This window comes from Crocodylus siamensis, chromosome 3, assembly GCF_052110815.1.
Source record: "Crocodylus siamensis isolate JL-2025a chromosome 3, ASM5211081v1, whole genome shotgun sequence".
In the NCBI taxonomy this organism is placed as follows: Eukaryota; Metazoa; Chordata; order Crocodylia; family Crocodylidae; genus Crocodylus; species Crocodylus siamensis.
The window spans coordinates 155977164-156049252 of record NC_143397.1 but is presented as its reverse complement, the minus strand read 5'-3'; positions in this window follow the sequence as shown (position 1 = coordinate 156049252).

Sequence of the window (72089 nt, the reverse complement as noted above, 5' to 3'; positions counted from 1 at the left end):
CCCCATGCACTTTTTTCTATTGAAGAACACTCAAACATTTTCAGGCTAGTGCATTTTCATTTTCAGTGTACTGGAATAGACCAGAGGGCAGGTCACATGATAGAACCACAAGGTATTTCTCTTGCTGTCTATGCTTATCTTACCCAAACAGGAAAAACATCCCAGAATAACAATACTTTTTTGAACAGGATCTCGCGGGGTCGGGGGGAGGGAAACAACCCCCCAAAAAACAACACAGAACAAAAACCAAATTGAGCATGACAGTATGGCTGGAGAATCTAAAGAGGTTTGTAGACATCTATCCATTCCTTCCTATCCTTCCCTCTGACTGATGCTGACAGGCAATACCCAAACACACTTCTTAGCGTCCATGATTCTTGTGCAAACTGTCTTGCTGTTACCTTATATTTGGCCTGATGTACAGTAAGGATTTTCTTTCCTTCTTTCCGCATTTTAGCTTTTCATACAAACACCATGATACTTTTCCAAAGTGCACAAATACAGTGAGGTAACCACATAGAAATGACAGGAAGCTGGATTCAGTCCCCAGAGGAAGAAACCCTGGAGGGAGAGCCCCCAGAGGAAAAGGGAAGATTCCAAAATGGTAATGAGTCATTTGCACTGAAAAATAAGAAAGTCCATACATTTTCAGACCAGAAAGTACCATTAAGGTCATTTCATCTGCTGCATAGCTTTCAGTATTTTTTTCTCTTTTCCATTACTTTTCATTTATACATACTTTAAAGCAAACTGACATATATTTGTTCTATATATAGATACAAATATAGATGTCTGTGTGTGTGTGCGTGAATGAGTGTGTGAATAAAATGCAAATCAATCTTGGACTCTGGGGTAGTCCAATATTTGTAAAGTTTGGCTTTAACTCTTGGTCAGTGACCACTAAGAAGTAAACATCAAGCTCTCTGCACTTTAGAAGTTTACTGAAGAACAGGAGGGATCTCAATGTTTTTGCATTCATTGAACCCAAGACCAAGAAAGTACTTCTTTAGCCTCCCTACTACCAATTTGCTTTGTAGCCCTACCTAATTGGTGCTCTTAATTGCATCCCCATGGTCCTTTTTTTCCCCTGTTTCTAAGACTTATGTGCTGGTAGTTCTGGCTGGACCATAAAGCTGAATTTGGTGATGAACATGCTCCCCAATCCTCAGAAACTGCAGCACTACTGTATTAGCAACCCTGTTGCCAGCCCTTACCAATAACCATTCTGACTCTCTTTATCAATAAATAATGGTCACTTCTGACAAAAAACAAAATGGATTTGTCAGAAAAATGGAGAATTAAAATTAATACCAGTGCTTCATCTAAAGTATCATTAATCTCATTAGGATAAACCAAATTCCAGTGTCTTGAAGTTAACAAGTTGCAGTGTCACCATGACAGACTAATGTGCCACTACAATAATGTCAATTTGATACAAAAATGTCAATTTGGATGAATAGCAAATAAAAAAAATAAGGAACAACCAAAACCACAGTTTTAGTGCACCATGATTCTGATTAATTCTCTGAATATTTTCAAATAACTGCCAAGTATTAATGAAAATGTCTGTGAATCCAAAACCCCCACAAATTCTCATGCAATGGTTATTGGTTGAAGAACTGTTACCAAAAACAAATTATTCATTGTATGTTCTTTTAGATTCATCCATCTGAAACATTTCATTCATCCACTCTAAACTACAGAATAGGACTTCGCAACTCAAAAAGCAAGTGACCTATAGTCTGGAAAATATACATCCACTTTTGTCTGCAACTGCTTATTTTCATAGAATGAAAGGTTTAATTTTATAAGCAAGTCATTAATTAAAATGGAATAGATAAATAAGAAATAAATGAATGTTATTCATAATTAATGGTTTGACTACTTCCAGCTGGGATAGTCCCATCTCCGTGCACAACAAATTGACATCCACAACTCCATTTACTAATCTGCACTGCCAGTTCTGCACAAGTTCAATGAGCAGAATAACTATTAACACTGATAGTACTGTGAATTTACAGGAACACAGAATACACAATAATTGTTCTCACAGACTGAGTGAGATCTCAGAATGCTTATTAGAAATTAATATTTAGTCCATAAACCCATGCATATCCATTAACATAAAAAAAACCCAAAAATCTTGTTTTTCACAGACGGCCCCACAATTCATAACTTCCATTTGAATTCAAAAGAGTTTTTCCTGCTGTGAACTCTGGCTAAAAGACAGTTGTGATTCTCTAAGTGGTCAGATACCATTATCAAAACCTAGATCACAGATTAGATATGAAACCATGCACAATTGTTTATATCTATGTGCAACTCCACTTAGCAGTAATGGAATCACAATGCACTTACTAAGAGTAGAATAAATGTCTGAACTTAATTTTTTTTTTTTTAAATGTGCTGCCTTCTAATTTTTCCTCTAATTATTTTAAGGAAACAATTCCCTTAATTGATAAGTATGTCTAAGATATAAGCTAATGGTTCTGAGCTTGTTTAAAAGAAATAACACCCCCCCCCAGCTGTTTCAGTATCTTATACTTGAATTGAATGCTATCAATTTGTCAAAATAATCAAAATAATTGTGAAACCATAATCTAATTAGCCTTAGTTTTAAAAAGTCAAACAGACATTGTTACTGTAAAAAACATGTATTTTAAAGACCCCAAGAGATGAATTTCAAAAAGCAGTTTTTAACTAACATCCATTTCAGGTGTTAAGATAGGATGGCATGTTGTGGAATATCATTGACAAATTGTGAAACTTCTTTCATAAACTTGTACCAGTTTGGGTTTCACCTTAAAGTCCTTACTCAAGCAAGATCCCCACTAACTCCAAAAGTTTCCTGAATGAGGGAAGACTGACCCCTACAGCACTATCTGTATAAAGAATGTAAATGCCAAGGGAAAGACTGAGGGGGTTTAATGTTTTTAAGTTTCCTGCAAAAACACTGCTTCTGTTCACAAAATCCCCCTGGAGAAGAACTGGAGAAAGTGACTAGACAAAATTTGATACCGTCAAGCTTCTTCTGAGATATCCCATATGAGAGCTTAAACAGACTCTATATGATAGAAACAAACAGGATGACCTGAGACTTTTATTTAGCTTTAAGTCTTATGACCTGACCCAATTCTTACTGAAATGAAGTTTATATTTCCCCTTTGACTTCATTGTGAGCAGAACTGGGAACACCATTCAGAGTGAGAGTAAGTGAGATGTCTATATATGCATGTACACTGCTCTAACCAACTGAACCTTCTCAAAAGAGTCAAGGGTCTATACAAGCTTAGCAGCCTACTGAGTAGGCCTAAATAAGGCATGCCAGTTTCTAGAGCTAATAGGACAAAAAGGAGTTATGAGGCTAGCATCACAGCCTTTGACTTCCTAGACCAATGCGGAGAAACCTGTTTGGTAGGCATATCATAAATGAGCCCCACAACTTTCCCAAGTGCCAACTCTGATGCCCTTCCTTTGCCTGATCTCCTGTTCTGCTTTCTGCTTCCTGCCCTATCTTCTAACAAGATGCCTTACCTGGTGCTACCAGTAAACTGAACCATTTGTACATACTGGGTGCATCTCCACATGCTATTAATGTGACTGTGGCAGATTCATGCCCCAGGATTGACCATGATTCCCCGTGATGGCCATGTGACTACTGACCAGCTCAGTCTCTATTGCAGCCCTCTCTTAATTGCTCACCTGCCACACCTTGTTCTAACTAGAAGTTGAACAAGAGAGGCTACCCATGGGTCTTAGAGTGAGCCTTGGTCCATTTGCACTGGGTCTCTCCTGGATTCCCAATAGCCTTTATCTGACCGTTAAGCTTAATGAACCCTCTCAGTTGGTTTGTGCCCCTGCAGGGTGCCTGTAGCCTTAAGGGCTCAATGTGTGGCTTTGTTTCTCCCCTACACCATGCCCCAAGCCTCACAGATATCCTCTCTCCTTGAAGTTGCCTGTGTATCCACTCAGCCCCCTTGGGCCCTCAGACCCTCTGGTTGCTTACATGGTTTCCCTCTGAGCCTCTCAATCCCTCGTCACACATGCAGCTCCTCCCCTGAGCTCTCAGACCTCTGGTTCTGCATGCAGCCCCTCCTCTGGGCTCTCAGACCCCTAGTCCAACTCTCAGCCCTTCTCTGGCTTCAGGGACCCTCTAATTTAGCTTAGCCTTCTCTGGGCTTGTGGACCCTCCAGTCCAGATCTCAGCCTTTCCCTAGGTTCCTGGAGCCCTTACTGGGCTCCACACTCAGTCTATGGACTCCTGGGTTACTGGTTCTCTGAGTACACCTTGAGCTTGCCACAGCAGGACCCAAGGCTAAACCACAGGTGCCACTTGAATGAAAAGAAGCATCTCAGCCCTCTAGCAGACACCACAAACCCTCTCTGGGTTCAACATAAAACAAGAGCCACTTGCCTGTAAAACCCGGTCTTTCCCTGCCCAGGGAACTTAATTCTGTTCTGAGGTCTGCAGAGATGTTTACGTAAATCCAAGTCCCTTCAGGAGCCCTGCTGCTTTGCTTTGTGGCTGCCAGGGAGAACTGCCTGACTGGTTGAGGCTCTGGGCTTATATAGCTCCAGCCAGAACCCTCTTTCAGTCAGGTGAGTTTCTCATTGCCCCTGGACCCATCTACAAGCACTATCTTATGGCAGAGTTAATTAATTTCCTGCATCCTAACACATCTCAACAGTAAGCATGTCAGAAAAAAGTCCCAGGCAGGTGTCTACACATGCAGGGAAGCAGGAGTAGATTTGCTGCCAGTGGCAGCAAGCTGTTTCTTCTTCCTAGGGCCCTGCAATGGGCCTCTGCCACTTTTGAGGGGAGCTCTAGGCTCTAGGCTCCCCCTGGGTGCTAGTCTCCTGGCCAGGGTTGGGTGGGGTACACCCTGCCCCCTGGGGCTGCCTGCTGCTGAGGCAGGGACAGTGTCTGAGCCCCCTGCTCTGAGATCACAATCAGGGAGAAAGGGCTAGGAGATCCTTATTTCCCAGCTCTGACTCCACCATCACAATCAGGGAATGGGGGGAGCCCCATGGAGCTGGCTCTAGTAGATGAAGATCTCCCAGCACCAGCCCCACAGTCATAGAGATAGCACTGGGAGCTGGTGGCTGAGAAGCCTGTTCCCCCACCCAGCTCTGTGACCACAAGGCCAGCACTGGGAGATCCGTATCTCCTAGCACCAGCTCTGTGACTGAGGAGCCAGCACTGGGACAAGAAACTCCCAGCTCCACCATCATGATCAGGGAGTACACTCCCTGATCATGACGGTAGAGTTGGCGCTGAGAGATAAGCGTATCCTAGCACCTCCTCCTTGATCATGATCTGTAAGCAGCCAACATGATGCCTGCAAGCCCCTGCAACCAAGTTACCACTTCTATCACTACCATGTGCTGGGAAGAAGGAGCTGCCTATTGTTGGTGCTGCCCACAAGGCAGGGAGCCATGCACTGCTGCCCAGCAGCAGGGGCGGTAGGGTGCATGGTTCCCTGCCCAGCAGTAGGGGCGGTAGGGTGCAGGAATGAATCCCAAGGGGACTCGTGCCGCACAATCCATATGTGTGGGGATTAACCCTCAGGATCTCCCCTGCCTCACTGGCAGCACTGATTGCATGTGGCCTACCCAAACCCTCCCTCACCACATGGCAAAGGAGCTGCAGGAACCCATGGGCCACATGCTAGCTGCTTGCATGGGCTGTTAGCTGGGCAGATGTTGCCTAAAGGTTAAAGTACTTGCTTAAATATGCTGAACCTTTTAGCCTGCAATGAACATTTAACTTGGGTCTCTCACTTCCTACCTCACCTCTCAGAAAAATGGCCTAACCACCACACCATCAAAAACGTAGATTTGAAACCATATAGGATGAAGAGTGCATTTAATCCAAGTCTCCTATCTCCCCAGCTATTAGCACTCTGAACTATCATACAAAGCATGGAAACCACTGCCACTACTGCTGCCACTTCCTTTTAATATGCCTCCTTTCTTTAAATATGCCAGTGGTGATCACAACTGTATTTTTAGGGAGCCTGATCTTGTCAGGGACCGCTTCTTGTGTTAAGAAAATGCTTACCAAATCAGGCCCTCTGAATCCCAGTAGATAGAAACTGAGCTGCTCAGATTAGGACAGCTCTAGACATCTGCAGAGAGCAAAACTGTAAGTTCCTCAGGAAACTTTAACTCAACCAGGAAAGAACTTAGTTTGTTCAATATCTCAGGTTAACTGAGGAGATAGAGACAGCCAGACCTCTCTAGGGTCTGAATTTAGCAAAACTCTGGAATATAACAAAGGTTCACAATATCTATCTTTGTTCAGTACTTTTCACTTCCTAGGCTGTAAGTAGATATAAGAGAGAGAAAGGGGTAGAAGAAAAGCAGGCTATGCAGTATATACTGAGGGTCATGTTGCAGATTACCTTTAAAATGGGAGGATTCTCCTGTGAAAGGGTGTTAACCAGTCATAAGTACCCTCTAAACATTTTAAGGATGAGCCACAGGAGGCTTGTCTTGGACAAGTTTTACCTATGCCATGCCAGGACATAGTTTCCATGGTCAGCAGAGGTAAAATGCTTTACCTTAATTCCTCCAGCACCCCAGGATGCACAGCACCCAGCTGCTCTACCTCTTCCCACTCTCCAAAACTCAAGTGGTCTCCCCACCCTTCCCCTGCCACCTCTCTGGGTAACCTGTTCCAGTGTTTTATTACCTCTGTGAGAAAGTTTTTCCTAATATCCAACCTAAACTTCCCTCACTGTAATATGAGGCCACTGTTTTTTGTTCTGTCATCTACCACCACTGAGAACAGCCTTGCTTCGGCCTTTCGGGAACCACCCTTTTGGTAGTTGAAGGCTGCTATTAAGTCCCTTTTCAGTCTTCTCTTCTCTAGACTAAATGAGTCCAGTTCCCTCAGCCTCTCCTCAGAAGTCATTTGCCTCAGCCCCTTAACCATTTTTATTGCCCTTGCTGGACTCTCCTCAATTTGTCCACATCCTTTCTGTAGTGGGAAGGCCTAAACTGGACTCAGTACTCCTGATGTGGCATCACCAGTAAGCTCCATGCCTAGCTCTTTTGTGGAACCTGTTGTTCATGTATTTCAAAGCACTTTGCAAAGGAAGCTCAAAATCATCACTTTGGGGAAAAAGGCAGAGAGGCTTCCTAACATGACATAGCAAGCTAGCAGCAGAACCAAGGCCAGAACTCAGCTCTCCTGACTGATGGGTCAGAGCATGAGCTAGGCAACTGCTTCTTGCCTGCTTGGGACCTGTCACCACCTAAACAATATCAAGGACAGGATGATGCTATGGAGACCCCTTTCATTCCTTCCAGGCTGCAGCTGAGGCATGTGGGTAGAGGTTTGCCTTCTTTCTGTCTATGGCATGCCTACTGTATGGATATGCATTCTCTAGGGCACCTTTAACCAGCATTAAATCAACCAGAGAAAAAATCTTCTCCTTGGTGAGTCTCCCTTCTCTCTTAACCTCCCTCTGCTCCACTTCTGAGCTACATGCCATCCTACTCCACCTCACAACTCCCACCTCCGAGAAGCCACCCCCTAGCGGCAAGTCACAGCAGCGTGGGTCTGAGACATCGTTACGCCTTAATTCATGGCTGCTCTGAATCTGCTCTAACTTTACAACAGCATAATATTCCACAGATTTAAAATGTTATAAAAGGTAAGCTGTAACAGCACCCTGACTTATGCAAAAAATGACTCTCATTATTTGCTTCATTTTACCACAGCCATGTCTATGTAGATACAATAGGTTACAACTAATCTGTTGGAACAAAAAACAAACAAACCCTCTAGTAGATTTTTTTGGAGAAAAAATAAAAATATAATTTTCTTAAATTTTTGACACCTTTGTCAAAATAGATCTTTAAAATTGTATTTTGTAATAACTATTGTGGTGGGAAGATTATGTCAGATGGTGACATGAAGGTGATGGCCTTTTTTTTTTTATGACAAATTTCAGTGTAGCTGGAAGACTGACTTTGCCAGCATATCAATCTGTTTTGCTAAGTGTTGTTTAATTAATCATCCCTCTTATGCTTTTGCTTCCTTCTGCAGATATTTAACTGAGACATTTTAATACTTAAAAAGGACTTTTAAAGTAAAAGAAAAAAGAGAAATAAAGGATAATATTAAAATGATCTGTTATGTCCCTACTCCTATGGTATTTTTCTAAATGAAAATCATTAGCACTTTAAGTTCACCATTTCTCTTTGTAGCATTAAGGTCACTAAGGCTAAGATCATTTATCACTAGACTGCATGACAGAAAGCCAAACCATGAGAAAGACCCAAAAGAACATGTGGCTGTGGGGGGAGGTATACTAACAAAGATATTTCTCAATATTAGAAACCTAGCAAAAGAGGCATCAAATTTGTCAGCAGAACTGCAGATATGACTCTATCAATAATCCATGGCACTTTTGTATTTCCCAGCTGAGGCTATTATACAGCTTTGGATGACAGGCTGCTTCAACTTCATCATATGATCCACTGGGACAGAAACTCATAACTGGCTTTCAACATAGATCCTTCATATAAAGGGTAATAACTGCAGCCAGTCAGTGTAGTACGATTATCAGAGAGTGCAGCAATGAACTGCAAAATGTAGGAAGCAGCAGCCTGACACAAAACTGACAATCCCAGAAAGATAACTTCTTTAGATATGGGGAGGAGGGGGTGTGGGCATATTGGAAAAATGCCCCATGGAACTTTTCCAAAGAAGGTTTTGCTTATTTTGAAGTATGAATCTGTCTTCAGGTATTAATATTTTTTCAGGGCTTGTATGTGTGGCATGTGCAAGTGTGTTTGCACATGTATTTCTAGCTTCATGCACAAATGGCAAAGGGAAAGAAATTAAGATAAGAGTTTTACTCAGGTTGAGTAGTACCATACTCACTGCCTAAATTCATCAGTCTTAATGGGGTTATATGAAGAGTAAATTGCTAAATAAAATCATGGTGGTACAATTAGCCCTTGAATATTTTGTAAATAAGATAGTCAATTGGTTGAAATTTCCAAACTGCAAAAGTGATTGAGGACACTCAGTCTTATTATTTCCTAAAATGATTTAGGGAGTTAGGACCTTAAGTCCCAATGGAGTTTCTAAGGTGTCTAAGACACTTGGATACTTTTGAAAACTTTACCCAATGTCAGGTAATTTCATCCCTACAATTCGGTCACCTGTAAAATTGGCATAAAACCTCAGGCTGGGTTGGAATTTACAGGGGTAGACCTCTATCCAAGCAGGTCTTTTTGGGCACAAGCATCTGAGGAAAATGCAGAGGGGATACAGTGATTTCTTTAGTCCCCTTCTTTTCCACAGAGTAACTCAATGGCTCTGGTTCTTCACAAACCCAGCTGCCATTGCTCCCGCCCCCAGTTTGGGAGCACAGAGCAGTACAGCCATCCCTACTCCCATACTGACCTTTTCAAAATCCTAGATCTACCTATGCAAGATTTCATTATAGGCTGAAGGCCAATATCTGTGGCAGTGTTTTGTGCACTCATATGTATCTTCACTAGCCGCAAACAGACCCTATGCCACCTCTGTGATTTGCCTGGAAATGCTGCTGAGCAATATTCCCAAATCACTTCTCAATTCATATCAAAGCTCTGATATTCACCAGCACTGTACATTTACTAAGGCCCCAAGTGTATACCAAAAAAGCACTACCAGAACAAAAAGTCTTGAAAACAACTCTGGCATGTGTTCAAGGCTGTACAATATCTGGTACACTGCTTAATTTCTGGGCTTTGGAATAAACTGAGGGAGAGTGGAGTGGTCAAGCCCTTCCAGTCTCACTATGGCTTACCTCTAAAATAAAAGGTTGTCAGAGAGTTTGTATGCATACCATATCTAGGGGATAAAAAGGGGGAGGAATTCCTTCAAGCATTCAAAAAATACAGAATTGACAACTTAAGGGAAAGTAGGTAAATATTCAAAATATTTATAGTTTAGATAGCTCCTGAAGTGTGCATTCAGTAATGCAAAAGAAAGATCTTAATCTTTTTCCTCCAAAGCCCTGAAGGCAAAACATTATATGGTTACTGAAATCACAAAGATACCATAGACATTTGTTAGACATACTTACACAAAGCATTTCTGTTCACTGCAAAGCTTGCTTTATCTTTGCTTAAAAATTTGACTTCCCCCTTTTGTACAGGATAAAATAAAAAGGAATAAGAATTAGAAATTAAATTAGTATTGTGTTCTGGCTAAAGTGATGAGGAGTTATGGAGTATTGCAAGGACTCCTTGCAATATGTTTTACAACATAATGGTTAATGAAAGTTTAGGTGTTTGAAAATATTTTGATTTTTAATAGATTATTGATAAGCTTGAATTCTATATTTTAACTCTTTTCTTCCTCTTAAGCAGCTCATTCCTTCCTACAATTTTTTTTTTGGGGGTGGGGGGTTATCTATTTTTATGTATTAACTGCTGTATTTTAGAAAATCAGATACCATTTCAAAAAATCTTTTATGATTTCTCCTTGGTTATGAAATATATCTAGAAGTGATATAGGAAATAACTGGCCTCTAATTTAATATTTTTCAGCACATGTTGATCCAATTTTGCAACTAACAGGGAAAAAGCCCCTCTTTTTCTAGAAATTAGGAAAATCTTACTGCAGGTGTGTTTTTTTAAATTTTTTTTCCTGTTTCGTCTCTTTTATTCTAGTGCCAGATACAGTGTACAATTAGCATGATGTCACAATACCCAGTTCCTACCCCCAAGTGGCAGTTTTTGGGTGAACTGCTCCAGGAGAATTACCTCCTGCTAATGCTTCCCTATCCTATCATCTGGCTCGAGTCAGTGCCAACACCAGTCTCTCAGACACTGGGCAATGATGTGGGCTCAGCAGTCAGGTAGGTAATACTGCTCACAAAAGCACCGTTTGAAGGTTTTCTCTCAAATATTGGAAGCGTTCAATCATCTTCCTTCTTTTTCAGGAATCCTTTGCAGTCAAAAATGACCATCTATCATGACTGTCTTACCTGTGAGCCTGAATATGGCTGACGAGGCCAATCCAAGATTGATAGACTCTTTTGCAACTCAGGCACATGTTTCCATGCATGGTGGGTGGATCCAGATTCTTGGTTTGGTCCACAAAATGCTGTTTCTGCTGCCCTTTTCCACATCCATCTCTGTCTCCTGTTGTTGTAAAAGTATCCAGTATCATGGCTTTCATATCCTGGTAATCATGACTCATCTCAGCATCAACACCCAAGTAGGTTAGCTGGGCTGACCTCAACAGGTACAGTGTCAGGATCACTGTCCATTGCTCCAGAGTCCACTGTATAGAAGCTGCCACCCTTTTACATGGCTTTAAATATGCTTCAGGGTCATTGGCAGGTTCCACCTTTGTAGATGGGAATTCTGTCTTGTAGTAGCTGGCTCATGAGATGTCATTGGTGTGGGTGGCCACAGTAAGGCACAAATCTGCTATGCCAGCTCCTGGTGGTAGTGATTCTGAACTGCTGAGTCCTGACTCATTTGCTGCTGTTGGACAGCAATCCATTTCAGCACTGTTTCAGTCTCCTTGGTGAGGGTTGGGGGGCACCATCTTAATCCATTTCTCCCCCTGCCCTGTCCAAACCCCTTTGTAGCAGGAGTTAAGATAGTTAAATTGCTCATGTTCTCCAACAAAATGCAAGAGGGCACCAGAGCAGCTTCTCAGCCTCTGGGAGACAATCTACCTAGGCACCCACACAAACCTGGGAATCTGCACAGCTTGGGTCTCAAACGACATCTAACCAGGAGCCAGGCTGAATCAGTACTGAGAGTCCACTGTCCTCTGAGCCTGACTCCCCTCTCTATACCACTCCTCCAAGGCTGGGACTGGATACAAGCATGCCAGGGTAAGGCCAACCCAGCCCAACAACCTTCTTTAACCTGTTCCTTGGTAGAGACTCACTGTCCACACCACCACAGACAGGATAAGCTTCTTGACACTGACCAACATGACCAACTGCTGTCATATTGTGTGTTCTCAACAAATACCATAACTGTACAGAACTTGTAACAGCTCCCTGGTGGATTATACCATGTATAATGCAATGCATATTTCCCACTAACCAAGCTCTATACTGTACATCACAAGAATTACATGACTCAGTGCATCATTGGCACTCCCAAGGAAGACTGTACAACGGCCCCCACTTGTAGGGAGCAGATTAGAAAGGCTAAGACGGTGACTGAATTTAAACTAGCAACAGAAATCGAGGACAATAAGAAGTCCTTCTTTAGGTATGTATGGAACAGGAGGAAAATAAATGGAAGTGTGGGGCCAACAAGACAGCTGGTTACAAACACTCAGGGGTATTACCTAGGAGTAATAATAGACCATAGTATTAACATGAGCCATCAGTGCGATGCTGTAGCCAGCAGGGCAAACAATACTCTGGCATGCATCAACAGATGCATCTCAAGCAAAACCAAGGAAGTGATTCTTCCACTTGACTCATCATTGGGTGAGACCTGAGCTGGAGTACTACATCATGTTCTGGGCACCACTCTTCAACAAGGTCATAGAAAACCTTGAAAGAGTCCAGAGAAGAGCCACCCATATGATCAGAGACTTGCAAGGCAAGCCATATGAGGAAAGTCTGAAGGACTTGGGCTTCTTCAGCCTAAAAAAGAGAAGGGTGTGAGGAGACTTGGTAGCAGATTACCACTATATCAGGGGAATACATCAAGGGCTCGGTGAACAACTGTTCACCAGGGCATCCTTGGGGAAAATCAGGAATAATGGCCACAAACTCCTGGAAGACCATTTCAGGCTTAACACTAGGAAAAACTTCTTCACAGTTAGGGTGTCCAGACTGTGGAATAAACTCCCTCCTGAATTAGTGCAATCACCTATACAGGAAATCTTCAAGAGGAAACTGGACGGTCATCTCACTGGGGTCACTTGACCCCTGTTGTCTTTCCTGACTAGTGCAGGGGGGCTGGAGCCAATGATCTTGCAAGGTCACTTCCAGCCCCTGAAAATCTATGAATCTATGAATGGGAGACGGTCCAACAAGAAGGCCATTACAAGAACACACCAGAGTCTTGAACTACACATTCCTTAATGTGTACAGGTATAACATGGCACCGTGAGGCAAAAAAATACAGTTTATTGCTGAAACGCCTCATAATAGAGAACCTAGATTCAAAGTTTGTTTGACATGGGGAATGTAAACCTGTTTTGTCTGATAAAAAAATGTCAGTAATAAAATATTCACACTGACATTATTTGAAACATCTGTTCACAACATAATTACAACTTTCACCTGAATCTGATAAGAAAATAAATCCTGATATATCAGAATTTCCAACTACGTGGAATTTCCAAATTTTCCCCACCTCTAGTTATTAGGAATGCATTGTCAAACCTTGGACCTTTTCTGGACAGAAAAGTTTATATTGCTTTAGTTTAAGAGTTCAGGCTCAAAGGCAGTATCAAATATGTAAACCTTTGAAGGACTGTCTATACACACCTTTCTCCTGATTCTCAGTCTGACAAAAAAGCCCGAATTGATCATTCATGATCAGCTGTACCTGAGACCAGAGCTGAACAGACAGCTGTTACAGGTTTCCCAAAAGAAGCACTACCTCAAAACCCCCTGAAAGATATGTCTGGTTTCCCTTCTAAGCACCCCACTGAAACCAGCCCTGGATTGGACTCTAAGGCCATGAGTTCTGGAAATCACATCATGATGCCTTTTCAGCTCCTACAATAACCCAAAATCATGAAGATAAAAAAATATATAGAACAAATCTGCTTTTGCCACTTGCTGTGCTACCTCGGATTTACTTCGAATCAAACTCTTCATCCATGGCTAAGCATGTAATTTTGTTTTTGAATGGTGTCCAAAATTAAACTAAAAAGAAATTAAAGGTTTTTTGCTTTTGATACAGATCTGTGCCAAGTAACGTAAGACTTTTCCTTCCTTAATAGGAATGATTCAGAAACCAGAACTATTTGCTTAGCTGTGAAAGTATATTTTAGCATATTCTAAAGTAATATAACAAGTATTCTTTAAAAAGTACAAGTAATTGGTCCTTTGCATCCTATATAGATATGCAGAATCACACAGATAGAGGTAGTGTGAGTGTGAGAAAGAAATACGTGATGGTATACTATTATAAAGATTTTCTCATTATGCGTGCACCTGATCATGTTATTCCTGAGTAGAGATGAACAGAGAAAGGTAATTCTGTTTCGTGGAGTATTTCAATATTTTAAAATTCAGTTTTGCTCTAACTCAGAAAGCAAGCCAAACATTTTTAAATCCTACATAAAAGGCAGGTCCCTGGAGTCCCTGACTCAGGGATGAGACAGCTGGCTAGCTGTGCCCCAAAGGGCCCTTGTAGCCATCTCTTGGCTGACTTCCTTAGGACCACAGTTGCTACACAGTGGGCGCATCTACACATGTTCCCGACTGTGCAGCACAGTCATTTAGTACTTGCTTTAGCACAGTTACTAAATAACTGTGCAATCCTGGTGCTGCATGGATCATTTCCAACCCTACTGTGCAGTAGAGACAAGCAAGAACTAAATGATTGCACAATAACCACTGGTACTGTGCAGTCCTGGTGCCACATGGGTCATTTCTGACCCTACTGTGCAGTAGCAATGAGCTACTGTGCAGTAGTGGCAATGACACAGTGTGCACCTGCCAGCACTGTATTGCTGTAGCAATGAACTACTTCACTGGAGCTCATTGCTGCTACTCTACCATTTCCCCCTGAAGTCACTGGTTCCCTGGGGCAGTCTGCATAGCTCATTGCTCCAGGACCACCTTGGCTCCTCCTTAGCTACTAGATGGGCTGCTGAGCAGCCAGAGAAGCCACTGAAACCTACATAGTTTTTAGAGCAATTTCAATTAAAATAGATTTTTCTCCCCAATTTTTTGACAAATTTCAGTCAAAAATGGTTTTAATCAGAATTTGTCCATTACGTTCTATTCTTGGCTATTAATAGCCCCTTCATACGATCACATCATACACATATGTCTACCTTTTCTGTATTTATTTTGGTTTAAAGTGTAGCTATGTAGGGATTTGGGTATTTTGTGGTCCATTCAAAACGCAGAATCCACAATACACCACATAGTCTCTTAACGATAATTAATTTACAATTGTTGTTACAATAGGGCCATATCAAGAAAAATCAGTAGCTGGGGAAAATAAACGCAGGACCACAAATACCATCTCATTCCTAAGGTATATTCTCCAACTCGTCAGTTACTTATGAAGACCTGGGAGATGCATCTTTGATGAAATCCAAGACAGTCCTAGAAATGCTGACTCTTGATATACCGCCGAGCTTGTATTGTGCTGGACAAACAAGGCAATGTGGTGGCTCCAAACAAGAATGCCGTGGTGGGTTTTTTGCCCTGTTAATTCCCTTTCTCAAAATAAACCCAACTTTATGAGGTGCTAAGCATATCTGGTAGCCAAAGCACCTTGTAGTATGGTCATCTTTAAAAAATATATTTATTATTAAAATCAATTTTAAAATCTAGTAAGAATGATTAATAAAATCAAAAGGAGTAAAAACACAGACGGGGGAAGTATTTCTCTCATTAACAATAAAAATGCTGTGTTATGTGTGCACTTATTGTAAAGATGCTCTGTATTTCAGGAGGCGCAGTTGTTGCTATGGCAAGTGGTTTTTATTCTATGGCAAAATAAATAATCCTGAAAATCTCAGCTCATATCCAGCCCCCAAGTACAATCTACTTTTATGATTTTAGGAGGAGACTATATATATATTTTTTCAGTTACTTTCCACACAGCAACTTTTCCCTCAGCCTTTTTGTGCCTCCTAGGGAAATATTATTAGTAGTTAAAGCAGAAGACTGGGGTCCATAACTCTTGACTTCTGTTCTCAATCTTCCACTGAATGCTTTGTGACCTTGGGGAAAAACTGCTCGACTCTCAAAGCCTTGTTTCATTGCTGTACAAAGTAGGTATAAAGATACTTAGTAACTGCATCTCACAAGCAGGTTGTGAAGCTCTGTTAATTACTGTTTGTAAAATGATTGGAAATTCTGCAACTAAAAGATGCTGTATAAGCTCAAAGTATTATTGTTGTTCTTCTGAGTATTATTACCATTTATTATTGTGCTGGGCTCAGTGGAGTTCTTTTGTACAACAAAGAAAAAGTTATTTAATTAATGTTGTGCTTCACCTGGAATCAGCACATCACATATCAGCCAGTATTTTACAGTTTCAATATGAACAGACTAAATGGGCACAGCCAGACAAGGGTGGCCGTATGGTATGTGGCACCACAAACATGTCTGAAGTGCCACATACTGCACAGTCAGGCATTCTCCGTGCTGCAAGGGAATGCTGCCCATACATGCACTGCTCCATTTTTTTCTCCACGGGTTTTTTGGACCCCTGAATATCCATGGAGGAACAAAATGGAGCAATGCATGTACAGGGAGCATACACCACTGAAAAGCAGAGCCAGGCCACCTAGTGTCACGCTGCAGCTACCAGCCAGTCTTTACCTGGCATGATTGCCACTGCTGCAGCCACAGGAGGCCCCCATAACCCCAGGTAAGCCTCATTTACCACCCCCAGGGTAACTTGCCATGTGCCAAAGCATGTGAGATACAGGTGTTCCCCAGGGACAAGTAGCTGCAGTGCAAAATGCTTCACTGCTACTTGTCCCTGAGGAACCAAATGTCCATGCTCGTCTAGACATGGCCAATAGATCCAAATTTTCATCCTATCTTCACATTTGCACTTTAAGTTTTAAAGGTATATATGGCTGTTAATTTGCACCTCAGACTCTGCTAAAAATGTTGACATTTAGATATTACTCCAAGATAGATATTTGGATATTATACATGTGGTAGGTTTTTTACTGAATAGTCAATGTTTATTGTGCTACAGCATTAAACTGTTGCATTATTTTCTTTTCTAAATACAGGATTTACCAGTTACACTAATAGACTTAAAGGAGAAAATGCTTTATGTTCAGTATTTCTTCCTTTATAGCTTTTTCTGGGGCACTCATTGGATTATTTAAGCCCCTCAGATACATGAATGTATTTATTTATGAATGCACCAATATCCATGTTGTGCAGTAAATTATTATCTTACTTATATATATGGGGAATTGAGGCCAATGAAGTTGAGTGACTTCCGAAGGCCATAAAGGAGGGCTGAGACAAGAATGGACCACGAATGGAACTCAGAGCCCCAGAGGCTGTCTACATGTATTCAAATGATTTGGGAGAATTCTCTTAGTAGAACAATGCATCTGAAGGCATCTGTGCAAATATATGAATGTTGATCCCCTGAAGAGCAGAATTCTTTCAGTTCTAACACTGTGTAACCTGGGAACCCCTCTTTACACATTTCAGCATACTCTGAAGGCTCCCTCAGTCTGCCTTCTTGTGAAGGAGTTGTGTTTGGCAGTAGAGTCCAGCAAGTGACACACTAACTCCTTTGGTGGGGGGAGAAAGCAAAACACCCTGGGATGTATGAGGACTACGCTGTGACTTCTCTCAGAAGGCAATAAGTAGAGACATATGCTCTCCCAGGAGAAACTCTCCCAGGAGTGATTTAAGCCTGGTTGTTCCCACCAGCCATTTTTGCTCTGAGAGAAAGAGTTTGAACATGTGTAAAGTCTTAACTACTACAGTGAATGGCAATTCTTACACCAAGTGTTGCTTGCACATGAAGATAAGGTATGGCAAAATATAGCATGGGATATGGCAAGGATATGGCATCCTGTTCTGAGTGCTGAATGTTAGACAGGAAGTTGATCACAGTGGTCCTTCTGACCTTAAGATCTATTAAACTCATTTTGTAGGAAACATAATTTTTCTTAACTCCTATTTATGATTCTTTTTTCTTCTAAATCTCAATATTTGAAAAAACACTCTGAAGTGTATCTTACCTTTCCAAGATACTTAAGAAAAATAGCCAGAAGTCCATGGTTTCATGCATAAAGAAGAGGAGAAAAAACTCAGAGGAATGAATACCTACCCTTAATTCTAAACTTGGGGGTCCTCAAACAAAAATCAAAATAACACTATTAGTAGCATTACAATTTCATACAGACGGTATATATTTCATGGTGATTTTTGCTGCTGGTCTGCATATGAATATTCTTTCCTTACTACTTTTCAATAATTTAAAAAATGATTCAACTTTTCAAATCCTATAACAATTGTTAAAGAAAGAACAGAAGCTGAACCTCACAACTACAATATGACATAACAGCTATATACCTTCCATATTAGAATATGAACTACAGTAATTCAAGAGCATATATATTGATTAGAATCCAAGATGAAAGGGCAAACAGCAGCAGATGGAGAGGTGGTGGTGGGTCAGACAGCAAGGGAGTCAAATGGCCTGGTCCCTGCCCCTTGCTACCTGCCACTCCCACCACTTGGCCCCCCAGCTGCCTGCCACCCGTACCCAGTGCCTGCATGCCCCACACTTGTGCCCATGGTGCCTGTACCTTCTGTCACCTACCCTCTTCCTCACTTGCACTCTTCTTACCTACTCTCTCCAACATGTGCCAGCCATGCTTTGTCCCTGCTGCCACTCGCCCTCCTCCCCACCTGAATCACTTCATCATAATTCAGACACAGTGGTAATTAAAGCGCAAAAATCCTGAACTGGGGAAATAAAATATACATAGTTTTAAAAGGAACTTTTCACTTCTGCCTGAAAAAATATACAGGCCAAATAAATGCTGAACTTGACAATCATTTTCAGACTTCAATATTATTTTAAATAGTCAATCACAAATTCAGTCAACAAAATACAAATTAAGGGGAAGTATGTTCCTTGAGGCAAGAATGATACAATAGGAAACATGGGAATTATTTCCAGGTAGAGATTACACTTTGATGCATCTCTGTACTTTCTTCTATTGTGTAAAAAAGAAGAATATAAAACAGAAGAGGATTCAACTTAGAAAAGCACCTAAATCACTACCATTCTGCTAAACAATCACGTGTAGGAGGCAGAGCTGTCAGCAAAGTAAAACAAGAAAAAGAAATGACTAACACATTTCAGAAGTTGCCAAAAGCCTGGGGACAGTGTTAATAATTTCTTATGCATTTATCATAATTTATACTAGTGTAATAAAGAAATAACACATTATGATTTTACTGGATTCCTGGCATTCCCCAGTATTTAAATCTTAATACCAGGATAGGAAATTTTAAGAACATTCTGCAGTGTATTTTATTTTGTTGACTCTCCTGGCAGATTCTGCCATTAAAAGTCTGAGAAAGTCCAGAATGAAATAAATTGGGATTTGTAGTATAAACACATTTATTAAGACATATACTGAAATCCTGATCTCACAAAGTTAGGGAAGTTTTGCCGCTGATTTCAGCTAAGCCGGGAGTTCACCAAGACATGTGCCTCAAAAGCTGACAGAAGAAAGATATTTTTTTACTATAAATTTAACCTATAGTGAAAAAGAAAAGATGAGAAACTCACGGACTACACAAAGACTCACCCTACACTGCAGCTGGGTCTAGCAATTGTAGTACATGCATAGGTCAATGAAGTCATGACAGTTACCGTACCTTGCTTAACGAAGAACTCAGTGAATCTATGACAATACGAGTTCCAGCTTCTGATTAACCTCTCAAGGTCCTGGATCTGCCTGTATAGCCCACACTGAATTCTATGTTGCTACAGCTATACTCTGATTCATATCCATACTGCGATCACACTCCAGGGTGAAACTATAGAGGTAGCCAAAGCATTATCAAGTCTGTGCTATATAAAGATTTTTATTGAATAAGGTAGTAAGCTACCCTAAAGCTTAAAAAGCATATACATTGCATTCTTTCTGAAAGTAATACAGAACATGTTTTTTATTTAATATCGTATTTATTACAGCTCAGTGTGTGGACATGCCTCATATGTTAATTACACACTGATACTAAAGTCTAACAGGACACACGAACTTTGATTTTGATACAAGTTCTTCATTTGCTTTTTTCCTTGCCATTCATATGAAAGGGAATTCAAGAAGAGGTTAAAGAAGAAATGGGTTGCTTTTATGAACAAAAGGAAAAAAAACAAAAACAAAAAACCCCTCAAACCTTAGAACTTGGCTCAAAAATAAGCGGAAGGCAAGTTGATCACAGCTGAAGGAAAGGAAATGTTCACTAAGGTTGAATTACTACATGTTGAGGGTAATTAGTGAGGCTTATTACCACCACCGGACTGGAAATGGACATGCTTTTATACGGTTTTTGTGGATTTCCCTAAAAGTCCATAAAAACAAGTTTAAATTATGGGTCATTATTCTTTAATTTGCAGATAGATTACTTAAATGTCTAAAACATGTTTACACTGGTTTCTACTCAAGAAAACTCAAGATCAATGATATATTGATTTTGAGGACACAATATGTCAAGTGTTAAACTATGTCCTCTTTCTTAATGCACACTTATACCAAACATTAAATAAACCCCAAACTCAATACTTCACATAGCTTCATGGTCTCTATTAATCAAAAGCCCAATGGCTTAAACTAACATTTATAGAATAGTATTTATTACTACAGACGGACAACTTCATGGTACCTTGTATCAAGAATTCATGGGCAAGATTTTCAGAAGTGCTCAGACCTGAATTCTGCTCCATCTGAAGATTCCCATTGTTTTCAAGGGGAGAAGATTTATGCCAACACTGAACGTACCCTACTTAATCAGTTTGATAGTTCCACTCTAAATGGGTAATGTGAACCCAATAAAAGTTGAGGTAAAATTGCCTCAAGGACGTTAGGGAACAGTAACAGCAGCAACAAAATTTAATAAGGAAAACAAATGGTTAGGTTCATGAAACACTTAACCCATGGATAACCTTTTCTGAGTAACCCCATTGACTTCAGTGGGAATACTAATGCAAATAAAATTGTACCTAAGGTTATTTGAAAAAAGAAGTCTTCACTTGTACATAACACTTTTTAGACACTTATGCCTTTACACTTTGTCTTACTAGATCTTATATGAGACAAAAAAAAAGCTTTAAGTCTGTTTTTAATCAATGTTAGTAAAATAGCCTGTCTTAGCCATTTGCATTAAAATGTTATAAAAGTCAGAATACATTACAATATTTTCTATTTATCATTAAAATGGAAACTGTTCATATATTGCCATACATAGCCATTTTACTTTTGCTCTTTATTTTAAAACAAAACTTCCTAGACATTCTCTTGTATATTTTTGCCATATGGAGAAAAGATAGGAAAAAAAACATACTAATATTCTTTTAGACCCACAGAACAATAGCTACCAATAAGCGACAAAAACAAAACAACCCCCTCAAAATGACCTCAGAATAAAAACAAAGACCTTAACCTATCTCTTTATAAAAAGTTTACAATGTAAGTGAAACAAAAACTAACTGAAACTAATAAATAAAAATGATCATATACATCCCAAGAGCCATTGGCCAATGAAGGGAAATAGCTAACCCTCTATTTCTGTTTTGCATTTGCTTATCCTGAATTGCAAAGATTTTTTTTCCAGCCCTTTCATATTTTGCAGGTTAGAAAATACATAACATGTAAACTAACTTTATGACAATAAATTTAACTACAATTTCACAGTTCTATATATGTTTTATAATAGTCTGTGATATTTAACAATTTCAATCCAAACAAGGAAATCCTAGAATTTATAAGTATTGTTTAAGCAAGAGATGTTATGATAGAATGGTGGTTATTAACATTAAATTATACGGTTATAGGACTTCACTTATAAAAATAAACCAGCAGCATTCTAATCACATGGGATAATACATTTAATGCTTTTTAAAAAAATGACTGAGAAAGTGATTTTCTCCCATTTTTCTTTCATTTTGAGCACAATGAAACAGAATGCTGGAGAGCAGATACCTTGTTCTGTCAAAAGTTCACTTTTTGATCTTTTTTATAAAGCTTTATTTCTGGTGAAAGTCAGAGGTCTATTGGCAAAGAGCCAGTCAACATTTGGGTCCCTATAAATCAATCCATTTGTTCTTAAACATGGGCTGAACTGGTTTTGCCATCAAAGGGGAAGAGAATATGTCAATCCTTGCTGAAAATATTGTTATTTTTATTATGCCAAGGCCAGAGTGGCAGAAGAGTTAAGATGTCTCACTGTTGTTCCAGAGTCACGAGTGCAAGCATTGCACCAAAACTAGGTTAACTGGGGGATGGCCTTTAAGTAGGTTGGGGAACTAAAAGCATCTAAATGCGATTCTGGCCATGATTCTGGCCGTGTTTTTCCCTGGAGTACTGTTAGCGTGATTAATGTATGTCAGTTTCTGTAGCTGGTCCTAGAAACCACCTAGGCTTTGAACAGATCTTGTAAATGGGTTCTACCTGTACTTTGTTTCAGGGAAATATATATAATATGAATGAGACGGAAACTCAGAGAAATATAGAGAATTCAGAATACAAAGACTTACCCAGGGGATGTTAGCTCTGACGGTTTATGAACCTATGTATAGGAATGGAACTGTACTGTACTAACCAAATTGATAAGTGATCCCTGATCCCTTTCAGTGTGCAAACATAAAAGGAGCAAAAGGCAAGACAATGCATTGTTCAAGCTTTTATTCTCTCCTCCAAGTATACTTCTCTCTCCACAAACATTTTCTGGAAGTTGAGGCTCTACATTCCTATATTAACTGTCAATATTTTAACTAGAGTCCATAGATTAGTTTATACTACATGGGCAGACAACTAATTAAAATATTGAGGTATAACGAGCAGTCAAGAGCCATAAGGGTTAGCCAGATAACCTAACAGTTAAAGCTTAGGTGGGATATCTGCTGTGCCTTACGTGAGAGTGTACACAAAATAAACATATGGAATCAAAACTCGTGGAAGAGATGATATCTTTTATTAGACCAACTAGATATTTGCAAACAAATTATTTTATATCTGCAAGCTTTCAGGCACATACCCCCAGACACCTCATAAACTCCACAGCAGCCACAGAGCCCCCTGCCGACCCCCAGCACAGCCGGAGGCAAGCGGGGCTTGTGGTGGGAAGGGATTAACCCCTCTCTGAGTGGGAGGAGGCAGCTGCATGGAGCTGGGCCAGGTCAAGCCCCACCCAGGCCCCTACTTGGCACAGCCTCGCAGGGAGAGAGAAAAGCAGGAGGGGGTACTCAACAGTCCCCCTCCAGTAGAGCAGGGCCCCCAAATCCCAGGCAGGGCCCCCCCTTGCCCGAGAACAGCTTTCCCCAACGGCAGGCCCACTGCACATGTGCGCAGTTTAAAAGGGCCCGCCAAACAGCAATAAATCCCAGTTAGGCTCCAGAGTGGTGAGAGATGCACAGGTGAAAGCCCGCCACACCCCCGCTCCCCCGAAGCTCCCTGGACACCTCAGACACCCCCCAGAAGCTGCAGAGCCCCCTGCCGACACCCAGAACAGCCAAAGGCAAGCAGGGCTCATGGTGGAAAGGGGTTAACCGCCTCTCTGAGTGGGAGGAGGCAGCTGCATGGAGCCACCAGTTCAAGCCCCTGCCCAGGCCCCTACTTTGCCCAGTCCCCCAGGGAGCCATGCAACCAGGGCTGTGCAAACAGGTGCACTGTTGGCTGGCATGTGAATTAGCACGGAGTTTGTGCAGGAGGGCCCAAGACCCTGCCTGTGAACCCACCAGGGTAGTCAGTCCCAGCTGTAGCCTGCCCACCAGTGGCATGACACAGATGGGCACGTGCTGCACCCCTTGGGTGCCCTTGGGCTCTGCAGTGCCCCCCATCGGGCACCTCAGAGACTGCCACCCAGACGGAGCCCATGGTTCCAGGCTCCACACAGATGGAGCCCCTGGCTCTTGGCTGCTTGTCCCTTTTTTCAGGCTCTGGGGCCCGGGAGCATGGACACCTCCCCGTGTGGGGTCTCCTCCCTTTTGGGGTCTCTGGCATGCCAGCTGGAGGAGCTCCAGGCCACAATCCAGAGACTATGTGCCATCAGGGACTGAGCAGGAGACAGACCCCTACTGCCAGGCCGTTCTTCCCCAGGAGCCAGAGGGTAGACCACTGTCTCCCTTCAGGACAAAGAAGGACTCCGGGACCTGCCACTCTGTCCAGTCTGTCCAGTCAGGGGCATGGCCCAAGGTGGTCAAGGTCCCTAAGGCTCGCCGCATCAAGGCCCCTGGCCCACTGGAGTTTAGCAACAGGTATGCACCTCTTGCTGCTCTAGCAGAGCCTGCTGAGTTGCCAGCTCCAACAGGCAACACAGGCTGCTCACCTGCAGCTACCATCCCCATTCTCCCCAAGACAAAACGTAAGGTGTTTGTTGTGGGACACTCCATCCTGCGGGGGACTGAGGGGGCAATCTGCCGCTCCAAACCCTTAGCTCGGGAAGTCTGCTGCTTCCTGGAGGCCCACATCCAGGACATTGCGGAGAAAATCCCAAAGCTCCTCCAGCCCACAGGCCACTATCCTATGCTCCTTATTCATATGGGCACCAATGATACGGCTCAGGGTGCTCCCAGCCAGGTCATGAGGCGCTACAGGGATTTGGGAGCACGGCTTAAGGATCTAGGAGCACAGGTGGTGTTTCTCATCAATCCTCCCAGTCTCGGGCTATGGGCTGAGGAGGGAGAGGAGGATCTACGTAGTCAACCAAAGATTGCGGCACTGGTGTCATCAGGAAGGCTTTGGCTTCCATGACCACAGCCTGCTCTTTGGTGAGAGAGGCAGTGAGCTGCTGGGAAGAGATGGCTTCCACCTTTCTCTGCTGGGGAGGCGGCTCTTCTCAGCCAGACTGGCTGACCTGCTCCACCGGGCTTTAAATTAAGCCTGCTGGGGGATAGCGGGACTACTGCCACTGGTGGCACGCTGAACAACCCTTCCAAAGCCAGTGGGCCAAGGCACTTAAGGGAGCCCACCCTTGCCCCAGCCCTGGTACAATCTGTGGGCAAGGCAAGAGCCCCCAAGGGGACACTTGCCTGCCTGTACACAAAAGCCTGTACGCCAAAGCCAGGAGTTCGTCCTCCTGCTCAATGCAAAGAATTATGATGTCATTGGGATAACGGAGACCTGGTGGGACTCCACCCATGACTGGACCACGGGTATAGATGGCTATACCCTGTATAGGAGGGATCCTGTAGATAAAAGGGGTGGGGGTGTTGCTCTCTCTGTTAAGAAAAGTTACATGTCCCTGCAAGCTGATATTGGTGACCAGGGTGGACAGCTAGAGACCATCTGGGTTAAAATTTGTGGGGAACATGGCACAGGAGACACAACAGTGGGAGTCTACTACAGACCTCCCACCCAAAGTCCTGAGCTTGACCAGGAGTTCTCCCAGGAATTGGCTGAGGCCACATGCTCCAGGACCATGGTTGTCATGGGTGCCTTCAATTACCCTGACATCTCATGGGAGGATCACTCAGCAAAAATCAGAGCAGTCGCAAAACTTCCTCTCATGCGTGGATGACCTCTACCTGACTCAAGAAGCCTATGGGCCAATGAGAGGAGAAGCACTGCTCAGCCTGGTACTGGCTACAGGGGATGACCTAATCGCTGACCTAGTGATCGATGGGAAGCTGGGTGACAGCGAACATGAGCTGATCACCTTCACCATCCGCCGTAAAGCTGGCAAGTCAGTCAGCAACACAGAAGTCCTTGACTTCAGAAAAGCCGACTTTGACAAGCTCAGGAGGCTTGTCAGTTAGGCCCTAAGGGACCATGACCCCAGGGGAGGGGAGTCCAAGAAGAGTGGTTGCTCCTCAAGGGAGCGATCCTCAATGCTAAGTCTATTCCATCTTGGAGGAAAGGCAGCAAGAAGGCACAGCAGCCCCCTCCCCCCACCCCGGCTCTCCAGGGATCTAGCAGGCCTCCTAAGGCTAAAAAGAAAAGCCTACAAAGGATGGAGGATGGGATTCATCTCCAAGGAGGATTATTCTGCACTGCTCCGGTCCTGCCAGGAGCAAAGCAGGAAAGCCAAGGCTGCAACTGAACTCCAACTAGCTTCGAGCATCAAGGACAATAAAAGGTCCTTTTTCAGATATGTGGGGAGCCGGAGGAAAAGCAAGGGCAACATTGGACCCCTGCTGAACCAGATGGGGTAACTGACAACTGATGCCCAGGAAAAAGCCAACCTGGGTACTTTGCGTCGGTCTTTCATCAGTCCCATGGGACGCCCATGCCCACTATGGGACAGGGAGATCCGGGTGGGGGAGATCCCCTGCCCTCCATAAATGCTGACCTCGTGAAGGAACATCTTGAGAAGCTGGATACCTTCAAGTCAGCCAGCTCTAACAATCTACACTCCAGGGTACTCAAGGAGCTGGTGAGCATCATAGCCCAGCCGCTGGCATGGACCTTTCAAAACTCCTGGTGCTCTGGTGTAGTACCCAAAGACTGAAAGAAGGCTTTTTTTTTTTTTTTTTTTTAAGGCCAATGTGGTGCCTATCTTCAAGAAAGGGAGGAAAGTGGATCCGGCTAACTATAGACCCATTAGCCTGACTTCTATCCTGAGGAAGATTTTAGAAAAGTTTATTAAGGAGGCCATCCTTAATGGACTGGCTGAGGCCAACTTCCTAAGGGATAGCCAGCATGAGTTTGTTGTGGGTAGGTCTTTCTTCATCAATCTCATTTTCTTCTACGACCAGGTGACCTATCACCTGGACAAGGAAGATGAGATTGATGTCATATATCTTGATATCAAAAAAGCCTTCGATCTGTTATCCCATGATCACCTCTTGGCAAAACTAGCCAACTGTGGCCTTGGGTCCACCATGTTCCTCTGGCTGGGAAATTTGCTCCATGGTCAGACCCAGAGGGTTGTAATTGATGGCAGTCACTCATCATGGTGTCCTGTGACCAGTGGGGTCCCCTCAAGGCTCTGTCCTTGGACCCATATTGTTCAACATCTTCATTAATGATGTGGACACTGGAGTCAGGAGCAGACCGGCCAAGGTCGCCAATGACACCAAACTTTGGGGCAAAGCATCCACGTCAGATGAAAGGCAGGTGATCCAGGCTGACCTGGACAGGCTCAGCAAATGGGCGGACGAGAACCTGATGGTGTTTAACACCGAAAAATGCAAGGTTTTCCACCTTGGGAAGAAAAACCTTCAGCATCTTTATAGGCTCGGCAGCGCTATGCTGGCTAGCACTATGGAAGAAAGAGACTTGGGGGTCATCATTGACCACAAGATGAACATGAGCCTGCAATGTGATGCTGTGACTAGTAAAGCAACCAAAACACTGGCTTGCATCCATAGATGCTTCTCGAGCAAATCCCGGGACGTCATTCTCCCCTTGTACTCGGCCTTGGTGAGGCCACAGCTGGAGTACTGTGTCCAGTTTTGGGCTCCACAATTCAAAAAGGACATGGAGAAGCTTGAAAGAGTGCAGAGGAGAGCCACGCACATGATCAGAGGTCAGGAAAACAGATCTTACGATGACAGGCTGAGAGCCATGGGACTCTTTAGCCTGGAAAAGCGTAGGCTCAGGGGTGATCTGAGGGCCACCTATAAGTTTATCAAGGGTGACCACCAGGATCTGGGGGAACGTTTGTTCACCAGAGCGCCCCAAGGGATGATGAGGTCGAACGGTCACAAACTCCTGCAAGACCGTTTCAGGCTGGACATAAGGAAGAATTTCTTTCCTGTCCGAGCCCCCAAGGTCTGGAAGAGTCTGCCAGCGGAGGTGGTTCAAGCACCTACACTGAACACCTTCAAGAGTAAATTGGATGCTTATCTTGCTGGGATCCTATGACCCCAGCTGACTTCCTGCCCTTTGGGCAGGGGGCTGGGCTCGATGATCTCCCAAGGTCCCTTCCAGCCCTGACGTCTATGAAATCTATGAAGCTATGATTTTTGTGTCTCAAAGGATATCAGACAGGGAAATTACTGAGGGCACAATTAGAGAAGAAGTATGTCCAAGTCTGATTCTCAAACAGTGTCTATACACGTGTTCTGGGGTGGAGAGGGGAATGCTTTAATTAGAGCAAATCTGAGAGCCGCTCTAATTAAAGCACCTGCAGAGTCATGTGTATTCATCATCCTGTGCTTGAAATTGGCAATTGCTTTAAGTAAGTTAACGTGCCCCCACCACTATTTTGAAACTCAGGAACACTGAATACATGTGACACAGAGGCTGCTGGAGCATGCTAATTAGGCCCACTTCTCCCCCACTGCAGGGGGAAGGGGAAGAACAGGCCCAGACCCCAAGTAGCAGGAGGGAAGCAGGGAGTGGGCCTGGACTGAGGGGTGGGTGGCACAGGGCTCCATCCCTGCCTGCCCCCCTCCAGTCCTTCTTGACAGGCAATTGGCTAGTAGTCAAATAAATTCTAAGTATCTATACCTTTTGGTATTTGATTTTGGGATTTCCTATCATAGATTTCATAGACATTTGGGCTGGAAGGGACCCTGGAGGATCATCAAGTCCAGCCCCCCACCCAGGGGGCAGGAAGTCAGCTGGGGTCATAGGATCCCAGCAAGATAAGCATCCAAATGTGTCTTGAAGGCATTCAAAGTGGGTGCTTGAATCGCCTCTGGCGGCAGTCTATTCCAAACCTTGGGGGCTCGGACAGTGAAGAAGTTCTTTCTTATGTCCACCCTGAATCAGTCGCGGCCAAGTTTGTGACCATTTGATCTCATCATCCCTTGGGGCGCTCTGGTGAACAGACATTTCCCCAGATCCTGATGAGCACCCCTGATAAACTTACAGGTGGCCACCAGATCACCCCTGAGCCTGCACTTTTCCAGGCTGAATAGCCTCATTGCTCTCAGCCTCTCTTCGTAAGGTCTTTTTTCCTGACCTCTGATCATGTGCATGGCTCTCCTCTGCACCCTCTTAAGCTTTTCTACATCCCCTTTGAATTGTGGAGCCCAAAGCTGGACGCAGTACTCCAGCTGTGGCCTCACCAAGGCTGAGTACAGTGGGAGAATGACGTCCAGGGATCTACTTGAGAAGCAACTATGGATGCAAGCCAGCGTTTTGCTCACTTCACTAGCTGCAGCATCACACTGAAGGCTCATGTTCATCTTGTGGTCAACCATGACCTCCAAGTCCCTTTCATCCATAGTGCTAACCAGCATAGTACTACCAAGCCTATAAGCATGGTGCAGGTTTTTCCTCCCAAGGAAAATCATGGAAAAATCAGAAGTCTCCCTGTCCCCTTTGCTCACCAGGACAGAGGTTCAGGCCCCTCACTCCCAAGCCATGCCCCCAGGTCTGCTGTTTCCTTCACTCCCCCAACCACAGCTCCCTTGCCCTGTTGTTGCCCCTTGCCTCCCCCCAGCCCTCCCAGCCCTGCTGATGCACCAAGAGCTCCCTGTCCCCACCACCCTGAAGCCCTGCTGGAGAGGCCCCCCAGCTTCCAGGGCTAAACTTTTATAGAACATTTTAAAATCCAGAAGAGAATGACCATAAAATGCTTCAGCACATGCTACAGAAAATGCAACCCTGTTGCATTTTTGTATCCTATAGCAAAAGATCTGAGATCTACATCCCTCTGCTTCTTAGAGAGAGTAGCCTTGTAGCATAAGTACACAATAACTGAACAAACCCATGATAGAAAACATTAACCAATGGGTCAGCTTTGAGACAAGGGTAAGAAGACGACTGAGGGAATAAAAAAAATAGATTTAAAAGAGCTTTCCAAATAGATATGCTGAACATGGCTAGGTAGGCAAAAAAGACCTCTGCCTCTCAATAATACTGGATCCACAGAGCTGAGATAAGTCTAGATTGTACAAATAGGCAATTGAATTATTATGTCTACATCCCTGAGAACGGAAGCTATCTAAAAAAAATGGTGGTGCCATTCTAGAATAGAACTGAACTATAAAGCCAGAGACTCCATATGCTAGCCAAACATGATGGAAAAAAAAGTTGAGACCTGAAGGACAGTTGTTACATGCCATTAAATGCAAGTAAATAACAGAAACTGAAAATGAAAGCACACCACTTATCCAACAGGCATTGGATGAAATTAGGAATGAAATTTTCACCATAGAGCATACAAACTGGTTCATTATTGAAGACAAACATTCAGATTTTGGGGATTTAGGTGACCTGTTGGAAATTACCTTAGCTCCTATCTTTAGGCAAAACAATGAAGCATTTCAGCAGACCAGACTTCCCAATCTGCCATTTCAGACAATGGACTCCAGATTACTCGCAGAAAGTTTGTGCGCTTTACTCAGGTATGGGAAAGCAATCGAATCTCATCATCAGTAAATATCTCATCATCAGCCAGTTAAATATCAAAGCATGAACTGACTATTAAAATTGCCCAGATGTATTAAAGTTGCAAAAATGAAACTAAATAAATGGCAAGCTATTCATGAATAATAAAAAAAAAAAAATACAGAGAAAGCCTTAATAGCAGTGCACTAAAATGTTTTATGTCAAGACAAATATCTAATTTGGTATCTATAACCACAGCATTACTATAATTGGCAGGAGCAGGTGGAATAAAACAAAAAGGGAAGAAACGTGCAAAAACCAAAAAGCCTTTTTATAGCTGACAGGTGAACAAACTCTCAAAGTAGACCCCAACAGGATGAAACTGTTTCCTCAGGACAAACCATGCACTTGGAACAAACTACATTTTTTTAATGTGCAGGTCCTTGTTCATATAATGCATCAGAGGATGGGCCTGGATGGTTCAGTGAAACACCAAACAAATACACCTGAAGAATAATAAAAAAAAAAAAAAGACCTGGATTGTGAAGTGGTGAAATGAATACTTTACTGAAAGAGGGGATACAGTTCAGTGTATGCTTGGGGAGTACTGGCCTATGTAAAAATAAAGGATTTTACAAAGACTTTTGAAATACCCCACTAGAATTAAGTTGGTGTTACATTTTAAATGTTGCAGATGTATTAACATAACATTTGAACAGGCTGTGGTACTCCTGCTTAATTTTTGCTATTTCTATAGTTGCTATAGTTTCGTGACTGGGTGTATTATCATGTGAGCATGTCTAGGTGATTAGAGGAATTTTTAGTCCACTGGACAACTCCCCTGCCTGAGTTCTTATACTGGCTGTGTGAGTGCATAAGGTCTTAGCCTGCATATGTTCAGTAGTCAGTTTAGTAGATATTTTATTTTATCAAGAGTGAACGCTTGCCCTTTGCTGATATAAGTAACCTAGTTTTGTTGTGGAGTATGCATACTGGCTAGCACCCACCTGTTGAGTGCTGAGTAAAAGGTATTGTGATGTGTACAATAGTGCGGTAGTGTGTGCACAGGCATTTGCTTGAATGGAACATGGTCTGAGCCAGTATTTGACATAATTTTGATGATGGGAATTGCTGCAGACTGCGTGAGGCAAATGAGAATTTGATAAGATAGTATGTGGTCCGAGCGTGTGCTTGATACAAAACTTAATGATGAACAGGCCGGAGCTTTAAGTGATTGGATGAGTAACATGGGCTGATTTGGGAGTAGAGGAGTCCGAGTTTAGCCTGTGTGTTGGAGGAGGAGGGGGTTTCTGCTCCAAAGAGAGAGGCTCTGATGTTACTGTCCTGTGTGGTAATGAGCTGAACTCCTGGGACACCTATACACATGATGGACCTCTGCTCCAGCACGTGCTAACGAGCTTGTGTCAGAGCAGACTGGATTAATCCAGTCTGCTATGAGTTGGTTTGTCAGCCAATCAGAGCACAAATAAAACGTTATGGACAGACAGACAGACAAAGGCCTTTATAATATTAGAATAGTGATTGAGGCACTGGTAGGCCTCCAAACTCATTTTAAAATTGTAAATATATTTATAAAACATTGTGTTCAATTGAAACCCCTTTACCTAGACCGACACACACATCATCTGATATATAAACCATCTGATGTTCAAAACATAGGAAGTATGCCTGTTTCATTGTTCAGGAACACTTACCAATATCCTCCTTTCATAACAGCTATTGGAAATATTTTTGCTGCTGCCGCCTAGTCGATTAATATTTCTTCAGCTGTAGGCATGTGATAGCAAGTTTTTTTTTTAGTATTTTAAGTTTCTTGGGGATATGCAAATGTAAAGCTTCTCAATAACTACCATGCTGCTTATTCAAGTTAGGGTCTTTATACCTACCAATGGTATCTTCTATTTACATTTGCTTTATTGCTCCAATTTTCTTCTTTTCTTAATGCAATTGGTACTGTGTGTTGTTGGTAGTGCAATGGTTGAATCACTTATCTATTTCCAGATATAAAAAAGGCCTGAAAGGCATCCAAGTCATCTAAAACATAATGATTCTCTTTTAACTATTTTGGCAGATATACTTTTTTCTGTTTTCACTGTGTATCTATTTAGATATAGTTAGATTAGTTTGTCACAGACGCAGAGTTACTATTTGAATTAATTCACTTTTTTAAAGCTTAAAGCTCTGGCTGTATTAACTGAAACTTCATTCTATGTGCGGTTCCTCAGTGTTCCACTTGTAATTTGCACTGACATAGTGGTATCACATAATTATATTTTGGATTTGCTTGAGTACCAGTTTGCTTTCTGCACTTGCATAATTCTGAGGAAGTGTTTGTAGCCTACCCTATCTGCTGATGTGCCTCTGTGTTTGGCATTCAATTTTCTGTCTGTTTGTTCTGCTGCCTTGTCTTTGGCATCAGATGCAATCTGAGCTTTACAAATTATTTATTTTAGTTGCTTTGCACCAAATCAATGTCACACGCATCCAAAATCTCATCCTCCATATCACTGCTCACCTCTTTTTGTTTTTCTTGTCTGCAAGCTTTGGCTCATTTTACCATAAGTATTACTAGTTACACCCCAAAGAATTATGCACAGAAAAATTCAAAATTATGTGCAATTAATTATTATTATTTTTACAAATCAAACTAGATATAACACCATTTCAACCATCTTTAGAGATATATGTAGGTACTTGTGTGGGGGTGTATATATGGGAGTGTGTTGGGTTAGTGGGGAGAATGTATGAAGGGTGTGTGTGTGTGTATGTGTATGTGTGTGTGTGAGAGAGAGAGAGAGAGAGAGAGAGATTTGACAGCCGGTGTGGATATGGGAGTGTATAAGGTTTGTGGGGGTGTGGGCCCCTCAGGCACAGCCTTCCCCAGCACATGCCACCCTCCAGCAAAGTTCCTAAGAAGTATGACCCTGCCAGACACATGCCTCCCCCCCCCAGAGCCCCCACCCACCACGCTCACCACTGCATAGCCACACGCCTCCTCCCACACAGCCCTCAGGGCACTCCTGGCCACAGCGGGCAGCGCCCCCTTGCAGCGCACAGCTCTGGCAAATGTCTGGCTGGCCTACACTGCTGGTGCACACCTTCGGGTCAGACTGGGCTAGCCCTGTCCCAGTACGTGGGGTTTGTGGCACTGAAAGTAGGAGCCACATGCAGCCCTGGGATTTGCTGGGACCATGCAGTGCTGGAGGCTATGCTTCAGCCAGGAGTACCCCAAGGGCCTGCTGCTACTGCAACAGGGGCAATACACCATGGAGTGTTGAGTGTGTGGCAGAGGGGCCCCACACACACCCACAAACCTCCCCACACACACACCCGCCTGCAGCCAGGAGCTCCCTTTCCCATTCACCAGCTACATCCTGGGGAATTACACAATATTACGTGATTATGCACAGTTATACATTTTACACTCAAGATTACATGGGCACATAATTGCATAATTTCTTGGGGTGTAATATCTAAGACAATATGAAAGATGTTTTCAGTCCATTCTTCTTTGTATTTTAGGTCCTAAAATGTGGTTAAAATAAATCCTATTTTATTTTACCTTCTATGTCCATTCTTGGACTGTGATTTTTAGTGAACTACATGTGGGGCCCTCCTGTTAGGCTCTGTATTCAGATGTGCTTGTTTAGGATCTTTGCATGTGACTCAGCTCCTTGCATAGCCGGTATGGATTTTCCGTGAAGCTCATGCATCCTTCATGTTAAGAAGAGCTCAAAATTAAGCATTGATACTTGAATGAGCCAGCTATTTTGTACTATTTGGCAGTAGTGACCTAGTTCTTCTCCAGATGAAGATGAAACACTGTTGAAAAAAAAACAAACAATCATAAAGAAGTATTATGTGAATTGAAATGAGTTTTGGAACACTTCTCATATTTTACAAGGGAACTTCCCTATCTGCTGCTGACATTGCCAAGTGCCAGCAGAGAATGCAGCAGCTTTTTCCTGCAACAATTAATTCTGTACCATCTCTTATCTTTTTATCCATCCTTCATACATCTCCCACTGGGAACTAAAGAATGTTCATTTGCAAAATGCATCCCCTTTCATGTCTATCTGCAGGTCAGGAATGTAGTATTCTGACATGATGATGGCTTTCTAATTTTACAACAGAACTACATTTATTGTTTAAGAATACAAGGGAAGAAAACCTGAGTCAACATGTGAACTCTACTTCTTCATCCAGCTATGTTGTTATCTCTCATAAAGCACATTCTCTATGTTCAGATATGTAAATGCACTATAATTCCTCCTTTCTGGGATGCTATGTATGGTAACAATTCCTTCAGTCATCAGTGAAATTAAATATCTTGGCAATTTTTACCTCCATTACCCAGTAGTATCCTGTTCTGCTAGACCCTCTGTTACCCATTTCAAGGGGACACAGTTGACATTGCATGGCTGCATTCTTTCTTTTTTGAAAAAGTCTCAGAATTACAGCATTGGACAATTGGTGTTCTATGCAAAGAAGTCTCACAGTTTGGATTCTTCTCTCATTCAGTATGCATGTAGAAAGACATGACAGTATTAGCAGAGAGAAGTAGGGTGAAATGTTTGTCTGTGGTGTATTTACTCTGACATGTAAAATGGAATAAGTGATGAATGAATCTATTTCTTTAGGAAGTTGGATACCCAGGAAGCCACCTCTCTAGTTGTGCAATGTGTTCTTGTCCCCACACCCAGAGGCTTCCCCTTTTGAGGAAGAGGTACTTCTGACACTGCTGAAAAATCTCTATACCTATCCATCATAGTCAAAAAATGTAAACACCTGCATTTTCTCTGCCTCTATCCCTAACATGGACTGGCCATATTATATGGGACCATTGGAGATTCTAAACCAAAAAACTGAGACCCAACATGCTGTCCATAACTTAAATGGTCATAGACCCACAGTAATTCTTTAATTGATATGGTGGTTATTTTTCTCTAAACTGCTGCTAATCACTTGCACCAGGACTTCCAGTTGATATAGCAAAAGATTACAAACTGACCTCCCACAGAAAGAGAGGCCAAGAATACAATCTGGATTGAAGAACCTTTGGGATCATGTAAGCTGAAAACTATAACTCCATTTAGAAAGATAATACAGATTTCACTCAATCTATAAACCATATGTTACATACTGATTCACATTTTAGAAAGCTAGAACAAATTAGAATGATTGAAATATAGAAAAACACAATAAAGAGCAGAATAGAGCTAAGTATCCTCACCAGCCACAACTTAAAAGCCCAGAAATAAATATCCTTTGCTCATTGCATAATACAGCAATTAAACCTAAATGTTTTGAAAATATATAGAGGTTCAAACATGCCCCCATTTTTCCTCCCCTACATCCAGAAGGGAAACTCCACAGTATTCAAAATAGATTGGAAGGCAAAGTGGCAAGGACTGCAATTTTCAAGTATAACTAGTAGTAAAGCTGATCAAAAATTTGACTTGTCAGCAATAAACGGCATGCATCTGTAAAGTTTCTCTGAGTAAAAGTCTTGTGGCGCTTGTGCAAATAAAACACATTATGCACTGAAAAGGAGGAAAAGCATGTGACAGTGAAACCTAGGGAAAGTTTGGGGTGATCAGTTAAAGGCTCAAGTGACAATTCCATTTTAAAATATGTCTCCCACAAACTGATATGGAGAAGACAAAATGGACTGTACATGTATAGTAGAAAATAGCATGGTATAAAATTATATTAAATCCTTTTCAGAGTTATGCAATGAATTTGATCTTCCAAAACCAGATGAATAGCAATATATGCAGTTGCATCAAGTATTAGAAAAACAATTTGTACCCAAGGCTTTACGTATATCAAATACTCTAGATATATTATTTTTCAGTTTGAAATCTTCTCTTCCCCATCCTGTGCCATCACTCTATCATTACATAATGTCACATAACAGACCAGATACAGACTATTTAAGACTGTACTAGAATGGATTCTAGGCTAGGTAAAGACATTCAAAAAGCCCAAGGCAGAATTGAACTAAGTTACACAGTTTTCTGTAAGTGGAGTAGTTTAAAATCAGTAATGAACAGAAAACACATTTGCCTTTTAGTGTTGGGGGGGTGGAATCTTAAACTGGATTCTGTCATTTTTAAAAATAAGTCTGTGCGCACCAGACTTCTGTTCTGCTGCAGGTATAGACTGGTTTCTGATTACTTATGGTAGGCATCATCACTGGCAATCCATCATAGTTGAGGATGGTAGTCTTCCACAATTGCCTTATCTGTGGGTCTGAAGATGGCTGACAAGGTGGCTGACTAATTCTGTACCATCTCTTATCTTTTTATCCAGCTTTCATACATCTCCCACTGTGAACTGTCAGTGGGATTGACAGGTTCTATTTGCAAATCAGGCACACGTTTCCATGTGGGGTGGGTGGCTCAGGATTCTTGTTCCGTCTGTGACAAGCTGCTTCTGCTGCTCCCGTTTTTCCATCTCCTGTTGTCATTGTGAGGTTTCAAAGTACTGAGATCCTTGCAGCAGACTCTCCTTCCATTTGGGGCAGTCTTGGGCAATAGTCTCTCATGAGTTGATGTCAATGTTGCATTTTCTCAAGTTAGGCTTGAGGATGTCCTTGAAGCTCTTTCTCTGCCCTCTGAGCATGTGCCTTGACTGAGTTGCAAGAATACAACTTGCTTTGGGACGTGAGTGACTGGTGCCTCCTGAATCTGGGGGAAGGGCATCCACAGAAGCCACCAATAGTGGCAGCCCTGTTGCGGGGGAACCAGCCCTACCAACAGCAGTGTTGGCCATCGGGGGGGCGGGGCACGTGCACCCCCTACCAGCTGCCTATGCTTTGGGAGTTTGGAGTTGGACATCCTCTTACCTCTCAGCTCTGTGTTCTTGGGGAACCCTGGCACAGAATGCAGCCTGTTTGATTCACAAAGGATTCACCCCCTCCCCACTTCTGCCTGAACAAGAACTGATTAGAGGAAGGACTTACACAAAAGACAAAGAAGATGCAGTGGGATACACATCTAAAGTCCTCCAGACAAGGGTGACAAGAGTGAAGCAACTCCCTTGGTCTCATTTGCATTCAAGATGGAACCGGATGACAACTCATTTAAGTGGAAGACGGGACAGGAATGCATCGTCATTAGCATTCAGGATGGAGAACAGAGATTCCAAGGCAAGGACTGCACTGAGTTCTGGAATCAGAAAAGCAGGGGAGCACTGCATGATGGGGGATCCCTGCTCCAAATGCTAATCAACCCATGTCTACACACACACAGCTCAACAGTTATCAGACCAATTCTAGTAATGACTCCTTTTTTGGTACCCAAAACACTGAATCTGCCTGTCTGTATTGTTAGCTCCCTCAGAGTAATGCCACCCATAGCCAGGAGTGATCAGTTCCTATTATCCAGCATATGAGCCATTGTTTACCCATAAACAAACTTAGTGTTCTCCCCTGAGCCATTGTTAGTTCTTTACCCAAGCTCACATTTCTGTCCTGGTGCTTGGATCCAAAAGCTGCACCAGTTCCACTCCTTTTCTGCCTGGCATCCCTCCATTGATCGTGCTGAGGACTCTGCCTGTCTGCAAGCTCCAGCAAACACCTGGGAACCTCGACTGGTTCAACCTTCGCTGAGTGGTAAGACCCCAACTCTCTCTCTCTGATCCCGAGAACGTGACTTATTTTCTTGCTCCAGGCACAGCTTTCTAAACCTGACTTTTTCAAATCAAACTTGAACTAGACTTCCCCAAATACCTAAGTGAACGTATGTAATATTGCAACTGTTTAATTTATCTGTCTTGTATGACTATTACTACTGGTATCATCATAAGTTCATATAAATTGGCAATAAATAATTTTTATGGTCAAGCTGGTTGCTATACTTTTTCTATGAACCTCACCTACTCTCTCTTCCCCTTGACCTCCCCATGTGCTCTGTAAAAATGCTTCTTTTACCTAAGCCAAAGATCCCTGTAATGCCCAAACCCACAGTGAGGTCTGCTCATCAAGGGGGTTACTACTAAGAACATTGTTTCAAGAGATTGGGACGTGCTGAGTTTTGAGGTGCATGAGGGTATCAGCTGAAAGTGCTGTTTGGACACAGCCTGCTCAGATGTACTCTGTTAGCATATGTCTAACTGCATTTATTATTGTCCTGCTGAAATAAAGGATGAACTGAGTTCAAGGCACATGAGGGCATCAGCCTGTCAATGCTGAATAAATTGTGTCCTGTTAATCTGTGTGTGCGTATGTGCATATATGTGTTTGACTGATTTGGTGGTTGGAGGAACCCAGTCCCATTGACCCCCAAGACCTGCAAGATAACTCCATTGGGGATGATGACTTGCAGAAGGGAGAGATACTGCTCCATATAGAAACCTAAATAACACAAGCTGCACATTGATAGAATTACAAAGACTGCAGATATGTACACTGGAGATCCAGGGGTCAAAAAAAAAAAAAAAAGACCAAAAAAAACCCCACACAGAAAAAAAAAAAAGCAGGGCAGCACATGCAGGAACAGCACGTACTACCTAAAACCAGAACCTGGCCAGCCAGAGCCATGCTCTGGCTGCTGGCCAGGCTCCAAGCTGCAGGAACAATATGGCTGCAGCTTCCTCAACCCCCAGGACCTGAAGTAAAGCTTCTGAGGCCAGAAACTATGCTGGTCACACCCTCCCCTACCCCACCTGGGGTAAGCTGCCACACACCAGAGGGTGCATGGCACAGGTGCTCCCTGGGGAGCACTAGCAGAAGCACAAGGTGTCCAACTGCTCGATGTCCCTAGGGAACCAAATGTCCATGCTCTTGATGTGCCCCAGTGGAATTCAGCAACTCACAACTGATCTTGGACTTCACCTTACATGACAAAAGACCATTTTTTGTCTGCACTGGGCTCCCTCTAAACTTAAAACATGAAACATACTGACAGAAGATGCATGTTGGAAATGTGATCCATTGCTGAAAACACTTGGACTTCCATTATTTTTGGAAATAAATTATAACCAAAGTTATCATGGTTTTGAACACAGTACTGATACCTTGGGCAAATGCGTATGCTTTTGGTTATGTACCCAAGGATATCAAACTGCATCCTTCCCAAATTGCGTTTGTATAGGGGGTCTTATTAGTACTATCCAGAATTATTTTGATGAATTGGAAAAAATAGCACTTCTCCACAGGTTGAAATCTGGGACAATGAAATGGCACAGCTGGCATCTATAGAGAGTGTCAGGTTTAGCAGGCTTAACTGCATTTAAAAAAAAAAATTGATGGAATTCACAAACAATTCTTGGAATATTTTGGTAGCTAGATTGTTGCTCGCTTCTCTTTTCTTGTTCTCTGCCCTGCCCTCTTCACACCTTTTTCCTCCACCTTTTTTTTTCTTTTTCCTTTGACCATCTTTTTCCTTTTTGCCTGAAGTTGTTTCCAAGTGAGCACACATTATAGCATCAATGTACTGGAGCTCAATGTTTGAGGTTGAGGTAGTCTTGGTTTTGGCTTGCAGTCAGCTGAGACTAAACATTTTACCATGGTTTCATTAATTTAGCTCCACTCCAACTGGAAGTTTGCAGTGGTCAGATTCATAGATTAAAGCTGGAAGAGACCTTGCAAGATTATCAGGTCCAGACTCCTACACCAAGCAGAAAAGATAACTGGGGATCAGGTGACCCCAGCAAGGTGACTGTCCAGTCTCTTCTTGAAGATTTCCAGGGTAGGTGATTACACAACCTCTGGAGGGAGCTTGTTCCGCAATCTGGACACCCTGACTGTGAAGAATGTTTTCCCTAATCTTGAGCCCGAATCCATCTTCCAGGAGTTTATGGCCATTACTCCTAGTTTTCCTCTCAGGTGTCCTGGTGAACAGTTGCTCACCAAGCCCTTGATGTATTCCCCTAGTGTAGTGGCAAGCTGCTACCATGTCCTCTCTCAGCCTCCTTTTCCTCAGGCTGAAGATTCCTAGATCCATCAGCCTTTCTCCGTATGGCTTTCCATGTAAGACTCTGATCAGATTGGTGACTCTTCTTTGGACACTCAAGTTTGCCCATGGTCCTTGTTAAAATCTGATGCCCAGAACTGAATGCAGTACTCAAGCTGCAGTCTCACCAGTGCTGAGTCGAGTGGAAGAATAACCTCCTTGGCTTTGCTGGAGATGCACCAGCATGTCAGAGTATTATCTGCCCTACTGGCTACAGCATCGCACTGCCAGCTCTTATTCATACTGTGGTCTATTATTACCCACAGGTCCCTTTCATTCATGGTGCTAGTGTGTTTGGTGCTGTAGGTGTGTTGGGGGTTGCTCTTCCCAAAGCAGAGCACTTTACATTTCTCAATGTTGAACTTTATCTGATACTGATCCACCCAACTTGCTAGCTTGTCTAGGTCAGCCTGTATCTGTGGCCCATCTTCAAGCATGGCCACGCTTCCCCATAACTTGGTGTCATCCACAAACTTGGCCAGTGAGCTCTTCACCCCCACATCCAAACTGTTAAAGATGTTGAACAGTACTGGACCAAGCACCAACCCCTGTGGGACACCACTGCCCACTTCTTGCCGGGATGACACGGACCTGTTCACTACAACTCTCTGAATCCTATCCATGTAGCATCATGGTAAAGACTATTGAGGAGTGTTGTAGTGATGATGCAGCCTTGCTTAACTCTCATCTTAACCTCAAAGGAGTCTGAGATAGATCTGTTACTGAGAACCATTGCAGATCCATTACTGTTTGTGACAATTTAGTTTTACATGCAGAATTGAAATTTTATATTGTGCTTAAAAAATTATCAATATTTAAAAAATACTGATACAATAAAAAAGGCTCAAATGAAGTACACATAACTGTGAAAGCAAGCACTAATGGTAGAAGTTGAAACAAAATATTAAGCCACATATATTATGGCATAAAACTTATGCGGGCAGGAGGAGACGGAAGCCATTGGTGAACTTCTAGCTGTATTTAAAATTGAAAATATTTCATTAACTCTAGGTCTTGCAAACCTAGAGAGGCACACTTTGAAGAGTACAACCCCCGAAATTAATCTGAAGTATAGAGGAAGTCTGTTTTAGAGGACTCTGGCACCTACCTTTGAATTGGTTAAAAGTATGCAATACATGCAGTTTATAGCCTGTTGGACTACGTAAAGTCATTTAAAAAGGTTCTCATCTAATTATACGCTGGAGTCTGTATTTCCCTCTACTCCTGCCTACCATGATAAAAGTTATTTGGTCTGAAACTTACCCTGCTTTATCAGTTTGGCATAAGGAAGGCACAATACTATTACAGCAAGTCTTCCCCCACAGACTTTGCTAACGTGGTTGAATCTGCTAAAAACTATTATGTCAAAGGATATCACCAAGGGATGTTTTGTCATACTTGTAACCATTAAGAAACCAACTTAAGCTTTTGGGTCAATAATGATATTCCCCTATCTACAATAAACTATTCAGCATGTGGAAATAAACAATTGCTAGATGAACTCATTAAAACTTATAGCCATTACTGTATGTGTTAACTGCATTTGATAGTGACAGACTGCAGTGCAGTGAAAACCCCAAGTTGTTTCAGTACATAGCAATGTACAAATTGCATTTCTACTTATAGAGAATTTCCATTTGCAGTGAAGTTCTGAGAAAAAAACAAGTGACTTTGTTATTAAAAAAACAAAAAACAAAAAACAAAAAACAACTTCTTGTCCTCTAATCATCTGACAGTTTGAGAAAGAAACAGCTTATAATCAAAAGAATAATTCCCTAAAATTAAAATTAGCAAAGAATGGTTTCATCCAAATTTTAATCCAAGGCATTCAGCAAAAACCACCATTTAGACAATAGCCAAATGATGGAAATCAGATAATGCATAGGAATAGAATGACCAATTTTTGTTAAATGTTTAAAAATTAGCTTGACCTGGTATCTCACCCCAATCTTCAGAGAAATTGATTTACTATTAAGCTTTCTACACTTGGTAAGGCACTACCAGCAGAAAACAACTGATGTACGTCACAGGAAATTGTATACTCTTAAAGCTCCATGGAAGGACTAAGTCATGTTTTATAACTGGAAAAAGTTATGTAAAAGGGATATCAATTAGTATATACGTGCATTTTAGTTCTGAAGAGAGAATGCTTTCAACTTAGTTCACTAATTGGAAATAAAGTAAATACAAAGGATAAAGCAATCCAGAGCAACCAATGCCATTTACTAGCTGAAATTTGACCCCTCCAAATATTATTTATAATGTAGAATGAAAACTAAACTTGGTACTAATAAAGTATAGAAAGTAAATATTTGTGGAAGCTCACACTGCACAGTGTTATTTTTTTAAATTAAGATGAGTTTACCAATAGAGAAAGCTGGAAATATTTACAGATAGAAGGAAAAAGAAAACAATACATTATGAGTGGGGAAAGGAATGCAGAAAACTGGGTAGTGGAATAATGTGGTACACACAAGGAGGAATTATAGTATGAATATTCATGTTTTATTGGAAGTTAGGATATGCTAGTATTACTTTGCTCCGGATCATATATAGCTTCAGAATCAATTATTTTTGTTCTACATAAAATTAGTTAACATCACTACTTAAAAAGTTGAAAGAAAAAAACTTAAAAAAAATAAAAAAGGAAAAATATGCTTTTAGAGAAAAGCTGCAACCAAGAAATTTTTTGATGTTCCTTCCCAGCTCTGTTCCACATCTATAATGCCTCACTATTAGGCATGTTTTGTGAAAGATCTGCACAACACTGCACCAGGAGCAGTAACAGATTTTCCCTCAACTTGAAATGGCCCTATTGTTAAGCCTGGGTTTTCAAAAAAACCCCTCTTTTTACTGTATGAACCCAAAGGAATGCAGTAGTAGTCATTAAAAAGAAGCCATTTAAAAGCACAGGTAGGCTATGGTAAATGAATAGTCTACCATCTGCTTTATGATAATTTCATGCTGTTCAGCAAACATTCAGGGCTCCCTAGACTAGAGAAGGTTAGAAGTTCCCTAAGAATGTTTTTGCTTGCTTTCTATCAGTGAATGTAGATTTATTGGAATCAAAAAAGTCCTTGAAGAGTACTGGGTACAAATGAAGGTCCGACAGACAACTAGGTATATACATCTCATGTCAGCTTGTGTGGTGGACTTAAGAGAAGTTGAGAAGTGGTGACCCTAAACTAGTAGATGCCTTGGATCTTCCACAATTCAATAAAGCAGAGCTTTGAGAACAAGGGCTCCTTCCAGACTCCTTGCTCCTCCACAACTTTCCTGGGAAATCGAAGCCTTGAGAATGCAAGCTCCCATGTTTTTGGATCTTCAGCAGCTCAAGCTCCACGGCCTCTATGGTACCTTGTCTCAGAAGCACTAAGGTGTTCAAGACTGTGCCATGGCCAGGTACCTCCGATTCCTTCTTTCGTAAATAATTTCAAACGTATGTTTCAATTTAAAAGAAAAGCAAGTTTTGAAATATCAAAGGTCTTTAACAAAATGTTATTACCCTTCACAAAGCTCTGCTTTATGTAGCAATGTGCAAGACCCAGCAAGACAGAGGGCATACCTTAGCAGGACCTTTAAAGCCCCTCTTTCCCCACAAAGTTCTTTCTTGGTGAAAAGGAAAGTGGGGAGGGCAGAGGGGGAGAACATAGAGGAACTACTCTAGCATAATGGATTAGCTCCTATGGACTGCTTTTGTAGAAACTCTGTAGCTACGGGATGAAAATATTCTTGCCTTTGCTCAGTTTTTGTACCTAAACTGGCTGTTTAGGAATAGAACTGGGCTTCAGGGTTGGCCCTGTATTGTATGAGTACTGGCATAGCTACACGTTAGTGAAAATACAGACTTTCTAAAGTCCAGAAGGGAGTGTACAATACTATTCAGTAGTTATACATTTCAATTTAGAGCAGAGAGCAGATTTATGAAGTCTGCACTAGGGAGTCCAGATTCAGACCTGGCCAGTTTGAAAATGTTCAGTGCTCAGACGATTATAGAACTGGGCCTGAGGTGTCATCTTGAATTCAGATAATCTGAGTATTGTGGGGAATCTGGCCAAGTTTTTAGTCCAGACCCAGCTACAATTTCATTAATAATATATTATTATTTAAAAAAAAAAAGCCACTGACATTGTTCAAACCAAATACACATATGCGAGAAACCTCTTAAAAAGAGCAATAAAAGGCAAGTGGAAAGGTATTGTCTTGACAGGTACGCAAATGTTGTCAGGCTAATCCTGTGCACCATATTACCGGGGTAGTTAGTCTGTCATAGAAAAATAAGCAAATGTTAGCAGTTTCCTATAAGAGACATGTAAATAAATGGAAGGCATGTGGCAATATCACAATACATTAATCATTAGTGCATTCACTTAAGTGACACAAACACCTTGTAAGGTTTAAATTACTACTGCTTGTTCAGGAAAAAGTTCCATTGGCTTCAGTGTACAGTAGGTGCCAAGTCTGAAAGATAGGATCTCATTTACAGTTCTTCTGCTTTTACTGGCAGGACTTAAAATGTACATGAAGGCCTTGTGAGAGCTTACACTGCAAGTCACACAAATGTTGATGGGCTGAGTGCAAGCCTGAGGCAGTCACACCTTAAAGCTAAAAATGTTCCATCTCCCACCTGCAGCTGTGACTTGCCACTAGAGGCCTGGTGAGCTAGGACAGGCTTCTATCCTAGCTTTGTGTCACCTGCCTCCCCTGGAGCCCAGCATGTGTGGGCACCATGCTGGTGGCAGCACCTTCCCCTCCTCCTCCATGCCTCACCGCTTCCAAGATTGCTAGATGCTCCCACCACCCATGGTATGGCACTGGCCCTACTGCCTGGCCCAGCAAGTCACTGATGGCTCCATTGCTGCCTGGACTGGGAGCATTGCATTGTGCCACCCTGCTGGTTTCCTCCCAGCAATATCATCTGCCTCCCCCAGAGCGTGGCAAAGGTGTGGGCGGCATGTTGGTGGCTCACTAGGATGAGGCAATACCTTCCCCTCCTCTTCTTCCCAACCCCCACACCACTGTCAGGGCTGTTAAATGCTCCCACCAGCCATGACATGGTGCTGTGGGAGGAAACCAGTGAGACACCACGGAGCAATGCTCCTGGGCTGAACAGCAATGGAGCCATCAGCACCTCACCAGGCTGGACAACAAAGTCAGCACTAGAGTTCTGCACCTGGGCCCTACACATTCCCTTCACAGCACCCTCCACATCCTCAACACCATGTGAGGGAGGGGCCACTATATCCTGAAACACCAGAGGACTTCAACTTGAGCAGCACAGCTGTGGGGAGTGTCTACACCTTAATGAAACAGGAGCAAGGTTCTGTGGATCAGAGATAATCCTGCTCTGGAGTGTAACCTTGAGCCACATAACACATGCTTTAAGCTACTTAAAAGGTGTTAAGATGCAGCCAATCAAGAGTTAGGAGCTCTAGGAGCTGCCTAAAATTACCATGTAACAAGGCCCTTACTGTAATATGTCATCGTTACACTGGGAATGGGAAGTTATACTAAAAACGGAAAAAAGTTTGAAAGAACTTTAAATATGTTAACTTTGAACAAAGAAAGATGACGATGAGAAAAAGATGTGAAAGGAGAAGGAGAAAATTGTGATTCTCTTTCAGCTAGATTAAAGCTATTTCCTATTCTCAAAAAGTCAAAGCTCAAAATAATGACTCTTTGTTAATATTTGAACTAAAAGAACCCCAACCAAAAATCAAAATGGCATCATGCCCACGCTGAAGATATTTCTATTTGTACATGTCACAATAATGTAACATTTGATTTCCTCTGAAAATGAGACATAAATGAATATTTCAGTACAATGTTCAGTACCTATTCTCTCATCAACATACAAGGAATGTATGCAGTAGAAGTCCATTAATGATAAAAAGATATTTTTGGCATAATTCCCTTCTTGCCCTAATGGAAATTAGATCTCCATCTGGTCCCCCTTCTTGTCCCCTCTTCTATACTTTTGTATTATATATGCTGTGGCAAAAGGCCACGTCTGTTTCTCCCGAAAACCTCTGCGACAGTTTGGTTAGGATGGGCCCAGAAGAGGATACACACCTTACCCTATCTCTTTAGGTAACCTGAGCTGGATACATTCCTGAGGGAGGGGGAAACCTGCTCCCTCTGCCTACGTGACTAGCATCACTTACCTGGGTGAGGGGCTTGGACTCCCTTGGAAGCTAGGAACTGCCAGTCTGCCCAGCAACTAGTGATACATTTCAAATTGGTTGGCTGACAGCCAACAGGTGCTGGCCTCCATTGGACCAGGTAAATGAGGTCACAAGGGCTATAAAAGGACTGCCCAGGAGGAGGGGGCAGCAACCATGGGGGTGGGTGGGGAAAGAGACATAGACAGACACAGAGACAGAGCTGGACCATTTAAAACTTGTGCTTTCTCTCAAAACTCATGATCAAGGAACTGCCTGCCTCCAGAGAGAATCTCCACCTGCCTCTGGATGATACTTGTGAGTAAACTACCTGAGATCTAACTAGATATATAGCTTGCAGTAACATCAAAGGCTACCCAGCTATGCCAGTTTGCTTTATGGGATTTCTCTGATATTGCTCTACCCTGTACCCTATTCCAACCCTACCCCTTGTAACCAATAAGGTTCTTCTTTGTACCTAGTGTAGGAGACTTATTAGAGTGGATCTAGATTATGCCTTGGGGTCCCCTTGGTTCGGCTGACTAAGGGAGACCACTACTTGTGCTTCTGACCGAGGGAAGCATCCCAAGTTCTTGAAGTGAATCAAGTACCCTCGAGGGCTACTAGGCCTGGTTCCCAGGGTGCGCAGCGCCAGAATCAAGCCCATCCCTGGGTGGTAGCAGTGTTACCCCCTGGCTAGTTGGTGTGCTCCAGGAAGGGGGTTGGCCAGATGTGAGGCACCACCCAGGGAGGCACTCAGAGCCTGGAAGGTGGTTGGGCACAGTAAGGTGGGTGGCTCAATGCAGGAATGCCTGCTACTGGCCTGCCATATATGACCTTTTCATTTTTTTATCTGTGATCATTACTTTATCTATGGATTCTAGTTAGAGATGGCAAAGAAGGCATATTCTGAGCAGCAAACTGAAAATGGCCAAGACCTCTCACCAAAGCACACATATAGATGCCAGAATCCAGAGAATGTTATCTTTGTTAGATTGCTTGTCAAATATTATCCTTGTCAATTCATGTATCTTCCCAATATCATTCCTCTAGATCCTGCAGACAATCTGACCCATAAAACCTGGACTGTTTTATTTTGTTCCAGAACCACATGTACCAGACACACCCCAGAGACAGGGTTTCCAGTCTTATAGCCCAATTCATTAATAATGATATTTTCCCCGTTCTGCCCCCTTTCTTTATGAGTTTCAAATTTCAGCCATCACTCTCAGCATTCCTTATGTCAGATGGAAAAAAGTAGAAATACAGAGATAAGCCAAAACAAATCTATTTGAATTTTCTTAGAGCTGGAAAAAAAAACCCAAAAAATACCTCAATTAAACAACAATACATCACATTGAAAAGAAACATTTCCCATGTTTAGCCAAACTATTACTTAACCTTGTCTTATATAACCTGGGATCATCTAGGTCTAACCTATTATCTGTTCTATGTTATATGCATCCTTCCACCACCTCCACCATCACTGTAACACGCAAGTATTTTCTACAAGTGCATTAAACAGTCTCACTAACATCTATCACACAGGGCTCTCTCCATTATCCTTTCCCAGGAGAGTGACTAGTGTGTGTAGTATGATATTTTTGTTTTAGTAAATATAAATCACATATTTATATGCTAAATAAATTTAAGTTGCATTTCCCCAACCATGCTTTCTGTAAATGGATCAGAAGGTAACAGAGTTGATGTTGGTCTTTAGCTTCTGTGGAAGTTCGTTCCAAATTTGCAAGCAAACATTAAAAACAAACAAGGAAGCCTATAGAGAAATCAGAGCTTAAGCTGAAAATTCTGTCAAATCGTATGATGAATCGGAGTGGGGGAAGGGAAGCAAGGAATAGGAGACACTCTGTTTACCAGGGCACCCCTTGGAGTAACTAAGAACAAAGGACTGTAGATTCAGGTTAGACATCAGAAAGAACTTATTTACAGTAAGGGTTGCCAGAACCTGGAATGGGTTTCCAAGGGAGGTGGTGCTCTCCCCTACCTTGAGGGTCTTTAAGAGGGGGCTAGACATGCATCTAGCTGGGATCATCTGACTCCAGCACCCTTTCCTGCCCAGGGCAGGGGGGTGGACTTGATAATCTACTGAGGTCCTTTCTGACCCAAACATCTATGAATAAAAAGACATATTGGATCTGGATCACATCTTAGAATATCTTTGGTATAGATGCTACAACAGGATCTGCTAATATAAATCTTGAATGGAATTCCTTCATAGAGCCTATTACAAATAGGTTGAGCATGGGTGTCAAACATATGGCCCACAGGCCAGATCAGGCCCACAAAACTGGTCATACAGCCCACAGACCTTACCTCAGACCTGCTTGCAATGGGGGGTGGTAGGGTGGTAATCTTTCTGCAGCAGCAAACAGGCACCTGGGTGACAGCTGCCATGCTGGAGTTCCAGCAGCACTACAGGAAGAAGCCAGCATTGTGGTTTGTTCCTGTGGTGGCAGCCAAGCACCCATGACACCAGACTTCTTCCCATAATGCATCTGGGGCTCCAGGACTTCTGCCCTCACCCACTTGGCTGCTAAGCACCTGAATGAAAGCAGTAATGCTAGACCCCAGCAGCATTGTGCGAAGCCTGGAATGACTTGTTCCTGTGGTGCTGACCACACACCCAGGTTTCTTCCCCAACTGGTAGGAGCAAGCACCATGCGTGTCATGTTCCAGACCAGCTCTGCACGGTTTTACATGTGGTACAATCCCAGACCAGACAGAGGGGTGCCACAAGCTCCAGATCTGGCATGTGATGGTCTGTAGTTTCAGCCAGGCCCATGCGTCCATTCGTCTGCACCATTCATCTAGCTTAGGCTGTTGTTATATTACTCATCTGGCCTACAGGACCAGACATGGTCTACACCCCTGGGGTAGAGCAATCTTGTTCCTGGACAAATTCATTTCCTATATTCTGAGCTAGATTTAAGTGATTGGTTGATTGGGCATCAAAGCCCACAGCAGATACCCAAGTAATATTTTTACCAAAAAAGTTAAATTTGATAAGTGCTTAACTAGGATTATGATCTAAAACAGATTTAGTTTCATGCCCTCTCTCAGGAACACATGAATAAACTAAAGAGTCTTCATAATTTATTCCAGTGGAAACTTGTAAATCAGGCTTGTAGTTAAATCATCACAGTATCACTTATTATTTTTAATTCATTTCATTTATACCAGTTGTGTAATAGCATTGATTTTTAACAATTATTTCAGCAATATAGTTTAAAATTACTCTAGCCTTGATTACTCCTCTTTAAAAAATCCTTCTTCTTCCTTTGTATTTAGAGTAAATATTGCTCAAGGGGTTAAGACAGTCAGCAGCACCCCAGAAGAGTTAATTGATGGGAAGGCCAGGTAAGGAAAGAGGAGGATTACATAAGACATATTAGATGGTCAATCTTACTCTTAAACGATCTAATAGACATGGTTAACGTACTATTGTTTGCCAAGTGCCAAAACTAATCATGCACAGTTTGAAATCAGCTGTCAAAGGTGGCTTAGTTGTACACAACTTGGAATAAAACCATGTTTAAAATAGTATTTGTACCTTTAATCAAGATTGTTGTATTTTCTAAAACAGATGTCAAAAATGTTCTGGATTTTGAAATCTAAGATATCTATTTTGCATAAGACCCTGCATGTAAAGAAGCCAGATTAATATAAATTATTTAATATATTAGTTACCATAATGGTTTTCTCTAGCTCTCAATAGTGAGTTCATAAAAAAGCTTTTTGAAGATATTCAGCAATCAAGTGCACCTTGATTGGCCACTTTTGTCCCTATCTATGCATTGTTCAAATACTGATGACTTAATATCTACAAATGCAGAATTCTCGTCCTGAAAATGCATTTGTTTATCTGCCACCATTTCCAGAAATGTCTCTTCACCCTTCCAAAAAGAAATCTCTGAATAAATACATTAAAACAATATGTCACATAAAAAGAGAGACCTCATGAAGAAGGCCTTGCATTCAAAAGCTTGCCTAATTTCATCCCAACTAAATAGTTGGTTCAATAAAAATGTATCACCATAAGTAATTCTTTCCCCTCTCTCTCAAAGAAAAAAAATAATTCAGCATATGTGGATTTCTAACAATATTTGATAATTTAATATGTACTTAATAGTGGCATGATAAGAGGAAACTAGCAAGTGCTAGCAATTTCATTTGTGCACCTGTTAGGCAACTGCTGTTCTTTTTGACTTCTCATATGCCCAGCTGCTGAATACCATCACCATTCTGTTCTTCAGAAGTTCTTTAAGCATTTGTTTTGAAGTGATCATCAAAAAGCCATTGTATTTCACCCATGTTGTTATCCTGGTGTGTCCAATAATGAAATCCATGCATTTCTAAGCAAACTGAGCACCACAAACACATCACCTCAATCAAAAGTCTTAAAAAGATTAAATAGGGAGAGAGAGAGAGAGAAAAAAAATCCAGCTACAAACCAGTTTTTCTTTGAGGTGAATCTTGGTGCTGCTTCTAGAAATAAGGTTTGTTCATACCCAACAGTCATAACTGTGTACGCTTCAGTTAAAAACATTCACACTTACGAAAGCAGATTGTAAGCCTCCTGGACCTGACGTTTTCTTCACTCAGGTTTAGAGCACCATTCACACATATGGAATAATAAAAGTAAAGGTCACTTAACCAAGTCTTATATATAAAATTAAGTTGTTTTAGTGGTTCTTCAATAACTGTTTCAGCCCCGTGACTTGCATTACAAATATGAAGAAAGACACACAGTAAGAAATAGTCAAGACATGGACTTGTGTGTGCATAATTTGTTATATATTATTAAAAGTAGAGCTGCATAGATCTAATATTTAAGTTTACAAACAGAATAATTTGTTCCCTATTAATCCAGTCTGCTTCATCCCCTAAGTTGCCTTACAGATGTTAGGGTGTGAAAAGGTTTTAGGGCCAAATCTTATATTGGAAAAAGGAAGTCTGAGGGTATATCCAGGAAGATTGATTTCAGAGCTCAGCTTACTTGAGTGTTTTAGGGAGACACTTCGCAGAAGAATCCCCATCTGCAACACCCAGACTATTTTCTGAAAGTTAAAATGTTTCTTATATTTTGCACTGCTATTTGCTTCGAAGTAGTAAGTATCCATTACCCTTTCAGAAACAGAGATAGGTTTGGTCCAAGCTCTTTTCTTTTGTACACACTTTTTCTCTGCACGTATCCATCCCAGCAAGATTGAGATTCTATGCTGCAGCCCCAAGAGGTGCACAACAGAACTAGTGGCCAATGGTACTGTAGTCACTTTGTTTCATTTTTGGGCTCTCCCAATCCTGGGTATCCCAGGAGTTGGCCTGCATCCACAGTTCTCTAACCTTTACCCGATTCCTGACACCCTGCTCCCAAATCAACCTCTACTCCAGGGGTTTTGAGGGTTCCTCACAAGATAAATTTCCACAGTTTTCTGCACAATAGCAGCATCAAGGCAATCATTCATCATTTAGAATCCTGTTTTCCCACACCGCTTTATGCATATACGGTTTTAAAAAAAAAAGAGGGGTGATACTGGGGCTAAGGGTCTCATCCCTGTTTTTCAGCCTCTGTGTTAAAGTGATCTGTATAAGCTACAGGCTAAGGCTTGGGTTCTCCCTCATTAACAGAAATTTCCATATGTAAACCTTGGGGGCAGAGTAGGGAGCAATATCTTACTTTCTGTAACTCTATTTTTCACTAATTAATTATTCTGCCTTTGCTTTTTGGAAGGCAAGGTATTATCCTCCTGGTTTTCTGGACATGTTGCCATTATGCTCATTAAAAGATTAATTCTTTCTTTCACACAATGCAGTTTTTGAGATGGAGATGAAAAAAAAAACCCACACACACATTTTACTAGTGGGAACATCTAGGTCATAGGTGGGCAAAATACAGTCTGAGGGCCAGATCTGGCCTTCCAGGCCATTCTATCCAGCCCACGGAGCCCCTAAACATTTTTGAAAAATTAATATTCATCCGCCCCTGGCTCCTGTCAAAGAGGACAGGAACCAGGGGCAGTAGAACCCAGGGGAAGACCCAGCAGGCTCCTGCCAGAAGCCCCTGCCTAGCATGGACTTCTGGTATAGGAATGTGGGCCTGTTTGTGGCTGCATCGGTGCAGGAAATTCAGGTAAGAAGTTGAGGGGGGAAGGCCAGGGAGGACTGTGGGGATCACCCCAGTGCTTGGGGCTGGGCCAGCTCTTGAGTGCTATGGTCTGGCCATGTAGCTGGGAGCCAGCGGGCAGGCAGGAAAGCGGTGGAGGGGATGGAAGTGAGTGGCCTGTGGGAACACAGGGCCTGCGCTTGTGTCCCAGGGCCAGCACTAGCAGGGCCTGGAGCAGGGCAGTAGGAGCACAGGGTGCGCCCTGGTAGGGGTCTGTGGAGCCAGGCTGAAGAAATTGCTGACAACAGATGGAAGAAATTGCAGACCACAAAGCTGAACAGCCTATCAATCATAATATCATAACTGAAGAGGAAGAACATTTAGTTACTGAAGGGATGAGACACAGCAAGACCCATAGACCTGTATGGTCTATGGACCATCACTATAAAGATGGACAAGAACAAAGGTGCTTTGGGTCTGTCCTGCACAGAAGCAGCATCAGAATGCTTCTGACAAAGACCTGGCTTCATCCTCATGGTTAACTTGGTTGGCTACCAAGCTAACCCAAGCATCTTAAGGACTGATAATATCTTGATATGTATATGACTGTCTGTCTCCTTTTGTGTGTATGTGAATAAATGGGTACGTATATGTGAGTGTACAAAATAGGAAGTACTTCTCTTGTTTGCCCTTTTATTTTGTTTGTCTTATGGTTTCAATAAATTTCATGTTGTGCCTTATTCCCTGATAAGATTCCAGCTTGATTTTAATTCACATTGTACACCCTATGCGTACAACAATGTGTATGTAGTTCACCTCTTAAGTGAACTAAAATTAGATGAGGCTGGCCATTTTTTTCCTGATTTAATCTTCACAAACATCAGTACTCTTTGGTCCTTCATCTGGGTAGGAAGAACCCCCACCACAATTACATGATGGGTGGTGGTCCACTGGCTGGCACAGCATCCAAATGAGACCTGGAGGTCATCATTGACTGGAAGATGAATACGAGCCCAGGGAAGGCCTCCCCCCTCTCTATTTGGCATTGGTGAGGCCTCAGCTGGAATACTTTGTCCAGACTCTGGGAACTGGGCCTGTTCAATCTGAGTAAGAGAAGGCCGAGAGGTGACTTGATAGCCTCCTACAAGTATGTCAGGTCTTGTTGCTCACAACAAACACAACCCTAGGGGAGCAATTCTTCAGGAAGGCAGCTCAAGGGAGGATGAGGACCAATGGACATAAGCTGATAGAAGGTAAATTCAGGCAGCACATAAAATAATTCTCTCTCTGTAAGGGTCACCAGAATCTGGAACACGCACCCAGCAGAGGAGGTGTAGTCACCCTCCTTGGAAGTGTTCAAGATGAAGCTGAACAGGTACCTTGTCGAGCTTGTCTGAGCCAGAAATTCCTGGCCATGGCAGGGGACCAGACTTGATGCTTTTACAGGTCCCTTCTGGTTCTATGATTCTACCTAGGTCATAGTTTCATAGTTTGTAGGGTCGGAAGGGACCTGAGCAGATCATCTAGTCCGACCCCCTGCCATGGCAGGAAAGAATACTGGGGTCAAATGACCCCAGCAAGATGTTCATCTAACCTCTTCTTGAACACCCCCAGGGTAGGAGCCTGCACCACTTCTCTTGGAAGCTGGTTCCAGACCCTAGCCGCCCTGACTGTGAAGTAGCGCCTCCTGATATCTAACCTAAACCTACCCTCTGCCAGCTTGTGACCGTTATTCCTGGTCACTCCTGGCAGTGCTTGGGGAAACAGTGACTTCCCAATGCCTGCTGATCCCCCCTGACTAGTTTATAACAGGCCACAAGATCCCCCCTCAGCCTTCTCTTTTGGAGGCTGAACAGGTTCAGGTCCCGTAGCCTGCCCTGCTGTCCCCTGATCATACGAGTGGCCCTCCTCTGGACCCTCTCCATGCTGTCGACATCCCTCTTGAAGTGTGGCGCCCAGAACTGGACGCAGTACTCCAGCTGCGGCCTGACCAGTGCCGCATAGAGGGGGAGGATCACCTCCTTGGACCTGCTCGAGATGCATCTGTGGATACATGCCAAAGTGCGGTTGGCCTTCCTTACTGCCTCTCCACACTGCCGGCCCATGTTCATCTTGGAGTCAGTGATGACCCCCAGATACCTCTCCGCCTCCGCGATGATGAGAGGGGAGTTCCCCGACCTGTAGGTATGGTGCCGGTTGTTCCTCCCAAGGTGCATCACCTTGCACTTGTCTGTGTTGAAACCCATCCTATTCTCGTCCACCCACCCTTGTAACCTGTCTAGGTCTGATTGTAGCCTGTTGCATCCTTCCAATGTTCCCACGTCCCCCCACATCTTAGTGTCATCAGCAAATTTGAACAGGGTGCTTTTTACCCCCTCATCCAAATCGCAGATGAAGATGTTGAACAGTGCGGGCCCAAGGACCGAGCCCTGCAGAACCCCACTGCCCACATCCTTCCAGGTTGAGAAGGACCCATCCACCACCACCCTCTGGGTGCGGCCCTCCAGCCAGTTGGTGACCCATTTGACTGTGTGGGTGTCTACACCACAGCCCCCCAGTTTCTTAATGAGAACAGGGTGAGAGACCGTGTCAAAAGCCTTCCAGAAGCTCAGGAAAATTATATCCACTGCTACCCCTGCGTCTAATGATCTGGTGATCTGATTGTAAAAGGCCACCAGGTTGGTCTGACAGGACCTTCCACTGATGAACCCAGGTTGGTTGCCCCTAAGTATGCAGTCTCCTGCTGGCCCCTCCTGGATGTGTGCCAGCATAAATTTTCTCGAACAGCTTGCCTAGGATCGAGGTGAGACTAACCGGCCTATAGTTTCCTGGGTCCTCCTTCCTGCCTTTTTTGAAGATGGGGACCACGATGGCCCTCTTCCAGTCCTCTGGTACCTCACCAGAGCACCACGAGTGCTCATAAAGTTGTGCCAGGGGACTTGCAATGACCTCGGCCAGTTCCTTTAGAACTCTAGGGTGGAGATCATCCGGGCCGGCTGACTTGAATATGTCCAACCCCTCCAGAAGCTCCCTAACTAAATCCTCGCTAACCCGTGGCCCAGGTGTGCCTTCCCCGGGGCCCAAGGGGGGCCCAGCAGGGAGGTGGCTGTTCTGGTCCCTACTTAGGAAGACGGAAGCAAAGAAATCGTTAAACATGTTAGCTTTGCTGTCTGGTGTCAATCTAACCTTAGTTAGATCAGTCTAAGTATAAGATCTGTATGTGTTATGTTTTTGCCTGATCCAACCTCACAAGCTTGTGTACAGTTTCAGGGGTATAGATTGTACAGTTTGGCACTTAGCTTGGTCTAACCATGGTTAGATTGTCTGTACATACCCTTGATTACTAAATCAAGGATCAAATATAAAAACTTTTCATTATAGGGAGTTTTACCATTTAATGTGAGAAAGGATTAAGTATTCTATTACTGCAAGAATATTTATAATGCCCAGATTAGATTCCTTTAAAAAAAATTGTGCATCATAAAGAAGCAGATGGGCTGAACACTATCTTTTGACCTCATAACCCGAGTCATTACTGCTTCTCAGACCTGTGCAGAAACCTGTTTCTCAAACTATGTGGAGCTGCATCAATAGTAGCAACTTTTTAAAAATAAAAATGCCTAGTATTGACATCTAATACAGTTGTGGACTGACTTTTATAATGAAAGTAGTCTATGAATGTTTTTACATTATTTTCATTGACAGACTGTTCTACAGAAATGCTCCCTAAATGAATTTTCCAATAAATTTCTAATCAAATCTTACATTCTAATGTCATATGTCCTGCTGAGTAAATACTTTCAAAGTGCAAGATGAAATTGACTATGTGTGATAAGGAATAATGGATTAGTCACATACTGATGACCAAACTTATCCATGTCTATTTGATGTTGCGTTACTCTCAAGTGCCACTACCTGTAAAAACTTGTTTGTTTCTTTTGGAGAAGGAAAGGTCAGAAATACTTTACAAGCCAGTTCTCCACAATGCATATATCATAGCATAAGGACTTAATTGACACTTTTTAAAAATCATATTCATGACCATTCAGACTTGGGTTACAAAGCAAAGATATTTAACTCAGTATTAGCTCATCAGTAATTTCTAGAAATATGCCATTTCAGTTATGCCATATGTCCGTTAAGATGTTCAGGTTACAAAAGTGCACAATAATTTTAGCACTTCACAGTTTTCTTCTCCCTTTACTAATTATCTTCTGTAATTCATCTTAAGCACTAATGTACAAGCCAGAAATACCTTACCTAAACCAGTGATTTTCAACCGGTGGTCTGTGTAACAGGAGTGGCTCCCTAGGGGTCATCGTGCTCTCCCCTAGCGCCCCTTACTATGTCCAGTTGGTCTACAATGCACCCTCAATCTCATCCACCACGTCTTTGATGTCAGTTATGTAATTAGGGAGGTTGCCTCTTCAGTTCCCTGGACACAGTTATTCTCTTGTACATTACCATGGCTCCACTAATGGGTATTTCTAGGCACCCCAGCCTTATGGGCTGTGCATGGCTCCAACCATCCCTTTAACACACCCCAAGCCTCACAGTTCTGCCAGATGTTGTTTGGTCTCTCAGCGCCCCCTAGGCCACTCCGCAGCCCCCGTCTCTCAGTGCCCCCTCGCTCTGGGGCTTGGGTCGGTGCACCCAAAAATGCTGCACCCTCTCTGGTGCCAGGGTCCCCACGCCACTGTGGGTCCCCTATGAGGCCTCCTCCAACCCCTAATAGCCTCACCCAAACCACTGGTGTAAACAACAAACACAAAGCATAAGCCCCTGGCCTATAACAAATTCTAGCTGCTTAGCTGTAACATCCTCTGAGCCACCCCACAGGTACTCTGTCTCTTCCCCAGTATCAGCTTGCTCATGCAGTCCAGCTTCTCCTCTTTACTCACATAGGCAGAGCTCCCTCTCCCTTGGCAGCCAGCAGCCCACTCCCCTCTGGCTTGTGATTTCTATATAGGCACCAGGCCCTGCCGCTTCTGGTCAGCTGACCAGGAAGGTGTAAATCTTTACCCTCATTAAAACGGTTGGCCTGGCAACCTGCACCTGGGTTCTCATCTCTGCTCTCAAAGTAGCAGGCACCTTAGTGCCCTGCTACAGTCTGCAGACCCCTGAGGGTCCACAGACTACATCTAAGGGGTCCATGAAAGATAAATTATGACAAATCAGAAGTATGTGAATACCCACACATGATTCAAAGGGGTCCACACCTCCATTTGTAATTTTCCAAGGGATCTGGACCTGCATTTGACTTTTTTAGGGGTCCACAAATGAAAAAAAGTTTGAAAAAAAATCACTGCTCTAAACATTTACAAGTACATCATAGGAGAAATATAACCCAAGAGTAAATCAATCTTGGCAAATGAAACATACCACACTTTTCTTTCCCCTCAATTTTTGATAGGCATTGAGTGCACGTACACAAAATGTTTTGCTGCAGTTGACTAATTAGTAAATATCTCGGTATCTACACATACAGGACAATTAGGCTGGAGTAAACTAATAAACTCTGCATCAGGATAGTATTTGTAAATGCAGGTATTATCCTGCTGTGGAGTTTGTTTGGTTTGGTTGGGTGTTTTTTTTTTTGTTTGTTTGTTTTTTTTACTCCACAGCACTGCATGTGTAAATACCAATGCAGCTGGCTGGAGCATGAGCGTGCTTCAGTGGAGGGGCTGCCTGCTGGCTAGCTCCACACACAAGCATCTTCATGCCCCAGCCAGCCCCTCCACAGTACATTGAGCTAGGGGGTAGCAGACCTGAGCTGGCAGGGTGACCCCTGGAGCCCCCTGCCAGCTGGAGCTGCCATGACCTAGTTCAACATGCCACAGTCCCAGGCACACATTCAAACAGTGCACCCGGGAACAACAAACTTTAAGGTCAAGATTAAAACAAAACCACACACAACCTTGTTGTATTCATTTGCCATCTTATACAGTTTATATTTAAAAAAGATGACAGAACAAGCTAAAACAACATGGGTTTTTTTTTAGTCCTGAAGGCATTAGAATTAGATTGATATCTCTTTCAGATTCCAAAACAAAACTAAGCCTGCCTAAGAATCCTTCCAGTGCCTAGAACACTTCACTAAAAGTTATTTCCACACCCAAGTGTGCTTTTAGCTAGTTCAGAGAGAAAAACAGGCTGCAGGGCTGGGAAACCGGGGGGGGGGGGGGCAACATGATCTGGAAGAACTAAAAGACAGCAAAATCTCAGAGAAAAAAAAATAGCTTAATTAATGTAACACTAATACCATTTAAAAAGCAAAGAGGCTCTTTACCACCTGTGGAATGAAAAGATTAGCAGAAAACAGGTAGATTGTAATGAGGCATGAAGTCAAGTTACTCCCTCAGTACTCACTGAATACAAGTGCTGCTGTGACTCCCAGGCAATTGACTTTAAACTTTGGAGGAGGAATCATAGTGGGGTGCAAGTGACCCTCTGTATCCCCACCCTTGACCATATGATGCACTAAACCAGCCTGTTGATTTTAACAGAACCAGGATTTAACAAGGCCAAAGGCAAGAAGATGGCATACAAGAAGTTTCAGGGAGGAAACTTGCTCTCCTCCCAAAAAACAAAGCCAGCAGCCTTCTATTGAAAAAAAAAAAGGGTGGTAACAAGGCTTCAGCTGTTAGAGCAGCTAAGAGATTCTCAATGCACTTTGAGATAAAGAAGTTGATCAGCCCATTGCCATGAGAAAAACAGATTCCAACCCTTGAATAAAGGGAAATAATAGCTTTCCCACCTCTAACAGTTAGTCAAATCACAAGAACTTTTTTCCCCCACAATGCATACCTTCACCTCTAGAAGTTTACTGTATCACATGGCTGTAACCACCAGCTTATCTGGATGAATCATCTGTTGCTGACAGGATACAGTAACATACTACTGAGACATTGGCTTTCTGTACAGTTATGCCTGTGCCATATAACACTGATGACAGCCACCAGAGTTATTGGTCCCCAGATGCTATTTTGATCCAGAACACATGAATGACTTAAATACATCATGATGATGCTTCCCTACGGGCTAAGGGACACAGAAGTACTTGTTCTGTGTACAACTTGATAGCAACATATTGTTGCTGTTGATATGAGGGGAGGAATTCAGTAATTTAAAACATGTTGTTTTCTATCAAGAAAATGGCCAATAAAAATAAACACAGAAATTAAACTTCATCTTCATTAAAATTATGTTTAAAGTCATAATAGTAGCATAGTATAATTTCTAGTTTATGTTAATTTACAAACACATACACACATTTAGCAAAACGTTTGGACACAGTCTATTGTTTTAAGCAGACGAAAATAACACTTACTCCCAATTTATTTCAGTGAAACCAACAGTTCAAAGAAAAGTAGAGCTAGAGAACATATTTAGTCCACCCCCACATCTGAGAAAGTTTGGATAGGGATGATCCTATTACTAAAACTACAGAGGCAATCCTGTCATACAACCACAAAGCACAGCATCCAACGTGCCATGGAAAAAACATGGGTACAACAATGACCAGTGTCCTGCAAGGGTTGTTAAAAAAAAAAAAAAAAATGCTCTGGAGATCCAAGGAACGGGGCTACATCCCCCCCCCCACACAGAGGAAGGCAAAAACCCCCACAGTTGGTACCAATCTGACCATAGGATAAAATTCCTTCCCGCCTCCCATTGTGGTGATGTCTAACCCTGAGCAGAGGGTCATGACCCTTTAGCCAGTGACCTCTGGGTTACAGTCCCAGCACTGGCATACCCGAATCAAAATCCCCACTCTTAGCTTCACCCAACACCCAATGCTTCTGAGGAAGGGAAAAACAAAGAAAATCCTTGACACATGTAGCAGTGGGAGAAGTTAAAATACTCCTTCCTGGCCCTGCAAAGCAAGTTGTACCAAACCAAACTCTATGGCTCTTGTAGAATTTATGTTATATTCTGTAATAAAAAGAAAAACATTTCCTGTGAATGGCTGGTGAAATCAAGTCATGTATTGGGAAAACAAAAAACAAAAAAACAAAAAAACAAAAAACAACTTTCAGGTGCTTATAATATGAATTGATTTAATCAAATTCATAAGCACACCAGCTTTTAGTGTGCCCTGGTTTTTATTTATAAGATCACATTGCTAATCTTTTAAAAGAATGGAATAATATAAATCTGGGCTAATTCTGACAATGAAAACTTGCAAAACCACTCACTGAAAGATTTAATACAGTTAGGTTCACTACCAAAATAACAGTTGTACTTGTAAACTCATTTGATGGGTAATAGTATGAGAACTGTTGTTCAGAAAGTTGTAAGGCTAACCTGGTAAATCTGTTCTAAAATAAAACCTCATCAATTAGTCTGCCACACAAAACCAGACTTGAGCTTTTTCCTTTTCAGGATTCAAAAAAATTGTACTAATATCACATCTTCAGAGAGCTTTGCTTGTAAAGTGGAACAGATTATTTTGTATGGAAAACAAACCTTCATTCAGTCTCTCACTTACTTTCGTGACCCTAGTGATATACAGGTATGAAAACGTGAGGAATTTGGGTTCAGACATTTTACAAAAAACTTTTTCCAGGATATCAGTGTCAAACATCTTGGAGCTATATATGCAGAGGATTAGCAAGCTCATTCAGGGGATGAGGGTCTATGGACGGGGAGGCCATAGCCCTTTACCTCAACTTCCTGCCCCAGTTTTCCATGCTCTAGAAGTAGCTGCTACTGCTTTACCAGAATGAGTTTCAGTTGCTGCAGCCCTGCAGGATGGGAACCCTGGGAGACACCCTTAGTGCCCTGTTCACTCCCTGCAGCATACACAATTAAATAATTGTGCAGGGCTACTCCTGTTGTGGCAAAGATTCCCCTGTGGTGGAGGGTACCACTATGCTATAGCGACTTCCTCTCTCCCCCCATCCCCCTTACAGATATACAGATGGATGCTGGGCTGCACCTGTGGTGGCAAAGGCTCCCCAGATATCCCTGGCACTCCTTCACAGTTAACATCTGGGGCTGGTGTCCCACTTTCCCTCCCATTTGAATTATGATACCATTATGATCTCTAGATGCTTCAGATAGAAGGTAAGGGTTTTGGGGGGGACTTTAAATCATCTAAAACCATATTTACCCAAATCCAAGAGGACTTCAAGTTTAAGATGATCCCTCAATAATTAGATTCCAGACAGAAAAAAAAAGATATAAAGTGTGATAACATTTCTCATGTATAGAATATAACTATTGCAGGTGTATCTTAAATTCACACCCTCCCTTACCTCCAATTGATCAAGTGGGGCAAGAAGCTGCTGCAGTTCTGACTCCAACCCTGAGTCAGGGCCAGAGTCGGAGCCACCTTTCTGCCTCCCATGCCTGTACCTGAATCCAAGATGAGGGGCTTTTTCCTGATCCCCACCCCCACCCATGTTAAAATGCAGGGGGGAGGGGAGGGAACTCATCTTGGATGCAAGTAAATACAGGATACCAAATTCTACTTAAAAGATTCTTAATATCAATTTGCTAGAGAAGTTTACTTGCACACTGACTTAAAAATGATGAATTGATTGAATGATGAATGATGAACTTAGATCCAAGTCTACACCAAGGTTACACCTATTAAACCAAATCAGTTTATACCTGATTGTCATTTGACCAGTGTAACTGGTATAAAAAACACTCTACAGGAAATGAATAAATATTATAAAATGCATCCCATACATAGAGTAGAACAAGAGAAACATCCAGGTCACTAGAAAGAAGGTTGTTTTATTTTTGGATAGTTTTAAAAAATATATTTGACTTTACTTATTCTATTTAACCTATGGCTTCCCTTAAAAATAATAATAAAGATAATTTAAGAGCCAAAAGATTATCAAGAGTGCCTAGGGAAACCAAAAAATCACAACTCATGGTAGAGGTGATATATTTTATTAGACCAACTAGATTAAACTAACTAGAGAAATCAAGTACAATATGGGAGTCTGAGAGAAATGTGCTCCAAAAGCCAATACAATGACAGTTTGTGTGTTGTTTTCTTCTAATAGCTACATCCACTCAGTAGATCACAAGTAGAAATGGCAGGGTGATCCTGAGTTTGGGCTTGGGATACAAGCATGAGTGATGTGCAGAGGAGGGAACTCAACAAAATAACCCCAGGACAAAACTCAAAGAATTTAGACAGATTCTTAGTTTGCCTAAGTGGACATACTTTTCCAAACTGCAGCTGACAATTTTGCTTCCTTGCCAGAAACACTGAAATAACCTGATCTTCCTACTCCATTCATCAGGTACTGGAACAGGCCCAAATGGAAGGAAGAATTAAGTTTGGCTTTATTTTAATTTAAAAGAAAAAAAAATCAAACATATGAATTAATACATTCAGAGACATTTTCTTATGGAACCAACCTATATTTTTAAAATGGCTTTTTAATTAAATGTTTGCAAGTGCTTATTTTAACATGTAGATGTTTAATCTTAGACTCCAAGATCTTATACTTGTGCTTAATTTAACTGAGGCCTAATGCTGCCATTACCTTAAGATACCCCTGTTTAAAGGTAAGCTTAAATTCATTACATTGATCTAGAGGTGTAGGATGTAGCTGTGTTGGTCTAAGGACATATCAGATTCACCCAAAGAACCTTGTCTGTTTATCTTTTATTAGACCAACTTAAATAGATGGAAAACAATTAAGCTTGCTTAATAATAGTTCTATATCATTAAAGTATGAGCATTTTCATGAATGTTATCCATTAGCTTTGTTTCTTCAAAAACAAACAAACACTTAAAAGAGACAGCCACTTCAAACAGCAAGGACTCCAAGACATATTTAAATGAATCAATATGCCAAGGCTATTAAAATCAAATCAGTTCAGCCCACAGAATCCCTGAAAATGTATGCACACACATGGATAATGATGACAACATTTTGGAAGCAGAGGAAGAATAGTCCAGATACAGCACAACTAATTTAAAAAGTTCTTAGACCACTACTGACAGACACTCTCTCTCTCTCTCTTTTCAAATAAATTCTATGTAAAATGGAATGTACTGCACCTTAACTTCAGTTGCTTAACTTCACTTCCTTCAGCCAAGGAAAAGGCTGCAACCAGCACTCCTTACTTCTGACCATTGAGAGTCAATTGACAGGTAAGAAAAATAGATTTATACAAATACTAGGGCAAAATCCATTCACATCTCTCTCATGAATCATCTTACAGGTATTTACTTGAACCATATAGGGATTTTCCCCTATTGTACACACTAGTTTTCTGAATTCAAAGGGGATCATTCTAGGTCAAAGAGGGATTCTGAATCATTTTTTATAGCTGGTGGGAGGTATTTTTAAAAAGGATGAATGTAATGCAGGACTGTTTGGGATAAATGATTTTAAAATAAATAAATATTTCTGAACTCAAAAGAAGGGCACTGGATGCACAAAAAAGTTCTCTGAACTATACAATTGGCCTAATAAAAAGAGATCACAAGAAATCCTTGTCTCTGAGGTCAGAGCAACTAATATCTAACATCCTAATCCTGTTTAAAAGAAAGGAAGAGAGAAAATTACCTTCTCCAAGGGACAATTCGGTGTGTAGAATGAATTATTTTCTTAAGTCTCTCCAGGATTAAAACTGAAAAACATTGCCAGTGTAATGGAAACCTGAATGGTTGGGAAGATGCTTTTGGTGCAATTAGATATAACAACCAAAAAACCCACACAACTCAGACATTAAAAAAAAAAACAACCTTCCTCAATATGGAGAGAGGCAGGGGAGTTTTTGTTTGTTTTGGGGCTTTTTTGAGAAAACAGGTGGCTATTTACTGCCAGAACATTCATTTTACATTTTGGTTTTGTCCCCCTTCCTCCCTCACCTTCTACTGGATTCAGGATTTTTTTTTTTTTTAAAGGAGTAGATGATCCAATAACATTTTACCTCTCTCTCTCATTATTATTTAGCATACTCTTTTTCTCTCTCTGTCCAGTATCCATCAGTATGAGAATGCCCCCAGTTGTCACGCCTAATATTTTTAATATTCATAATAACAGTAGCCTCCTCCAAAAGCAAAGTGTAAAGTATTCTATCTTGATAACCCTAAGAAGCAAACAAAGAAACCAAGAAAGAGAGAAAGATGGTTCCCCCTCAGCCCACTAGAAGCCATTAAATCAAAATCGATATGCTATACAACTGGCCAGAAATAAAATCCTCTTCATTCTACAGGTGTTAACTCTCTTTTTCAAAATACTTTTGATGTTCCACTAATCAAGCTATCCTTTCCTCTGCAATTCCCCTGGTAATGAAGTTCCTCTCACCACCCTGCAGATTGTTTTGAACTCATTCAAATGAAGTTATATTTGCATTTTACTTCAACCTTAAACTGAGTAAAATAGCCCGAGGCTGCTAGCAGATTAGCAATAGTTCTAGTTTATTTTCAACTGGAGAAAAATAGATCCTGTTTTATATTCAAACATGCGCCTCACCATCTGCGCTCCCCCAAATTCTAGACCCACCCATGGTCTGAGTGCACTCACTCTTTCTGCAGGCAACAGATAGCAGCTCCTCTTCCCAGGCAAAAGCTTTCTTTGCAACTCTTCTTCCCAGGCAGGGCTTTTCTTCATGGGCTTACAGTTCCTCCCCTCTCACGGGATGGCTTTATTCTTCTCCACTGGCAAAGTCTTTCCTGAGCTGCAGTGGGGAACCGCCTCCCTATCTGGCACCAGCACAGCAGCTGCCCCATGGTGGAGGTGCTATGTGGCTTGGTAGGGTACCACGCACTGTCTGTGAGCTGGGGCATAGGCGCCAGGTGGGGAGGGGGCGATCCCCACTGCTGCCCACTGCACAGGGGGTCTCTGCCATGAGCCCTCAGAGGCCCCTGAGTGCAGGGCCCTTTTTTTTTTTTTTTTTTTTTGAATTGCTGGGACTAGACTAGGGACAAGCAGAGGATGGGGCCAGGCAGGGCAGCCATAGCCAGAGGAGCCACAGGAGAATCTGCAGCTGCCCAGCTGTGACTGCCTCTCCCTGGCTGATCCGAATCACCAAGTATCTCCGTATCAGTGCCAAATCAATTCAGGACAGTGATCTGAATCACTGTCCTGCCATTGACTGAATCCAAATTGAATACTTCCCTATTTGCACAGGCCTACTATGTACTGTGTAAAAAAGGCTGCCTGTTAGAGGCAACAATTTTTTAGGCTAGTAGAGAAAGGGAAAGAATGACATCTTTTATTGACCCCCCTGCAGTAAGTGAGATTTCAAACAAGCTTTTGGGCACAAGGTTTTAGTAGACATTAGGGCTGGAAGGGACCTCAGATGATCATCGAGTCCAGCCCCCTGCCCCAGGGGCAGAAAGTCAGCAGGGATCATAGGATTCCAGCAAGATAAACATCCAGATGTCTCCTGAAAGTGTTCAAAGTAGATGCTTGACCCACCTCTGGCAGCAGTCTATTCCAAACCTTGGGGGCTCAGATAGTAATGAAGTTCTTCCTTATGGCCAGCCTGAAATGGTCATGGAGGAGTTTGTGACCGTCTGACCTGGTCATTCCTTGGGGCTCTGGTGGACACAGGTTCACATGTATATATGCATCCTCTTCATTTCATACCGCGACCTATGTCTGGATGATTTACATTAAAATCCATAGCCTACAAATGTCTTAAGATGAATCTTTCATTAGACTGCCATGTAACAGCAGAGTAATTGGGGGAAAAAACCCATACATACATTTTAAAAACTCATAGTTCTGAGTTTAAAGAAAAAACAAAAACCACACACCAAATACTTAATCCTCTCATGTATGAGGGTGAGGGTAGAGGGATTGTGAATCACCCTAAGAAAAAAGGTGAAAAGAAAGAGTGACAATGTGAGTGATGGTTATACATGGTAATAACAAGAGAGATGGGCTCTGGAGACTTAGGATGCCAATTCTGTTCAGAAGTGTCAGTAATGGGTGGCAAGATACAGTGACAAATCTCAAAAACACTTCTATCTTTATCCAAGTCAACAGTACACTTTCAAACAATTCACAGAGCTAGTTGAATATATTGACAGAGCAGTGGGAGAAAAAAAATCCAAGAGAACAAAGAATAAATCAAATAAGAATGACTTTGTGATGTGACAAGGGGCATGCTCAGGTCCAAATCTAATGCTGGCCCACCCACCTGTCTCTAAGGGGCAGTCCGCCCAGTCTCGCCTGCCACTACTTTGCTGTTCCCATAAGCTGGTTGAAAAATGTGTGCGACTACCCATTATTGCTCAGAAAAGAAGAACTCTTAAATTTTGGTGCGTGTCCTATACACCAAAGCTATTAATGGAAAAATAGAGGGTAACTAACATTAGATATTTATAAACCAGTGGTGGTCAGCCTCTGGTCTGTGAGGCTCCCCAAGGATACAGAAGATTGGTGACAGGGAGCCATGGCAATATTAAATGTCACTCCCTAGCTGTCAAATTTCCAAACCCATCAGGAGACTTGAGAGCCAGTGCACAGCCAAATCTTGGTACAAAGGATTGGATCAGCACATGGCTAGATCTGGGCATGTGGGGTTGGGTCAGCACACAGCTGGATGTTACAACTGCGTGTTGACCCAATGGCACTCATCTGGCCTGTTGGATCAGAAGGCTGGATATCACTGCCACAGACCATTGGTCCCCATGGATGCTGTGGACTGACACTCACAGATTGCTTTTCAAGGACTGCCATGGAAATCAGGAAGGAGATGCTGCAGTTAAGGCACAATTTTTATCCTTTTCTGGGAGTGGTGCGGGGAGGAGTACATTATATATACACTGACACATCTTTTACACCCAAAACAATAAAACACTTCTCTCACTTTGTCTGTATCTTTTGGTAATGATCATCCTTGCCATGTGTGTGTACAAACCTGTCACAAAGAAACACTAATCTAAATTAGATCTTCTACATCCTCCTGTAATAGAAATACTCATATTTATTTGAATAAGGCAAAGAAATCTGGAAATGACGGGCTTATATACAGAGATAAGCTTCCTATATACAGGTAAGTATAGATAAAACTAACTCAGACGTAATAGACTCAGTATTGCACACTAGCCTACGCTGTCATACAAAGTAATGGGGGAATAACTATATTCACATGAAGCGATGGATGAATGGATGTAGCTTCTAGTTCAGGGATATTAGTGTGCCAACTTCATAATGCTGGAAACTGCCAGTGATATTTTATGTCACACTAGAGGTTTCACCATGCTCTTTACAATGTGCCTGAAAGCTTAGGCCTATATAATAAGGTGGGAAAGTGCAAAAAACAAAAATAAAAAATGTACATTTCTATTACTGAAAAGTTATTATAGTTCTTTACAGAAACAACCTTACCCTGGATTTTACATAGAGACCATATGGATCTCAGCTTCTGCCTAGTAGCACAGCATAAACACAGAAAAGCAAGGGCAACACTGGACCCCTGCTGAACCAGATGGGGCAACTGACACCCAGGAAAAAGCCAACCTATTAAATGGGTAATTTGCATTAGTCTTTCATCACTCCCATGGGACACCCACGCCAACCACAGGACAGGGAGGTCCAGGTGAGGAAGATCCCCAGCCCTCCATTAATGCTGACTTCTCAAAGGAACACCTTGAAAGGCTGGATACCTTCAAGTCAGCCGGCCCTGACAATCTACACCCCAGGGTACTCAAGGAGCTGATGATCATCATAGCCCCGCCTCTGGCACAGATCTTTGAAAATTCCTGGTGCTCTGGTGCAGTGCCCAAAGACTGGAAGAAGGTCAATGTGGTGCCTATCTTCAAGGAAGGGAGGAAAGTGGATCCGGCTAACTATAAGCCCATCAGCCTGACTTCTATCCCAGGGAAGGTCTTAGAAAAGTTAAATAAAGAGGCCATCCTTAATGGACTGGCAGATGCCAACATCCTGAGGGATAGCCAGCACGGGTTTGTTGCGGGTAGGTCTTGCTTGACCAATGTCATTACCTTCTACCACCAGTGATCTATCACCTGGACAAGGGAGAAGGGATTGATGTCACATATCTTGACTTCAAAAAAGCCTTTGATCTGGTATTCCAGGATCACCTCTTGGCAAAACTGGCCAACTGTGCCCTTGAGTCCACCACGATCCGCTGGCTGGAGAACTGGCTCTGTGGTTGGACCCAGAGGGTGGTAACTGACAGAAGTCAATTGTCATGGTGCCCTGTGACCAGTGGGGTCCCTCAGGCTCTGTCCTTGGATCTATGTTGTTCAACATCTTCATTAATGATGTGGATTTTGGAGTCAGAAGTAGACTGGCCAAGTTCACCAATGACACCAAACTTTGGGGCAAAGCATCCACACCGGAAGACAGGAAAACAATACAGGCTGACTTGGACAGGCTCAGCAAATGGGTGGATGAGAACCTGATGGTGTTTAATGCTGAAAAGTGCAAGGTTCTCCACTTCGGGAGGAAAAACCTGAAGCATCCTTATAGGCTCAGCACTACTACAGTGGCTAGCACTATGGAAGAAAGAGACTTGGGAGTCATCATTGACTACAAGATGAACATGAGCCTGCAATGCAATGCTGCGGCTAATAAAGCGACCAAAACTCTGGCTTTCATGCATAGATGCTTCTCGAGCAAATCCCAGGACATCATTCTCCCCTTGTACTCGGCCTTGGTGAGGCCACAGCTGGAGTACTGATCTGATGACCACCTATAAGTTTATCAGGGGTGACCACCAGTATCTGGGGGAACATTTGTTCACCAGAGCGCCCCAAGGGCTGACGAGGTCGAACCATTATAAACTACTGCAAGACAGTTTCAGGCTGGATATAAGGAAGAATTTCTTTTCTGTCCGAGCCCCCAAGGTCTGAAACAGCTTGCCATCGGAGGTGGTTCAAGCACCTACATTGAATACCTTCAAGAGCAAATTGGATGCTTATCTTCCTGGGATCCTATGACCCCAGCTGACTTCCTGCCCTTCGGGCAGGGGGCTGAACTTGATGATCTTCTGAGGTCCCTTCCAGCCCTAATGTCTATGAAATAACATATGAAGACAGGAAATGTATGGGTTTCTAGCCTAGTCACTTGTCAGTTTGGGCCAGAAAGGATAAGCCGAAACCTGTATTATCTTTCGGCTGTGCCTTTGGCAGTGGAGAAGCTGAATTTCTATAGACAGAAAACATAAGTTGGTGGGCCTAGAACAAGCATTCAATTATATCTTGACTTGTTATAATGCAGCAGTTTTGGTTTTTTGTTTGTTTTTGTTTTTTTGTTTTTTTAAGAGTATGGTCCCCAGAAAAATGTCATTGCAAATTACTTTGGATTATCTGGGGATGTTGAGAAGGCTGAAGTAGAATAAAGTTTGCCTTTAATGTTATTTAAAAACAAAACAAAACAAAAAAAAACTGATACCAATACTCACTTTGCAGAAAGCTAATTTTTGGAATCCTTTCCACAAGAACACTTCTGCATTTCCAGTTTATTCTCAATTACCTTCAAGCAGCTTTCCACTTGCATTAAAGTTGCCACAGGTCCTACTTGCAGCCCTTGTGTTTTTCAGTAAGATTGTCCTGCAAAGCCCCAGGCCCAAACAGAAATTCCAAAGTTTACTGACCTTTTGCATCAGTTTCTCAAGCACTAAAGGTGTAGAGACATCAACCTGCCCTGAGCTCTAACAAACCAAGATGTAGCAACAGCTTCAGGCTGATTTAGCAGTTTTCTTATATAAAGGCATTTTGCCTTTGCCCTATGAAGGCTGTAGTTTTTTACTGAGCATTTTACACAACACAAGGAATTTGGTCCATCGCTTTTGCATTTCTTTCCTTTGTGTGTTCACTTGTTGTTTATTTCCTACAGTAATTTAGACTTTAATTTTTGTAAGCCAAATTGTTGGCAATGTCAGATGCCTTCAATAAGAACAGCAATTTATCAGTGCTTTAGATCTAACTGCCCCCAGCTGGGGGGAAGGGGGAATCCCTTTAAAGTTCTTTTCTCCAGTTTTTTTTTTTGGTGGGGTGAGGGGGAGGCCTGAAAGTATATCTTCAAGGATACCAGCATGGGACCACAATAGCAAGTATGGATGCCTGATGCCTCTGCAACCCTTCTGGCTCCCATGTACCCCACTTGCACGCTTTCAGTGGTGGTTCATCAACAGGAGTTTTGAAGTTGGCAGCTACCTTAGAGATCTCCTCTTGAAGAGACAGCAGAAGGATAAACACAAACCTCCATTAACTTTCTAACCTGAGCTGTGGCAAGTCAGAAAAGTGACAACACATATTCTTCTGTCTCCACTGTTACTGTGTGCTCATTTTGTATTTATGCGAGATCCCGGGGAAGGATGACTCCCTAACAAAGTTAGCAATTAGGGCTGCGTGATATTTCGCCACCAGTTTTGTTTTGAGGCTGTTTTGACTCATTTTGAGGTTGAAACAGCAAAACTGAAATGGAATAGATATGATCAAAACAGCCTCAAAACAAAATGAGGCAAGCTGAAATGTTTTGCTACTGTTTCGATGTTTTGCCCATAGGCTATAATGGGGAAGGTCGAAACAGTCTATAACTTTGTCATTTCTGGCCTGATTTGGATTAAACTTGCAGAAATGGTAGCTCCTTCTGAGGGCATGAAGACTGCCAAGTTTCAAGGAGATAGGTGCAGGGGGGTTCTGGGGCCCTGCACCCCTGGCTGTTGACAGGCAAAACTCATGACATGGGTGCTTGTGCAACTGCTGCCTCTGATCAGGCAGCAGGACTGAAGATCCCCCATCACTTGTCACCAAGACCTGAGGGTAATAATTGACCACAGTATGAACATGAGCCAGCAGTGCGATGCAGTAGGCAGCAGGGCCAACAATACACTGGCATGCATCAATTAATGCATCTCCAGCAAAACCATTGCAAAGAAGTGATTCGCCAGCTCTACTTGGCATTGGTGAGACTTCACCAGGGCACCCTAGGGGAAAACTAGGATAAAACTAGGAGCTGGGCACAGGTGTTTCAAATCAAAACACAATTCAAAACAAAGCGCTGTTCTGTTAAAATGAAATGCTGCCGTTCTACACAGCCCTATTAGCAAACTTTTCAGTAACAGAAACTCAAGAACCAAACAAATCTGTTTTGGCAGTCATTATGCAGGTGCCTGAACTTCCAAATTACTATTTTCTGTAGAAGGTGAGCCAATGAAATTATCCAAGGAAGAAAGCACTATGCAGATGAGCTAAATTAATTAAAATTTGTGTAATATGTGAGAACACCACATAACTAGATAACCTGGACCCATCTCTCTTTTATACCTTTTAATCAAGAACTTAACCACATAGAATAAACCTGAACTATTCAGTCAAGCCATTCATAAAGTGGCCTAATCACTGTTCTTTATATGTTGCAGGTATTTCACCACTGTGAAACACTTATCATTAAACTGAGATAGTGGCTGTGTGTTAAATATAAAATGTAAAACAGAAAAAGGACAGGAGGGGGGTGAAAGCACAAGCAAACTTAATATTTTCTACTTCCTAATCTGTGTATTTGACTTTAGCGATAAATTAATAAACATGAAGTTCATTAGTGCAATCTACCAAAAGATTTATTTAAGAATATCTCCTACAAGAAGGCTGCACTGTACAAAGAATACCCTACTAAAAATAAAATTACTTCATTCAATTTAAACACAGTAGCAACATTGCTAATAAGTATCCAATCATCTGATCTATCATTAAAATTCCTCTCTCCTCATATATATCTATATATATC